Source organism: Arachis hypogaea, chromosome 15 (genome assembly GCF_003086295.3).
Source record: "Arachis hypogaea cultivar Tifrunner chromosome 15, arahy.Tifrunner.gnm2.J5K5, whole genome shotgun sequence".
In the NCBI taxonomy this organism is placed as follows: domain Eukaryota; kingdom Viridiplantae; phylum Streptophyta; class Magnoliopsida; order Fabales; family Fabaceae; genus Arachis; species Arachis hypogaea.
Window position 1 is genome coordinate 4,507,831 of NC_092050.1, and position 54,874 is coordinate 4,562,704.

The 54,874-nt window shown below is 34.0% G+C and overlaps 3 protein-coding genes, 2 long non-coding RNA genes and 1 pseudogene across 11 annotated transcripts; 3 read left to right on the forward strand and 3 right to left on the reverse strand.

Moving 5' to 3' along the window:
- Nucleotides 1-290: 290 nt before the first annotated feature.
- LOC112747714 (F-box/kelch-repeat protein At3g23880-like) lies at nt 291-2,166 on the reverse strand. Its single transcript, XM_025795892.3, has 2 exons — nt 2,063-2,166; nt 291-1,910 (listed from the first exon to the last, which is right to left on the reverse strand). The coding sequence occupies exon 2, from the start codon at nt 1,895-1,897 to the stop codon at nt 569-571; it is 1,329 nt and encodes a 442-aa protein (XP_025651677.1). The 5' UTR covers nt 1,898-1,910; nt 2,063-2,166; the 3' UTR covers nt 291-568.
- A 10,307-nt stretch (nt 2,167-12,473) lies between these two features.
- LOC112746850 (heavy metal-associated isoprenylated plant protein 27-like) lies at nt 12,474-12,946 on the reverse strand (annotated as a pseudogene).
- Nucleotides 12,947-21,619: 8,673 nt separating this feature from the next.
- Nucleotides 21,620-25,957, forward strand: LOC112747715 (F-box protein SKIP31-like). Of its 4 annotated transcripts, none has more exons than XR_011872721.1 (9): nt 21,620-21,762; nt 21,897-21,970; nt 22,329-22,404; nt 22,582-22,692; nt 23,053-23,227; nt 23,340-23,462; nt 23,586-23,646; nt 25,226-25,355; nt 25,444-25,957. XR_011872721.1 is itself a non-coding variant. In XM_072217552.1 (8 exons), the coding sequence occupies exons 1-7, from the start codon at nt 21,664-21,666 to the stop codon at nt 23,609-23,611; spliced, it is 684 nt and encodes a 227-aa protein (XP_072073653.1). In that variant the 5' UTR covers nt 21,620-21,663; the 3' UTR covers nt 23,612-23,646; nt 25,226-25,745. The 4 variants fall into 4 exon arrangements, 2 of the variants coding, with proteins under 2 accessions (XP_072073653.1, XP_025651678.1); XR_003814148.2 differs by having other exon boundaries at nt 23,340-23,458; XM_072217552.1 differs by having other exon boundaries at nt 25,226-25,745.
- Nucleotides 25,357-27,843, reverse strand: LOC112747716 (uncharacterized). Of its 2 annotated transcripts, none has more exons than XR_011872723.1 (3): nt 26,978-27,843; nt 26,751-26,854; nt 25,357-25,554 (listed from the first exon to the last, which is right to left on the reverse strand). It is a non-coding gene; the product is annotated as an uncharacterized lncRNA (long non-coding RNA). The 2 variants fall into 2 exon arrangements; XR_011872722.1 differs by lacking the exon at nt 25,357-25,554 and adding an exon at nt 26,447-26,684 and having other exon boundaries at nt 26,978-27,807.
- A 199-nt stretch (nt 27,844-28,042) lies between these two features.
- Nucleotides 28,043-30,284, forward strand: LOC112747717 (uncharacterized). 3 transcript variants are annotated; one of them, XR_003174957.3, is made up of 5 exons: nt 28,053-28,452; nt 28,573-28,598; nt 29,405-29,666; nt 29,745-29,947; nt 30,074-30,284. It is a non-coding gene; the product is annotated as an uncharacterized lncRNA (long non-coding RNA). The 3 variants fall into 3 exon arrangements; XR_003174959.3 differs by having other exon boundaries at nt 28,331-28,452; nt 28,579-28,598; XR_003174958.3 differs by lacking the exon at nt 28,573-28,598 and having other exon boundaries at nt 28,043-28,452.
- Nucleotides 30,285-34,805: 4,521 nt separating this feature from the next.
- On the forward strand, nt 34,806-36,116 carry LOC112747757 (uncharacterized). Its single transcript, XM_025795946.1, has 2 exons — nt 34,806-35,772; nt 35,890-36,116. Exons 1-2 carry the CDS (start codon nt 34,806-34,808, stop codon nt 36,114-36,116), a joined length of 1,194 nt encoding a protein of 397 aa, XP_025651731.1.
- The last annotated feature ends 18,758 nt before the right edge of the window (nt 36,117-54,874 follow it).

The following is a 54,874-nucleotide window of genomic DNA, read 5'->3' on the forward strand; positions in this document are numbered from 1 at the left end:
TTTCAGCATTTTTACCTGATGAGCCACATTATCCAGAAACCTTGCATATGATATAACTGCCAAAACCAACATCTTTGTATAGCAGCAATTCCACAATTGTTTGGCCTCTTGAATTGTTTATCTTTCTAATAATAGTAACAATAACAAATTCTTATGATCCTCTAGCTCATTTGTTCTCCAATTAAATCCAAACCTACAAGGAGAAATGACACTCCTTGGAACAATAAGTAGTAGAAGTGCATCCCTTGTGCTTATAACAAGCTCCTAAATGCAGCAGTGAGCAATAAGAATGCAAGTGCAAGCTCTTTCTTGTATATCTTATTCATTTTCTTTACAGGTTTTATAGCAACACTTTCTTGGCATTTCTGTATTTTGTTAAGATCAGAAAGTCCACTATCAGAAGCTCCTCTGTGCAGTATAAATTATATAGCATTTTATGATGAATACATATTCTAACTAAAACAAAAGAAAATCGGTATTCATAAGGAACCTAATTAAAAAACATTAAACATGAAGCCAGAGTCTATAAAATACAAAAAAAACAAGGCACTACATTAATCATAAGAGATTATAGGCTTGGCTTAATTAACCGCATCTCAGATGAGCAACTTGGAAGACCAAAGTGCGAGGGCGAAACTAAGCTTTCATGATAGAGTTGAAAGACCCTTGGAGATGCGTGCTGAGTTAAAGGAAGAAGTCTGGGCATGCCATCACTGGAGCTGTTAATATTAGGAAGATCTATGCTGCCATCTTTTAAGTTACATAAAACAAACTTGCCACTCGGAGCAATTGCAAGGAGAACATCTTTCAACATGTATATAGGCTGTAATGCAACGCATGAGGGACTATGAACGAGTAGCGGGTGGTGGGGGATTGTGGTCAATTTAGTCCAAGACTGAGGAACTCCATAGTCCTTCATGAACCAGACAGTCCAATGAGTTTTCTTAGTCTCATAACAAACAGCAAGACAATCCCTCAAGATACCCAATTTGGGTTCCATCCAGAGATTATCATGTGAATCCCTGCTGGGAAGGGAAAACTGACTATAAGTCTCTTTGACCAAGTCAAGGGAAATAACCTTCACAAAACTACTATAGCTGTAAAGAAGCCAATTAAGAGTGCCAGTGCCACTTAAATAAAGCCCTGCAAGACGCTCCAGATATTTCCCGGAATGAAAGTCAAAATAATTATGGGGGAAATCCTGGATTGTTCTCCAGGTAGAATTTGGGCCGAATGTAAACATTCTGGTGGTGACGGGTTCGCCTGATTTCTTTCTCACAACAGCCAAGAGCTTATACTTGTCATTGACATGATCATAACCGAATCCGCAAATGGAGAGGACACCTGCAATTTCAAGCGGCTGAGAAGTGAATCCGGTGCAGGGGTTCCACAGCATGGCACGATGGCTTATTATGAATCCATCCTCGCCGCGCTCTTCATCGTGCAAGCACAGCAATCCATTGCAAGAGCCAATGATGATGCGGTAGCGTCGTCCCTCATAGGAAACTACTTTAGTGGGTTCCTGGGGAGGGTTCTCCATCACAGATCGTACGGAGAACACTCCGATTTTGGGGTATTCGCAGGCTCGGGCAAAATAGGCAATAAGTGGGTGGGTCAAGGCTGGATCCACCGCCATTGAACGTCGAAGGTGGTCCTTGGCAAATTGGGAACTGGAAATTAGGGTTCTCCATGAACTGCAGACGCTGTTCCTTAATCGAAGGAGAGACCTCGCCGGTATCCTCAGCAGGATTTCCGCTATGAGCTCGTCCAGAAGGATAGGTGGTGGTTTTGTCGTGACACAGCGGAGCAGTTCCGGCCACCCCCCGGTGGTTGTGACAACCTTCCCCTTCCTCGGAACAGCATCATCATCATCATCAGGAATCGGACCCCTCCTCATACGTACGAGGAAACTCCACAATACAGCAGGAATAAGAAATCAAAAACAATATAATTACTAAAATTCAAATCTCAGCGGTATTGCCATTTAATTTACAAAATAAAACATACATGGAGATTCTATAAAAGAAGAAAAACAGAGGCCAAGAGTAAAACAGAGGTTTACCTAAAGGAAGATGGTGCCGGCGATGGTGAGAGAAAGCGGATGATCTGCGCTTGTGTTAGCAGCTAAAAAAAATATTTTATTCTATGCAAAATAATTTAAAAAATAGCTTAAAAATATTAGAAGTACTATAAAAATTTGTAATGTCCTTAGATATTAAAGAAATACTTTACATAATTACTGAGAATTTAGAAATTAAAGAAAAAATATTTTGATCATGTATTTACCTAAATCATTAGAATATTACAAACTTTTATAGTACTCATAATATATTTTAAGCCATTTTTTAAAATTATTTTGTATAAAATAAAATATATTTTTTAATTATTTTATGTGGAATAAAATATTTGCTTTCATTTCTAAATTATTATTGACTATGTAGAATATTTTATTTAAATTTTGAATACACGTATGTATTTACCTAAGTTATTATAACATTACAAATTTTTATAGTACTCATAACATTTTTTAAGCCATTTTTTTAAAATTGTTTTGCATAGGATAAAATATTTTTTGTAGTATAATTTAAAAAAATTATTAAAAAAATTTATTAAAAAATGTTCATAAGCTATTAAAAATGGACAGAAAAGTATTGTATGGAATTCGAATTGATAGCTCATTAATATTTTAAAGAAGTATCGTAATTAAATATTTGTTAGCTTTTTTTTTAACGTATGAAATACAAAATATATTTTTTAATTTTTAAATTATTAATTTTTTAATAAAATTTTAATAAAATTTTTTTAATAAATTATTAATTTTTAACAGCATAATTCGAATTATACCATGAATTACTGTGTGTAATTCGAACCAAGCTGGTTCGAATTAGTGTGTGTTTGTGTATAATTCGAACCAAGCTGGTTCGAATTATGTAGAACGTGCATGCGTGGATTCATGAAGCAGTTTTTGTTTTGGCTGATTCACGTAAATTATTTTTTCCCTTGGCTTATCTCTGTTTTTTGCCCATACTTTTTCTTATTTATTAGTACTAAACTACAATATGTAAATCACTTATTCATATAATCCGCATGCTTTACATTTTCCTTCCTAATTTTGTGCTATGATTGAAAACATGCTTCTTTGCCCTTAAATTTGCTATGTTTAATCCTCTCTCATTACCATTCGATGCCTTGATATGTGTGTTAAGTGATTTCAGAGATTAATAGGGTAAAGTTGAATTTCGTGGATATTGTTCTGCAGAAGTGGAGAGAGTGGGTTATGGAGTGTGTTAGCACAACTTCTATGTCGGTGTTGATAAATGGGTCGCCAATAAAGCCGTTCAAGATGGAAAGAGATTTGCGACAAGGTGATCCTCTATCTCCATTCTTGTTTGTTCTTGTTGTGGATGTCCTACATAGAATGATTGGAGTGGCAGTCAGGAACGGTCGGATAGCTCCATTACTTGTTGGGAGAGACAATATAGAACTGTCACATCTCCAGTTTGATGATGATACTGTGTTATTCTGTCCACTAGAGGAGGAGACTATTAAAAATTACAAGAGGCTGCTTCGTAGTTTTGAGGTGATGTTGGGGCTAAGTATCAACTTTGACAAATCCAACTTGATCACAGTCAACTGTGAACAACAGTGGGTTCAAAGTATGTGCAGCTTGTTGGGGTGCAAAGAGGCTACTCTTCTGATCAGGTACCTTGGAATCCCCTTAGGAGCTAACCCAAGGTTAGTCAAGACTTGGAAGTCAATTATAGACAAAGTGAAAGAGAAGCTCAGCTTATGGAAATCAAAGACACTCAACAAAGTGGGGAAGCTTGTGCTCATCAAAGCAGTTCTGAATAGCCTCCCGGTATATTATTTAAGTTTATATAAGATGCCGAAGGGTGTTCAGGAGAAACTTATTTCATTACAGCGAAGGTTCTTGTGGAGTAAGGAGGATGGCAAGAAGGGGATGACTTTGGTTAACTGGGAATTGGTCCAAGCTCCAAAAAAGTTAAGTGGGCTAGGAGTTGGTAATGCGATGCTTCGTAATACAGCTCTCCTGTTTAAGTGGTGGTGGTGGTTCTCAAAAGAGGAGGGTCCGTTGTGGAAGAAGGTGGTTTGCTCATGTAATAGTCTCTCTCCTACTAAATTATTATCTTCCCAGACTTTACCTACTAGAGGGGGCCCGTGGAAGGATATCTGTCAGCTACAGATCAGGGAGCAACATATAAGAGACAAGATGATAAATGGCTTGTCTATGGAGATTGGCAATGGTAGGAAACTCTTTTTTGGGAAGATGTGTGGCTAAGTGGTGGTCCTCTAAAGGAAAGGTTTCCAAGGCTTTTCTCAGTTTCAGATCAAAAAGAATCTGTCATAGGGAACTATGGTTTCTGGGATGGGTTAGAGTAGATTTGGAACTTCCAGTGGAGGCGTGAGCTTTTCCAATGGGAGTTGGAATTGGTGAATCAACTACATGATGCTTTGAGACCGATTAAACTAGCTTTTGATAGAAAGGATAGAGTTGTCTGGAAGTTTGACAAACAAGGCATTTTTTCTACTAACTCATTTGTGCAGGTCTTGCAGGTGGAAACACTACCGGAAGAGATAACAAGCTATAGCTTCACGAAGACTATTTGAAAAGGCTTAGTCCCCCAAGAGTGGAGTTGCTTGCCTGGTTCGCTTAAATAGGCAGGGTGAACACAAAGGAAAGGTTGTGTCGCCTCGAAATCGTTAATCAGGATGAGAATGTGTGCGTATTATGTAATCATGATGTGGAATATATTCACCACTTGTTTCTTGGCTGTAAATTTACCTGACAGGTGTGGTGCACTTGGTTATCTGATTTTGGCAGAAAATGGTCTGTTCCGAGTACCCTCAAAGAACACTTTGAAAGCTGGACATGTGCTATAGGTAGAAAGGAGGAACATAAGGTGTGGTTTATAAGTTTCTTTGTCATTGTATGGAACGTCTGGCTGGAAAGGAACAGGAGGTTGTTTCAGAATAAAAGTAAAAGTGTCGAAGACATCATCAACATGATGCGATTTAACTACAAGAAGTGGAGGTGTGAAAATCCTTTTTGTTATTGATGGCAATACTGGAGATGACATTGGGATGCATATATATTCGCTCTGACAAGTTACTAGGTGGATATAACAGACGTTGTTTTATTTTATTTTTATTTTGTTATTGTCACTACTTTGTGCTCCATGTTTGTGTTGAACTTCTTTGTTTCAAAAAAAAAAAACAAAAAGTACCAAACCAGTGATAATATAATAACACTAGTAAAACCACATATCTAATTCATTACTTAATAAATAAGTCAAAAAAATAAAAAATTTTCATCATCTCTATACTTTAACATGTGGTGATTTCAATGAGTCAATTACAGCAGCGTCAAATAATTCTTGTGGTAGCTTTGGTTGATTGATTATGGCAAAACAGAGGAATTTACAATTTTCTATGTTAAAAGATGATGAATCATTATTTTACATTTGAAAAAACCAAAATAATAATGCGTAGAGTTTGGGCTTTTTATATAAATAAACATTGGAAAAACATTAATTCTCGGAATACGCCTGGCTTAAATTAATGACTGAAATACGCATGGCCAATTCAACCTTGCCGGCCACGAAATGGAATTCCACACCAAATCGCAAGTGGCGCCCACGAAATGCAGGGAAGAGCAGCAGGCTTTTTCATTTTGTGGCTAGCAGAAAGGAGATGGGGCTTCTTCAAATCTTGCAACGATGTTTGTGGTGGAATCATTATCCACAATAGATCATCGCAAACGAATGTAATACCTTCTGCTGTATGAGAAATTTCTCCATTAGGATATATAATCATGTAAACATTCTCCGCAGCCATACAAATAGCAAACTAATATTACTACCTGGAAATTTTAAAGAAAGAATGAGGGTGCAGAGGTTGAGGGCTAGTTTGGAGTGTGAAAAGAGAGTGATAATGGTTCCTTTCGCCGTTGATCCACGAGCGTTTATATAGGAAAATTACGGTATCAATTCGTGGCCGGTACACTTGAGGTGCACCAATTCGTGCCCGCCCTCCTTGGAATACCCATTTCGTGGGTGCCAGCCACAAAATGGCTGCTCCCCCATTTCGTGCCCGACACAGCTGGTATGGCCCCTACTTCACTCTCTTCCATTTCGTGGGCGCCACTTGCGATTTGGTATGGAACTCCATTTCGTGGCCGACGAGGTTGAGTTGGCAATGCGTATTTCAGTCATTAATTTAATCCATGCGTATTCCTGGAATTAATGTTTTTTTCATGTTTATTTATATAAAAAATCCCGTAGAGTTTTAAGAAAAAGGAAGGGGTATGAAAACAAAAAGAAAAAAAAAATTGATAATACTAAATAATGTGAACACAATGGACATATCGGATATTTAATTCAATAGGTATATGCAGATAATTATGTTCATTATTTTTACTGGGATGCTTTTTTTTTATTCGATTTACTTATATACAATTAATAATAGCTGGATGTTCAATTCACTAAATGTATAAATAGTTATTCTCATGTTAAAGTTTAAGAAATAATTTAAAGAGTAGAGTATTTTTTTATTTTGTTAGATCAACTCTAAAATTTATTATTTAAATTATTTATAAAAATTATTGTTTACCTAAAAAAAATGATCAGAGCAACAAACGCTATAAAAAAATTTAACAAGTGTATGTCAATTTTATCGAATTACCAGGATAATTAGAGTTCTATTCATTTCTCATTAGGAACTATTCAACTATATATATTTTTTTTTACTACAAGAATTTCAGTTATATTATTAAAATAATTCGATTAAATGTATGATCCAATTTGACTATAATTCTGTGAGGAAAAAAAAAATCCATGTTTCTATTGTGGGAATTGCAATGGTAAAACCTGGAACCAAAGATACTTAGACATATAACAATTTACCAACAATTTATTGTGGCCTTACTAATTTGAGAGATGTCAGCATCAATTTCATTGAGAACTAATGAAGTTGCACGGGGTATGATAAGTATAATGAAAAAAAAATATTAAAATATTGTTAGATTACGTGCTTAATATGGATCTTTATATTAAATTGAATCATAAAAATAAGAATATATAATTTTACTTTTTAAAAAAATGCAAAATTTTATTAAAAAATTAAAAATACCGTTTAATTATAATAAATACATTATAATATAATTGTATAATAAAATTGTGAACAAAACAATTTAATATTAAAGTCTGGTAAAAAAATTAACTATAAAATTAAAATTTTAATGAACAAATTATTACCTTAATATAACAAAAAATATTTGTTATGCCATTTACTACAAATTACAAAAAATGATGAAATTCTATTAATAAAAAATTATAATACAATGCAGTATAATTATCACCATATTTAGATAATGAACTTTTAAAAGTTTATATTTGAAGATAAATGATATTATTAATGAAACTAAAATTCATACGACTGGCAAGATTCTCTGCCAAACTAAAATCAATCCCACACTAAGCTGTCAATTAATGAGACACTATGTAATAAGCCAAAAAAAAATATGACCCGTAAATCAAAATCAATTGCAATAGAAACTTAAAACTAAGATTTCAAACTCAAATTAATAAAAAATCAACCAAGAGGATGAGGGTTCCATTAACTGGACCATTCTTTATTAATGACATGTATTTAATCTTTAGTCAAGGTTTAAGTCTATAAAATAATCCTGCCAATATTGTTGATTCTCAATTAATTATGCAGTTGGAATATCTCATAATATAACGAGAGACTAAAAAATAAAATAGTATAACCATTTGAAACACAATGGCTCTATTTTTTTAGAAATAATTTATTAAATATTTAAAACATCTTATAATACTAAAAGTCTTTAGTATAGTTGCAACATATGAATGAAGAATGGTGAATACAGTGAATGGCCTGGGAACAGTACTGGTTCCCATCCTTCCTGTCATACTCATAGAAAGGTTTGCACATATGAAAGGCATACAAACTGCATACAGTGAATGGTTTGCCGTGCATAATCTTTCCAACATTATCACCACAGATTAACACACTTGTTCACCCAAAGCCGTCATTGGCTTTTCCTGAGTAATACCAAAAAACAAAGACGTAATTAATGTTATTTAATCTATCATTTAATCACTAAGATATTTGAATTCATAATACCATAAAATGAAGAAACCTCTCCGTGCAACAATATATGTTGATTATTTGAATTAATCATTATATGTTACATAAGTTCAATCACAAATGAAAAAAATAATTTGAAAAGAAAACAAACATATATATACTCTAATGCATACTCTCACAGATCAAAACATGAGCAAAAGTAATTCCAAATCTTATTCACTATGTCTAACCAAAGCTTTGAAATGGAGAGTAACGGTTGATTATCAATATTTGTTATTTTTCATACTTTTTTTTTTATCATAAAAACTTTAACCTAATACCCTCTTCTGCTGGAATGTCTTTCAAACATAGCATAATACACAAAGCAAACCATATAATTTCAAAAAGGATAAAAATAAAATACAAATCCTTATAACATATAGCTCGTATGAGCCTTAACCATTCAATGAAAAAATAACCTAAAGAACAATAGTCAATCAATCAATGATGAAGATGACAAATAGACCCTTTTTAGTGAAAATGCATAACATAAAAATATTTATCAATAGGTGCTAGGGCGATACAATGCTTTGATATGGAATTTTCAATAACTTGATTTTTTTATAGACAAATAATAATAAAAGAAAACTACAAACTTCAAGCTTCAGCTAGATGAGAAAAATTTTATGTATCTTCATGACAGGCTTTAGCAAATGGCGAAAAACTTGAAGATAGCATTCATCCCCCATGAGTTCATAAAATAATCTGATAATTAATAACAGAGGATAACACATAATAGACATAAGTGTTTTTTTTTTTTTTTATCTCACATCAAGCTTGAAAATCATGTCTATATAAGTCATATAGTACTTACCTGACAATTGTGCAAGGGTTGAAAGCATGCTATTACTCTAACAACAATTGTTGATCTGCCTTCAATTTCATTCGCATGTTTTAATGCACCCCAAAAGATATGCCACAATAGAGTATGGCAATGAAGGCACTAAACTAATAACTACAAAATAAAAAATAAACTAATGTGAGAATGGGTATGGCAGTGTTAATGGAACCTATCCTACCTGCGAAAACAAAGAATAATATGAGTTAGTTACTTTGTTATTTATGAAATGAAATTGTCTCAATTTGAGGATTCATTCATATCCATCATATATACCTTATTTGAGGCACAACTGAACCAAGCACCATCAGCAGAACCACCATGCCAGAGAAGGCTTTGCAAGGAAGAATGTGAACCTGAACCACCACTTTCTTTCTCCAATTCCTCCCTTCTCTTTCAATTATTACATTCAGGACTGCCATCATGGTTTCTTCACCTCCTTGCTTCTGTGGTGATATTATTTTCTTTTTTCTGAGGTTATGATAATGATAAAGATATGAAAAGATCACATAAACAGTTAAAATCAAAATATTTACCAAATTTCATTATCAAAACTCAAAAAGGAGATACCGAACCGTGTATCATAAACAGTAGAAGTTACCAAATCTTAGTCAATAATGTATTGGAAAAATAAGATTATAGAGAGGTGATATGAAATGAAAATCAAGATTTTAAAATATGGTTAAAAAACATATTAAAAAATATAATAGTAATGTCACTCTTAAATTAAAAGAATATAAAACCACTATTAGAAAAAATTAAAATAAAAAATAAACGCAATAACAAATCAATCAAATGCTGACTTCAAAAAGAAAGGAAGAAGACCGAAACAAAAGGGATTGCAAGAAAGAAAGCAGTAGAGTAAGGGGTGCACAAAAGTGTGCATATTCACTTGTTATGAAGAAAGAAAGCCATAGTGTCAGGGATTGCAAGAAGTTAGAGTACCACAAATCTAAATGAAAGATTGGAGATCCCATAAATCTGGCTGTTGCAAGAAAATGTCTCTGGAAATTAAGCAGAGCTGCTGGATCTTGGACTCCGAAAGCTAAACCTTCTTGTCGGGGTTGCCCACGAATTTCCAGTAGCCAATTTGATTTTGCCTTCACGTACTCTGCTCCATTAATGGAGTGATGAAAAGAAAAAAAATTAAAAAATATGATCTATGAGGATGATGAAAATGAATATATACTCTGAAAATACAAAGCCAGGACATCAAAAACTAAAGGAAAAATGATTAGTTCATGCTGCATTACTTAACAATCTCATTTGGTTTGTACATTGGATGCAAATTAAAGATAAGAGGGAAAGAGATTAAGACCTTTTGGCGAATTGCAAATAGAATCCCGGCAACAACAATGAAGTTATGGATTTACTGCATCAAAAGCTCCACACCAGGCAAAGACGCCTCTGCACAACAACAACATCATCATTTCAATTCTTACCAAAATTAGAACATATACATCAGATCAAATAATAAGGAACACACATAGCTCATCATCGCAAACCATTATGAATCTGTGACTGAACAAAGAGGAGTATGAGTAGGCATATCAAAATTAAAAATCGTATACGTTCATTTGAAGAAGACGACTACTTACATAAGCAGAGAATACAGCATTATCACACCAAGACCGTTGATGGCCGCTTTTGGTGCTGCAACTATGACTTCTCTTCCGTTCTGTCTATTGCCATCCGAATCATCTCAGCCTCACCAAACTGCATGCCCATTGTTGTCGATGCCAGTATGCATCTCTCGCTCCTCCCTGTCGTGTCTCTACTTCTTCCCTCTGCTTCCCCGCAACAAACACAATACCATAATGCATGTCACCATCAAGAAATCTCCGTTTGACAAAGAGAACACAGAGATAACAAAAATAAAAGAAAAGAAATGATGCAGAGAGATATATAGATCTAGGAGAAGAAAGACATGAGAGAAGATAGAGAAAGAAAGAGAGTTATGGTAAGAAGAAAATTGAAATTTGATTATTTGAGAGATAGTTTGAATGCTTGATAAGGTTGTGCATATTTAAAAGAGAAAGTATGAGGAGCCAATGGAATATTTATACAATGTGTACAATGGAGGTTTAGGGAGTATTAGAGATATAATCATTAGTGTTATCTTTATCCATTAGTTGAAGCTTTTGGGATGAATGGTATCATGCATGGTATTAGAGCGCTAGATCCGAAAGGTCAAGAGTTTGATCCTTGGTGAACCCAAAATCAGTTTATGCTTTTGGAAAGATGTTTATTATTGCTAGTACTCGGATGGTTATTCTAAATAGTAAAGAGGATGTTCATTTTCTAACTCAATAACTCATTGTACACATTGTATAAATAGTCCATTGTCTCCCTAGCGGGATCCTATTTAAAATTCAAATTTCATATCAAATTACATATAGATATAGTCAAAATTAAAAGGACGAACATTAGGAACATCTTGAAAATGAAGATGAATCCTTGTCTGGTTGCAAATCTAGTCTTTACGGACAGAAAGATAAAGACAAATATAAAAGTATTATATCGTTGTTGTGCTCTTTGCTTTCATAGTCTCATTGCATGTGCTCTTTGTGGCAGTGACTCAGTACCTTCCAGCGATCTGCTCTCTTTCGCTGATTCCTCCTCTGTATCCATCCCTACAGTATTGAAGATCACCACAAACTCCACCGCACCCACTGCGACCACCACCGACATAGCATGGTCCACCACCGTAGCAGTCGCCATTTCATCCATTGCCGCAACCCTACCACCAGCGATAGCGTTGCCTCCACCGCGATGATTCCTCGAAAGGTTGGATCCATCAAGTACAGTGACATTCTCTGTCTTAGTGCGTACACTAACTCTATAATCTCCACTTCTGACTTAAATTAGGAACAGTAAGAATTAGAAGAAGAAGATGATGAATAAAAACTACTGAAGAAGAAGAAGAAGATTATACAAAAATAGAATCATTAAAAGGAGGAGAAAAAAAAGAGAAACTGATAATGAAGAAGTAGAAGAACCAAAAAAGAGGAGAAAGAGATAAAATTGGAAACAAAGAAGAGAGAGAAATCCTCTTTTAGTTTTAATTTTGTATTCAAAATTTAAAATTTAAAATTTTAGGAATGTGTGTACATGTAAATTGTAAAGCAAACTGAGAAAGGGAGATTAAAAAATTGGATACGGTCATGAAAAGTGTGGTGTAACGAAATTAGTTTGATGTAGGGATGTAATATAAGAATCATGATGATTGAAGACCTTTAAATTTTGATGGATGAATACATATAATAGAAATTGAGAATAAATCTGGTAAAAGACAAATAGGAATTCCACTATGAGAATAACCTTCTTTTATAGGATTAATTGGACTTTGTTATTGTGTTTAGGCTTGTTACTTTTTTTAGTTGTTACGTACTTATGCCACTTTGTACAATGACACTGTACATGAAGCTCCACATATGACATAACAGCATTGAATAACCAAGATACATCACATAACAGTGCAAGCATTGGGGTTCTCATCGCTGAAGGCGGTGGTGTACTTGACCTCGAAGGAGCTAGCACGTGCCAGTTGAGAAGCTTCTGGATCCAAGAGCACGTTCCTGACGTACCCAGGCGGAGCCTTCTTGTCATAAGCCTCTGGCGCATACGGGTGCGGAACGACGTCGTATGGTACATATGGCCAGAACTCTGCTTTCTTCCCAGTGCGCTGCCTCACGCGCTCTAACACTTTCTTTGGATCAACGTAACCCTTTACAGTTAACTTGCTCTGCTTGGGTTCAACTTCCACTTCTGTCACGCCTTTCATCCCCTTTCCACTGATTTCTTCACCCTTCTCTGGCACCCTTCGCAATCCATCTTCACCTTTATTTCCACTCCCTGTATTTGCTTCAGCTTTCTACTTTTGTGCTGTATTCCACACCATTCCTCACACACCTCTCCAATACTATCAAAAACACCCATTATACGTGCCTAATTAATCTAAGCTAGCTAGTTTGCTTAGTTTATGAAATTTTTTATATAATCCCAAATGAGCAATCATAAGATCAAATGCGGCCCTGCTTTTGGCAGAAGATTCTAGTGAAAAAAAAGTGAACCAGATTATTCTAGTGAAAATATTCTTTTTAAATTTTTTATTTTCTTTTATTTGCCGTGGTGAAAAGTGAAGATGATAAACCTACCCACCTATCGTCCATATAATCATCATCATCCAAGGTGAAAAGAAAAGAACAAGTTTGTAATTGACCTCAAACAATAATTGATGTCTAGTTTTAGTCTTCTAGTTATAACAATTTAATACGATTACCAACATTGATAAGGAGCTCAAGCACATGCATAAAAATAAATAAATAAATAAATAGTTAATAGTTAAATTAGTTTCTTAAAGACATATTTAATATTGACAACCCTTGGACAGGCCACAATGTTGTTGGCTTGGCTAGAATTACCGCCAAGGACTTACAGATTTACAAGAATCGAAACAATGCCTTTCAGTCTCTCCGAAATTGCCTGTGTTGGAAACTACCGGTAGGCAACAGTTTTAAAGTTAATTGTAATGTAAGCTTGTATCAGGATTCAAATTTAGCGGGATTTGGATGTATTATTAGAGATTTTAAGAAAGATTGGGTCTCGGGCTGCTCTGGAAGCATTCCCTCTAGCAGTGACGGATCCAGAAAGTTTTGACAGTGGGGGCAAAATATATGTATAACATAATAATAATAATTTAAGTTTAGCTAATATGTGTTTTAAAGAGATATGACAAACTTACTATTAGTAGAATATTTTAAATTTTTTCATTTGACAATTGTAAAATAAATACATTAAAAATTTAAATTTTTTGTATTTCTAACAAAAATATTTTCAATTTGTAATCTTGTAATATGTTCCTTTAGGACACAAGATAAATAAACTCTAATAATTTTTATAATAAAAATATTATATTGCATAAAAATCAGCTATAAAATTATTCATTAATCATTATGTATTTGTGTATAAATATATTTATTGTTTAATTCATTTTCAATATATATTTTTTATTTCAATATGTATTTTATACAAATAGTTACTTTTTATATACATATAACATAATTATTGTTATAATTATATTTTATTATTATAAAATATTATTACTCTTCAAAATATATAATTTACAAATTAAAATATTAAAATAATAATTTAAATAATAATATATAATTTATAATTCTATTTTTTAGGTTTTATATTTTTAAAAACACTGAATAATTTTTTTTAACAACACAATCGAAATGCCTCTTTTATATATATATATATATATATATCATCAAACAGTTATTAGAAATTCACTTCTCATACAATCAAAAGTCAACTCTCACCGATATCTATAGTTAAAATTTTTTCAATTAATGTAGTTGCTACTGAAAAAAATTAAAATTAATTTTAAAAAAAGGATAAATAATATCGTTTGAGTTCATTTCTAAGAAAGAACACCAATCTTATATAAATTGAGAATTGATCATTCTAATAAACATCTAATATAAAATTCTTAAACTGATTATTAAGTACCAAAAGTTAAGTAAAAAATTATTATGGGGTCAAATTCAATAATTTAATAGGGGCAAATAAATATTATTATCATATACTACTCAAAAAATTTTCAAATTGTAGTGGGGGCGCTTGCCCCCACTACCTAATATATAGATCCGTCCCTGCCCTCTAGTCTATCATCAGATGTGAATTATTTGATGCTTGAAGGGGGCTGGTTTTAGTTTAGGATTGCAGTTTGAGGGATATTCCTTGACATTCTGCCTATCATGCATGAGCTTACAAGTGGGTATTCATCTGAAGTAACAGATTTGGTTCACAAGATTCAGGAGCTTTTATCTCATTCTTGGCTTGTTCACGTTGAGTGGGTGTCCCGAGAAGCAAATAGAGCTGCGGATTGGATGGCTAGATATGGTGTCAAGAGTAACTCTAATCATGTTATTTGGTCTGAGCCTTGTGCTGATCTCCAGCAAATTATTCGCTCGGATATAGGATAGTGTTTGCTTTGTTTCTTTCCATGTTTAGACACAAAAAAAATAGTTTCTTAAAGATAAGACATTTTTTTAATTCGTTCCTAAAAGATTTTTCAATCAAATTAGTCTTTCAAAGATTACGAATTAATTTTATCTGTCCTTTGATTACTTTACTCACAATTTTCGTCAATAATTGATGATGTAAAATATTAACTGATAGCATACATGACCATAACATGTTCAATTAGACGTTAACTAAATATATTTACGAAAATCTATAAATTTAGTCACTATGTTATATTAGGAATAAGATTTTTGTAATTGAAGAAAATGACTAAATTAATAAATTTTCATAAACATATCTGATCAATATCCAATTAGACATATTAGGTGTTATATATGTTATCAATTAACATTTTATAACATTAATCTTTGAAGAAAATTGTTAATGGAGAGACAGGAGGACAAATATGATTAATTCACAATCTTTTAATGATCAATTTGATTGAAAAAATATTTGAAAAACGAATTTAAAATTTTCAGAGACTAATTTGACTATTAATCCAAAAAATAAATGAAGAAGTTACGAGTTTTTGGATGAGAATTATAGAAACCCCCAATTATGGGAATGATAAAACCGAGTATAAAAAGTTAGAATTCTATATTCAAATCAAATTCATAATATTATTTCTATTGTCATAAGAACTCGCTAATGTTAACCCAAAATAAAGTAAGAATAATGCATATGAGATGTGAATTGAAAAGAATGTATGAATGTGTGAAAAAGTGAATAATGAGTAGCTAGTTTTGTATTAAAATTGTATACGTTGTTATGTGTGTTAGATAAAAGTTTAAGTTAATCAAAAATTCAAATTTCAATCTCATTTGATCACATACATCTTTATCTTTACTCTAATCCCATTACAACCTTTAGATAAGTCCTCATGATATTTGTATGCATGTATTGAATAATTGTTGATTGTTAGATGAAGAACAAATCTTAAAAAACTTGATTAGAGGAGAATTGAGTGAATCAACCCTAAACACTTGAACGACTAAAGCGTATACACATTTGATGAAGGGTTCGATAAGTCAAATTTATATTTTCTCCTGTAATTATTTCTTGTAAATTTGTACATTTTTTTTAATTTAATTCAATTGTAGATTTAACTTGACTGTGGTGGCTTGAATTAAGCTTTTAGTTTGAAACATAACCCGACGTAAAACATTAGCTAGATGAATTCATTGTTATCCATTTTATTTGTTGTGTTACACAAACATTTTCTTATGCGATAAAATACATACTTTGAATGCTTATTCTATTTCATATATTTAGTTGACAAGTCATAAGAAATTATATGCCCGCATAATACAAAATAGAAATATAAACAAATAAATAGGACTCATCTCGTGTTGTTCAGAGAAATATAGTTTGCTTCGTTGGATCAAGCTAGTGACCACAACTATGGTGCTCTTCTAGCTGACATTTGGGCTTTGAGGCATCGAGCATGGACTGTGTCTAACATTCTAACTGCCTATTGTGAACTGTCATGGACTCATGGGTGAGACTAGGGTAGTGTTACCGACCCAAAAGAATCACAAGACTAAAGAAAAACAATTATTTATATTCATAAATTTTGTAACAATTTTGCTATGTTATCAACAATATTTTTGTTAACATCTGCCAACTATTATTTATAAGTGTGTTTAATAGAAGTGTCTTTATGGATGTGTCTAATAAAAATATCTTTTTTATAGCTGTGTTTAATAGAAGTGTCTTTATAGATATATTTTTTGGATGTGTCTCTTTATATATGTGTTTAAAATATAATAATTAATCATTGTTGGCAATAAGTTGACAGATAATATGTTGATATCCTATACTTTTTTATTTTGTAAATATTAACAAAAATATTTATTAAACAAAAACATTAATATTATATTTATAAAAAATGAGTTTTGTGTAACACAAATACTTAAATTTTAATTTTTTAATAAAATTTTTAAATAATTCTTACATTTTATCTTCAATCTCAATTCTATTATTTTTTATTATGACTTGTGTCCGTGCATCATCTCTTTCTATTATGTGGAATGGGAATAGATTGGATAGTTTTGCTCCTAGAAGGGGGCTTAGACAGGGCGATCCAATGTCTCCTTACTTATTTGTGCTTTGTATGGAAATACTTGCTTGCTATATATCTCATAAGGTGGTCGAGGGTGTGTGGAAACCAGTTTCTGTCACTAGGGGTGGCCCAAAATTTTCTCATTTGATGTTTGCAGATGATCTCTTACTCTTCTGTCAGGCTACAAAGAGTCAGGTCCAAATGGTCATGCATTCTTTTAACATTTTTTGCAAGGCATCTGGCATGAAAGTGAATCTTAAAAAGTCTAAAGCTTTTTGTTCTAAAAATGTGACTGCTCGTAGAAGAGATATTTTTACTAGTGTTTCTTCAATACGTTTTACTTTGGACTTAGGAAGATATCTTGGAGTTAACCTTAATCATTCCCGTACCAGTAGGGCTTCTTTTCATTCGGTGATTGAAAATGTGAGGGGAAGATTAGCTAATTGGAAAGGAAGGCTTCTAAATAAAGCAGGGAGACTTTGCCTGATCAATTCTGTTGCAGCATCCATTCCTGTCTATCATATGCAGGTATCTTTTTTTCCAAATTGGGTTTGCGATAAATTATCTTCTATGATGAGACAGTTCCTTTGGAAGGGTCAAGTTGATGGTAAAGGTCTTTCTCTTGTTAATTGGAGGACCGTGATCACTCCAAAAAAATTTGGTGGCCTGGGTGTTAGAGATCCTGCGTGTGTTAATATATCTTTACTTGATAAATTGGTGTGGCAACTTTTTCATTGTCAGAACAAGCCTTGGGTTGCTCTATTGAGGGCGAAGTATCTGAGGAATGAGGGAGTTTTAGATGGCCGTGTCCCTTGCAATGCTTCTCATGTTTGGAAGAGTATCTCAAAGGCTTTTGGTGCTCTTAAGGATGCCTTCTCTTGGTGCGTTGGGTCACTTGATCAATCTTTTTGGTTTGACAATTGGAGTATTGAGGGCCCAATTGCTCAAGATGTCCATTTTGTACATATATCTGACTCTGATTTAACTATTAGAGACGTTTGGAAAGATGGTCAATGGAATCTCCATGATATTTTCTCTATCATTCCAGAAGATGTCAAACAGCGTTTGAATGCTTATAATCCGGATTTGAATGCTGGAGAGAGTTCGGGTTGGTCATGGGGTGTGGCATCTTCTAGACTTTACTCAGCTAGGAGTGGGTACAGTTGGCTAGCCAAAAGAAAGTTTGACTGGAATGAGCATGATAATTGGTTGTGGGTATGGCAACTGCATATTCCTGAGAAGTACAAGTTCTTGATTTGGCTCAGTTTTCATAATGCTATTCCTACGGCAGAGTTTCGTTTGGGTCGTGGTTTAGCTTTATCTAGCACCTGTCATCGGTGTCAGAATCGTTCTGAATCAATTCTTCATTGTCTTCGGGAGTGCCCTAGTGCCAAGGAGGTCTGGAACCTTTTAGGCCTGTATTCAGATAACTCGAATATACATTATTGGCTCTACAAAGGTGCAAGGAGTGAAAATATTTTTCTTTTCTTTTCGACCATCTGGTGGATTTGGAGAAGCAGGAATCATGACTTATTTAATATAGATGATTCATGGAGTGCTAGTAAAGTGGTGAGTTTGATTCGTAGTTCAGTAAGGGAGTTTCACACTATTTTTGCTATGCATCAATCTCTGTCTCCTCCTTCAGTTTGTTTGCATTGGGTTCCACCTCCAGTTTATTCTGTTAAATTGAATTGTGATGCTAGTTGGTTTGCTCCTTCTGGCTATGCTGGTTTTGGTTGTATCATTCATAATCCTGATGGATGTTGGTTGAAAGGTTGCACTGGGAAAGTCAAAGTGTGCAGTGTTCTTTTTGCTGAATTGTATGCAATTTGGAGAGGTTTACTTCTTGCTTGGGAGAGTGAATTTCGTGAGATTATTTATAAAACAGACTGTTTAGAAGCTCTTTTCTTGGTAAACCAAAGAATGCTTGGTAAGGATATTCCGGAATGGGATTTGGCAAAGCATATACAGGAGGTTATGAATTGGAATTGGAGAGTCTCTATTCTTTTAATTCAGAGGACTGCAAATAGTGTTGCAGATTGTATGGCTAAAGCAGCTGCTTCTGTCGCGGACATTTACTCGAATTGGAGCCAACCATGGAGTGAGCTTCCACATCTAATAGATTTAGATATGACCCTAGCCAATTAATTTGGTTTTGTCTCTTTTTTTTTCTTTCTTTTCGATTTAGTCACCAAAAAAAAATTCTATTTTTTTTCTTTCCAACTTTTTCATTTTTCAACAAAGATGCTTCTTTTTCTTCATGCACAACTGCATTGTATTTTTTCTTCTCGTTGTCATTTTCAATCGCCAACACTAAGTTCAATTGATTTGTGGTACTTCCTTTTTTCTTCTCCAAAGCTTCAATTACAGAGTCGGTGGAGGGATTCTTTTTTAAAACTTTCTTTTTTCTTTTATCCTTTTCGGTATTATGGGGTGCGAATCTGATATTGTTAGGGATTTGAATTTGTTCATTTGATTCCTAAGAAGGTTGAGTGGGATTTCTCCAAAAAGAATTGTTGTCGGAAAATAAAAAAGCAAGGGCAATGCCTGCTTCCAGCAAAGCGGCGATGAAGAACGAGGAGAAAATGCTAACGGTGGGGGGTGGGGGGAGGAAGGAGCTAAGTTGATTTGGGAAAAATCCTTTAGTTTTTTTGTCCATTGTTTGAATTTGAGAATATACTGAGTCAGAAATTCGGGTTTAGGTGGTAAAAAAAAATAATCCTAAAATTGACACGACGAGACAGAACAAAGGAGCACAATATCAACCTCAAATATGGTAAGAGTGGGAATCGATCCCAGGTGTGGCTTAATATGAGGCAAATTGATTTGTCACTCACACTTTGTCTCAACTACGTCTGTAGTGGGTTAATTAAGGGAGTTTGATTTTTTTTTGTGTATTAAAGGAGTTTGATTTTAGTTTAATGAAAATGTGTTAGTTGTTGGATATTTTTGACATATTGGATAAAATTTTTGTTAAGATTGGACTTTTTGTTGGATTATTGAGTGTGGAAGGATCATTGTAGTTTTATTTTTATTTGTAGGATATATCAAAACTAAATTTTTGTAACATTATAAAGGATTGTTTTAGAATTTGTTTGGGTGTTGTTTTTGCGCGGTAAGTTTTGGGAGAGGTACAGCTTGTTCGGACTAAGGTTGAGCTCGTTTCAATTTGGGTTGGATGAAGCATATGTGATATGTCGATTTTCAAAGAACGAAGGCGGTGAAAACCTGTAAAGACACTCCAATATTCAAGTCAAAAAGAATGTGAAATAAATATAATGCAATTCAGAATGAATAGTGTTGAGTTTAGAAAATTTATATCTAATTTAAATGATGATCAAACATTATTAAAACATTTATTAGAAAAATGTTAATTTGATATTTGCTTCAAATTGTTTGTATGATGGGTGTGTTAGTGTGTAGAAAATTAAAATGAGTTTCCTATTAGGTCAAAAGGCAATATGAGCCCAACTTGTTATTAATCAAACCTTGTGCAAAATTAATATAAGTGGCTGTGCATTGAAATGAAATAAAGAGGATCCAAAGAGGTCCATGTCACAAGCGCACTAACCAATATTGAATGATCAAAAGAAGGAACCCAAAGGTTTTCAAAGCAAGCCACGGTTACCTGCTACATTGTGGAATGGAATTCAAAATTTAAATTGATTAATTGCATGCATAGGTAATCGAAATTCAAAATTAAATTGGGTTTAATATTGTATTGAAAGCTTTGTATCTTCTCTCTCCTCTCTCTTTGCATTCGGTCATATCATTAGTCAGAAAAGAAGATGGAATAAAGAAGAAGTTATCAGAAGAAAAAGTAAAGTAACAGAAAAGCCTATGGAAGAAAGGTTACGAAGAAGGAAGACGTGAAAAAAGGCATGGCAAGATTTTTGTCATTGAAGGCAAGATTTGAAGAAGGGCTATCCGCCTCTGTCAGAGAGAAAGATCTTAGTTGCAAAAGTTCACTTCCATTTTTTGTTCATCAAAAAAAGAAGGTAGCCGCAGAGCTACACGTAGGAAGAAGCAAAAAATGGAAAGCAAGGAGCTGTCCTGGGACAGAGGTTCATCAAGGGTTCGAATTCATTTTTGGGGCCAAAGTCAAGATGAAAGGTTCAGATTGAAGAATTTTGGTGAAAAGGGTTGAAAGAGGTACATGTACGTTGGTTTTGTTTCGGTTTTCTCTCTCTCTTCTCTCTGTCCGAACCGCTGTTACTCTGGGTTGGAGAAGAATTTGCTTGGTTGGACTGGTTTCAACCTTGGAAGCTTTCCCTTCTATATTAAGGGTGAACGGCCAAGGGTTGAGATCAAGGAGAGAAAGTGAAAAACACAGAGTTCTCATAGCTACTTAAGCTTCCTGAGTTCTTCTCCTTTAAAGATGTTCATTTTGTTTTCTTTTTCTTAGTATTATTTGTCTGGGTCTCATGGTAAAAGGCAAACATGTGAGGTTTGTAAAAAAAAAAGCTAGTGAAAAAAAAATGTAGTAATCAATATTAGAAAAAAAAAGTCATAGATATCTCAGAGTTTCTTTCATAGATTTTTGGAGCCGAAGAATTACAATATGAATAATGTAGTGGTGCCGAAGAGGATTGAGACCGGTTCTTTCAGCAAAGTCCCACCTGAGCTCTTTCACCATATCCTTAAATTCCTGTCCTCAGAGGTTGCCTCTTTATATATTTTTGTGAAAAAAATAATAATAAGATGAAGGAGAGAAAACCCTTGAATTTTAGGGTCTACGTATATAGATTGTTTAGGGTTTATTGGCTAACTACTGTTGTTTTTTGATGGGTGCAGGACCTTATTTCTTGTTCCTTGGTCTGTAGGTTTCTAAATTATGCAGCATCCGATGAAGCATTGTGGCGTCGATTGTAAGTAAATGACATCATGTCAAAGTTTGCAGCCTTGCGATTGTTGTTGATAGTTGTTAAATATTTAGCATCTGACGACATGAGCTGACTAATTTGGATTACATGCTCTTAATCCATGATATCTCCTCATTTTGCATCGTCCTTGTAGTTGATGCTGAAGTGATATGAGACCATGAACTGCCATTTGAAGTGGTGGCTCTCACCTCCTATCTCAACTCCTATCAGATTGGGTTTTAGGAGTGGGTTCTCCTTTACTTCAATAGTTCATGTTGATTATGATTCCTTGTTTCATATGATTTGTGATATTAGGTTTTCATGAATCATGTTTATATCCATTGTCATGATAAAAATTATTCAGGTACTGTATGCGATGGGGTCTTCTTCCCCCTACAAGAAAGTTAAGGGAATGTCCATGGAAAAAGTTATATATTCAGGTAATTACTTATTTTGCCCATTTTGTTTGATATCTATTCTTTCAACATTTGTTTTTTATGTATTTATAATAATCATATTTCATCATTTCTCTCATAGAAGCTTGAGTTGAGTTATTCATACATTTTGTTTGTGCATGCATGTTTGTGGATCTTTTCATTTGTCTTATCATTGTGCAGCGTGATGAAGAGGATATGGTTGAACTTGTCAGAAACTGCCAAAATGAGTTTAAGGAGTATTACATTCAAATGCAAGCAGCTAAGCGGAGTCAAGCCCCTCATCCTTCGCAGGTAATGGGAGCCTCCATTAATGTGGAAATATCTACTGATATATTGAGAATGATCTTAGGGAGATAAATAGTTATGGTCCTTGTACCGTTGTTCGTGCTCCCCTGCTGTCCAAGCTATTTGATGAAGGGGAAAGCTGAACTTTATATTGTAATGCCCGTTTGATTTTGCTCTGTGTGTGTATAAAACTTAACAGGGATTTGGGATTTCATAACATTATGCAAATGCTAGGCTGCAAAGTGATTTTGTTGTTAATACTTAATACTATAATGTGTTTTGATGTGAATGCTTCTTGCCTCCATAAAAGATGTGCCTCTTAACTGTTTGTGACCTCCCCTAATTGTATTCGTTTAACATGTGAAGGTGAAGGACGACAGAATAATCCTTGACAAAACATTAGCTGATCAAGTGTCATCATGGAAAAGCAGCAAGGGACTCAGCGATGCAGTGGTAACTGATCATGCTTGTTCTGGGGAAACATGCTCTTACTATGAAATCGGAGATGTATTTATTTGTGAGAAGACCGGGCAAGTTCATGGTATGAAACCTGTTTTATGGACAATGCTACAGTGTATTTTTACATTGCATAAGTTTAAATCCTTTAGTTTAGACTAAATCTAACAATGCAATGTTTCTTTTTCTTTTTCTAGTTTGTGATGAGACTTGTAGAGAAGTAATCATGGATCCCACCAATGAGCTTTTGGTCTGTACAATATCAGGGCACTGTTTCGATAGATTTCTGTCACCATCCGAGATGGAGCCGGATACTGTAGGTCAAAGTCTACTTAATATAGCATAAAATTAATTATCAATAGCATCTATTATAATACTGATACATAACCGTGTACACAGTATAGCTTGTCCTCGTAACGCTTTCTGTTCTTTCGAAACTTCAGGAACAGCAGCAAGGTGGTGCAACTGATGAGGCAGAACCATTTATGGGGTCGGGCCGTTTTGGTAAACTCATCTCTCCCTGTCTCTGGCTTCTGTTCTTTGTTCATTTTTCGGATCAAATCAAATCTTGCACATCCATCTCATTATGTTGCTTCTCATTATATTCATTTTTTCTTGATTGGTGTTCTAAAACTTTTTTTTGTTAAAAAGAATGTAAAAGAAAAAACGTAATATCGAACAATGCTCACAACGGAGAGTTTATTATTGTTAATGATAGATGGTTAGTAGTTATGTAAAACATAATAATGTCACTTTTTCACCGATATTGGTCCATTTTTTCAATGGGATTGAAACCAGTTGAGGATTGCCATTAGCATACCGGTATAACTCCGTTTTATGTTCTGGACAGTTATATTCGTTAATAAAAAAATATATCGAACTAATTTTTAGTTAGTTAATATTAACTAATATCTTTTTAATGTCTTTTTGAAAAAGAAATTTCTTTGATGTCTATAGAATTTTTGTCTAATTTACCTAAAAGTAGTGCGATAATAAAGTGAGACATTTGTTTTAGTTTTTGAATCCGATAAGTAAAATTTAAGCATCATGATACAAAATTATGTCTTATTTAACAGATAATAGACATGTCACCGTATTTATATCTTGATTTTTGATGGATATGAACAGAACAGAGCAAGGAACACATCTTAGGATCTTACTATTACATCGTGTCTGTCAAGTTGCCAATACTTGCCATACTTATTCTCGTAATAATATTCCAGCTTAGAATCAGATTCACCACAACACAAGTTCGGGAGCAAAGAAAAATTGCTCCAGATTCTTTGATCGCAATCATTGCATTAGCTTTGAAAGAAGTTCCTTGTTTAGATGCAATTCCAATTAACTAAGAATTCCTCTTAGAATAATTCAATGAAATCTAATCTCCCCATCCACATAAAATAAATAAATCTGAACACGTTTTAGTTTTTAGTTTGTTTAAGAAATATTACTCCACCATAAACTAAATTAAACTAGTTTAAATTATATAATTCTTATTTTTTTTGGTTACTAAAAGAAGAATTTAATTCTCATATACGATATAAATAAATTTTATATACATCCAATTACATATATCACATTAAAAAAACTTCTTTTCAATTATTGCAGTAATAGTCATTAAAAAAATATTTTATATCCTTGATACATCAAAATTACACTCTTAGGAAAACAAAGTTATGTAATTTTTCATTTGACATGTCTCCTTCTAAAAAAATGTTAGAGTGAAAAAGATAAATAAATCATTGATCTCTTAACTCAAAAATAAATAAAATGTTAATTAATTAAAATATTCCATATAATAATTTATTTTACATCCAAAGGGATTATAATTGGAGATATCATTGTTTCTATTACAGAAGTTATAGAAAATGACCTATTTTAGAATGTGACTTGAAGATTGATTTACGTAATCGGAAGTAACTGAAAAGATTTACAGTGAAACCTACAAATCGATCACTGATTCAATCCGAGTAACTGCAGAGGATATACGTCAACAGAAAACTAAGAGTAATGATACAAACTTAAGTCAAGTTAGTCCTATGTATGAATTGATATTATTTTTTCTCTTTGTTTTGTTTTTCAGTACTATGAAGAGATTGGAAAACCAATACCAAAGGTTGAAGTGATGAAATATCTAAAGAGTAAGCAGTACACGGATGCTAAGGACTATTCACGGGAATGTGAATCTTTTGTGATGATTGCCACAGGACAAAGTAAAACAAGAATACCTTAAGCTTTTAATTATGTGACATACATTTCATCAATTTTGAAAACTCTTTAATCCTCAAAATTATAATGCAGGTGTGCAAGGGACATGTAAGTATGGAACAAGGGTAGATTACATATTATCATCATCAGATTCAACATATAAGTTCGTAGCAGGGTCCTATCTTGTGCTTTCTTCCAAAGGGACTTCAGATCATCACATAGTCAAAGTTGATGTGGTTAAAGAAAATAATAGCATTCTAAATAGTAGTCCTCGTGAAGAAGAAAATAATAATGTAACAAAGATGCAGCAGAGAATGAAAACACAGCCAAGTCCATCAAGTTGTATATGGAACAAAAACACATATGGGAGAGATATAGATTGAGTTTCTTATTTTTCTTTTTCTTCTCTTTAATTTGCTTACATTAATCATTGCTGAATTTAACTATAGTTTCGAAGATGGGGCAGTTCAGTTAGTTTTAATTTGTTAATGCTTCCTAATCCTCTAGTCATATGTGTTCTGTATAAATCTGTGTTTCCTAAAAGACAAAAGATTTACAAGATTATTGAGAGGCAAAATGTTATGTCTTACACATTTTTCTTTTGTTATTTCTTTTTGGAGTTGTATAGCTTTTGGTTTTTGATTTATGAACTCAAACAACCATTATTTATTTATTTCTTTCTTTTGTTAATAAGAGTCCCATTGCTTTCATAACATAATACAAATGGGGAATAGTAGAAGGCTAATATTTTTAGTGTAAAAAGAAAACAAGAAAGTTGATTAGTGTTAATTCAAATATAAGGTAAAAACAAATAAATATTGATTAGTAGAATAAAAATATCTAAAGAATCTTTTGATAGACTATAGGTTATAGTCAAAGAAGTCACAAAACTTGGTACTTGCATTACCATGGGACATGGGTTGCTGCTGTTTTAGTTTTACTCAAAGAAGTCAACGCCTTAGTAATTGGTGCTATTGATTTAGAGAAACTTGACATTAACTCCAACATTAATGAGTCAAAGTCGAAGACTATGGACCATGATCAAGGTACATATAAAGATATACATAGAACAGAGAGAACAATGACTCAAACAAGATGGCAGAAGAGGAATCCATCATAGAAGAGGTGGAAGAGTACACCAAGAACGCGGGGTTTCACCAGTTTCAGTTCCGTTTATGAAAAAGCAGAACCATGAATACCCCTTATTCAAGCCAAATAAAAAACAACGCATATCACAAAACATTAAATTCATTGTACTCCTATGGTTCACAACACTTGCAAAGACTAACCACATTCACCAAATATTACAAACACGTCAAAATTTAATGTTAAACCTGCCAATAACAACTATGTCACATTCAGAGATTAAAGCATACTTTCAAACACTAATAGGAACGTACCTGCTCATCTAAACCTACACCGCTGCGTTGAACCCAATCATCCCTGCTCCTCACATTCCACTGGCACGTTCCCTCTACAACACGGCTGCAGGACCCCATCCTCTCTGAATAAATTGAAATCATAACAACAATTAGCACAATTGGGTATACTTAATGTGTCGTTCACTTTTTCGCTTATTTCACCAGGCTAACAACATCTACTTTACAGATTTTAAAGTGAAACTCACCTATTGCTGTAAATACAACGCACTTTGTCGTACTGAGTATTTATCCCACCAACTTCGTCTGCCCAGCACTGTACCCACCACGCCAGGAACCGTTCAATACCTGACTACATCCACTCGATGAACACATTCAAATGACACAAACACAGAAATGGAAGACCCCAAAAACCACCACGTCGGTAAACCACCTCCCTCCTCTTTGTAAGCTCCCTACTATTGCTCCAACAATCATATTCTTTGGAAAACACAGTTTTCTTTTTATTAAGGCATTCGGCAGGGTGGCCTAAGATTGAGCCGACCCGGAATCACACCCAAAAGACAAATACGATGTAAAACAAAAACATAACAACAACTACACTCCCTCTTAGTGGAACTTACCTCCCCAATCCCGATGCACATAAGCCTACCGCACTCCTTGAATGAATCCAAGGCCCTACCAGATAAGAACCTTGCTGCTTCAATAGCGGAGGGAGACGGCGACGCAAGGAGTGAGCCACTGGAGAGAAGGTCGCCGGGGAGAGGAATCAGCTGCTGGAATATCTTAAAATCGGCTCTTCTCCTTGGGAAGATGACAGAACTCAGCATAGCATTATGCATCTCAACATTGCGTTCCTTTAACAAACATCCCGGCAGCATCAAAATTATACCTTCTTCTTCCTCACACTTTCCTAACCTTCCAATCCTCCATAACGGTGGAAAATATCATCTATCCAATACAGTACAAATTTGATTACTTTTTTAATTAATTACAAATCTTCTTCTTTTTTTTTTTTGGGTATGAGAAACTGAGAGAGATTAGAGTTCTTGGAGAGCATCAACGAGATTGAAGCAATCTCCTGCGGATCGAAAAACCTAACTCTATTAATTACAAATCTGATTAGTTATAACTTTTTTATTTCACATATTTTTTCTTTTTCTTTTTCAAACTCATCATACAGTTTGGGCTAAAAATTATCAACCATTAATTAAAAGAAATAAGTTAGTCCAAAAAAAAAAAACGGATATACGATCAAAGCCCATTAGCCAAGAGCCACCACCAGCTTATTCCAATTCAGCTATCTCATAATAAGCTTTCTTTGAGGATTATCTTTAGCCGTTTCATTGAGTGTCCTTCCATAGTCTTTTTGGTCTTTACACAATATTATACACAACAACTTTTTAATTGGCTACCTGATAGTACTTGTCATACCAATGTATCAGTAAAGTGATTGTAACACCTGAAAATTTTCCTATAAGTTAGTAGTTAGTGAGGAAGCCAATAAGATCCTGTGCCTAAAATCGAGGAGGGGCAACAATTTCGGAATATCCACGTGTCAACGTGTGAGAGCAGCATGCAATGCTTTGACGGTTATATAACAACAAACGCGTACGGCGTGCATATCTTATTTCGCGCTCAAATTCATTCAATAAATACTTCTTCCTCTATTTCTAAAGATCCTCCAATTTCTTCACCCACTTCTTTCAAAATCCCTGATTCGGTAAGCTCCTTTAATCCCCTTTTTATTTCATTTTGTAAAATTTTCATCCTTGTTTTGGAACTTCTTGTTAACAAAAATTTGATATTGCTATTGGCTTTTGCATGCAACACTAACATTAAGATCCAGATCGAAAAGATTCAAAAACGGTAATTATTTTTTCACTACTTAGTTTCTTCTTGCAGTCACATCGTTTCCATATTCGTTTTTAGTGCTCTGGATTTGGATTTTCTTCGCGATTTACGTTCTCCTTCTAATTCGTTTTTTTCTATTGTGTAGTTTTAGTTTGGAAAATTCGGTTTCACGATCTATGCTAGGGTTTCACTCAGTATCTTGTTTTTAGTGGATTTAGGTCTCCGCTCTTGCTAATGCTCAACTGTTTGATGATGATGTTGATGTGTTGCGCTTTTACATGCTGCTGTGTTGTTAATTTTGAAGTTTCTCACTGTTTAGTGCTGATTTGAGTTGTCTTATTTTGCTCAATGTTGCCTGAACCATATTGATTGGCTGCTTGTTTTACCTGTTTGATGTAATTTGGATTCATATGAGTTATTTTACTGCTGATTGCAACAGCTCAATCCTGAATTCTAATTCGTTTTTTTCTATTGTGTAGTTCTAGTTTGGAAAATTCGGTTTCACGATCTATGCTAGGGTTTCACTCAGTATCTTGTTTTTAGTGGATTTAGGTCTCCGCTCTTGCTAATGCTCAACTGTTTGATGATGATGTTGATGTGTTGCGCTTTTACATTCTGCTGTGTTGTTAATTTTGAAGTTTCTCACTGTTTGGTGCTGATTTGAGTTGTCTTATTTTGCTCAATGTTGCCTGAACCATATGAATTGGCTGCTTGTTTTACCTGTTTGATGTAATTTGGATTCATATGAGTTATTTTGCTGCTGATTGTTTATCCGGGAACGTCCAATTTACTGCCGGAATGCTTTTCTCATTTTGTTCCAGGCATGACGCACAGCAGCGATGACGACGTTCTGGGGCTTGGAAATAAAGCCTCTGGCAGCAAGAAGAGGTCGCCGCCAAGTGACTCCGAAGACGACAACGAAAGGGAAGACAGGGGATTCCAATTGGAATCCCCAGAAAATAAGAGACCGAGAACTGCAGATGAAGATGAGGATGATCCTAATCCGGAGGTTTTTCCAGACTGTGATGCTCAAGTCTTACATCTGATGAGTACGGGAGTACTTTTTGTTCTGCTAGTGACGAGGTAATAAATTAATTTTGTTTTTCTTTATCTAGTGCAGAAGTAGCAGACTGTTAACAAATTCATTTTATTTATGTTAAGTGGTCCACCTACTCCTAGGCAAACCACGCAATTGAACGAGATAAGGGCACACCGTATCCTAACTTTCATACTGAAATCGGGGTCCATCGGGACCCTCCTACATTGTCCTCCTACGCGAGAGGACGCCCTTCATACTTTTCCCCCTCATGTCCTTCCACAGGAAATTGCTGACACAGTAGCTAAATACGCGGATTGAGGATATGGTAATTGTTTTACTCTTTTTGTTTCTTCACAATTATATTGTCTGTTTATATTATTAAGCTGATTTTGTTTTGTTTGGGCTGTATTTTGATCAAAGTGTTATGTTGTTGTTTCTTTCTTTTTCTTAGATTTTCAGATTCCACAGAGCATTCATCCATAGCTGTTGGAAAGCTTTGGGAAATGTTTTAGGTCATGATATGAGAATGCTCATTGTTTGTTTGATTTTGGGAAATGTACTATGTACTACTGAGATGCTGCTGAATTTTAGAGAAGTTTTGTTTTCAAAACTCAATCTTCACTTTGATTAATTGACATGGTATGCACGCTTTTCGCTTTGAATGTTGCCTAGGCCAATTAATCACTACCTTGGCTTGTCATTTCTCTGTTTAGTTGAGATTTCCCATTCTTATATTTTACTAAGCTGCTTCATATTCTTTATTTCCACTCATCTTTGAAGAGTGTTTGTCTGGACCCAATTGCATTAAATCAAAATAAAAAATCTGAATTTTCTCTTCGAAAATAGTAATGGTGAAAAGAACAAGCATTCTACTCTTGAAATAAGATTGGTCTCTTTTCTTAACATCTATGGGAAATACAATTATACAATGCCTTCTTTTCTCAATTATAATGAATTTAAAGTGCATCAAAGGTAGAAGTATGGTTGAAGATGCACATTACAACGTTAAAGCAAAGGATTGAGAAATTACAATGAAAAAGTATATCAAAGTATGATTGTTTTGTTGACAATGAACTCGAGACGTTAACTTGGGTTTAATGGAATGTACAAAAATGAAAAATTTCAAACAAATTGATTGTAGTAGCTGTTACCGAAAGTCCAAAAGGTTTCACTTTACCAACTACTTTCGATGATTCTCATTGAAACCTAGGTTCTTTAACACACATATAGCAATATGGTCCACCCAAATTGAAGACTAAAGACACTTGCCTCCTCAACTTTCTCATACACTCTCTTAGTGTGTGTTTGATTTCAGTTTACAAACGGGAGTTTGCATAGAAGTGATTTTACAAAATTAATTTTGATGAAAAGTAAGTTTGGGTTAACGTAATTTTTGTTTGGCAATTTTTATATCAAAATTGATTGTAGTAAAATAAATGTTGTTTGGATTATACTACTTAAAATCATTTTTAGATGAAAAATTACTAAAAGAGACATCAATTTAAATAATTTTTTACATATGCAAAATCAAAATACTAACAAAAATAATATAAAAATATTTATCATATAAATAAAATAAATATAATAAAAAAATAAAAATATAAAAGAGAGTACTATAATATAAAAGAGAGTACTATAAATTTTATAATGTCAAAAAAAATATTCTATAATTTTTTTAGTACGGTTAGTACTCTTTAATTTAGTATTATTTTTTACTATAAATTTTTATTATTTATGATTTTGTTGTTACATATAATTAATTTCTTATTTATTTTGTCCTTTTTTATAGGATCATAATTTATATTATACAAAATTTTGATAATAAACGTAGTATATAATAATTACAATTATAAATTTTACAAAGTCAGAATAAAAAATTTAAAAAATTAATACAAAATAAAAATAGAGTACTTTAAAGAATAGAAAAAAATCATACACATAAGAAATAATAAAAATTCCATAAAATCAACAACATATATCATATGAACAAAAAATATAATAAAAAGTAAATAAAATTCGTATGAATAAAATTAAAAAAAAAATAAAAAATTTCATACGCAAGATACTGCATAGAAAAAAAAGAATTCATATAAAAAAAATAAAAATATCCTAAAAAAAGTCAACAACATTTGTCATATGAATAAAAGAAATACAATAAAATAAATAAATAATCCAAACAAAAATAAAAAAAAATTCATAAAAAAATATACATATAAAAAATAGTATAATAAATGATTAAAAAAACTCATAAAAACATAACATGAGAAATCAGAACACTACACAAATAATATAAAAATATTTATCATATAAATAAAAAATATAATAAAAAATATAAATAAAAGATACAATAAAAAATATAAAAATTAAAATATAAAAATAAGTATTAAAAATAATAAAAAATTAAAATATTTAATTTGCTAGTGATTAAAACAAATTTGAACTATTTTAATGAAAAAAAATTTGGAACGAATAACTATGAAGAAGTAAGAAGAACTGTAAAAAATTATTATGAAAGTAATAGTTATTAGTATCTTTTTATAGAAGAAAATGAAGGATAGGATTAGTAAAAAAGAAATAAAATTTCACTTAATTTTTCAAAGACAACAAGCAACCATGAAAGTGAAACGCAGAAGCTACAAATTTTAGCTTCTCCTAAACGTGCGTTTAGAAGCAGAATCACTTCTGCGTTCAGGAAGATAAAAATAGCCAAACAACAAAGTAAAACTTTCAAGAAGCTCAAACGTGCTTCTCTTCTCTCCAACGTGTTTGCCAAACACACCCTTAATCTTCTTACAAGCTTGCACATGCAGCATAATAAATGTTGTGTTTGTTTACGGGAACATGATATTAAGATAGAGACATTGAGATATAAAATTATATTTAATAAATGAGATATTAATAGAAATATTGTATTTAAAGATACTAAATTAATATATGTTGTATCTATTTTAATAAGAACATAGAAACACTTATTTTTTATTTTTTTATTATTCTTGTTAATTTTTTATAATTATATTTTTATTATTATATTTTTCTTCTCAATTTTTTTTAATAAAAAATAGAATGAATTAGATTTTTATAATTTATTTTATTTTATTACCAAACAGAATACAAAAATACTAAATTTAATATCTTTATCTTTTATATCTTATTTTCAATGTCTTGTCTTATTTTCGTAAACAAACATAGCCAAATGATTGTTGGGCGACCTTGGACAACCCTAGTTAAAATTCTATATGTCAAGAAATTAAAACAAGCGGTTTAGTTTTATTGTTTATACAATTATTTAATCATATTGGTGTTTTTTTTTATGACAATTCACGCAGATGGTTATTTTTGTGGACATAACATTACATAATTAAAAACACATATTTAAATTTATTTTATGCTAATAATGTATTAAAATAAAATTATTAAATATTTGTTTGGTTTGTGTTCATTTGTTTTTTTTTTGGAATTACAAAAAGACAAAGAATTAAAATTTAATTTTTCCTAATTTTCTATAAAAGAATCTAAGCACAAAAAATATTAAAAATAAAAACAAAAAAAATCGAGTAAAGTATATTTTTGTTTTTGAAATTTATTAAAAATATCCGTAAGTTTGATTTTATTTTAATTTTGTTACAAAATTTTCGATTTGTATCAAATATACACTTAACAGTTAAATTTTTAAAAATTTTAGAACCAATTCAATAATAATACATGACAATTATGTCTGATTTACTTATGTTAAAAATTAATTTTATAAAATTATTATTGAATTGGTTCTAAATTTTTTGAAAAATAACTACTAACAATATATTTAATACAAATAAATTTTTTTGAATAAAATTAAAATAAAATAAAATTTAAAAAAAATGTAATAAAATTTAAAAATAAAAAATATATTTTGCCCTATCTTCTTTAACCAGACGTTCCATGATTGTTTGAAGTGCACAATGCTATAATGTATATCCCAAAATGTAGCCCTCCATTCTCGTGAATCATATTACTACTACACATTAATTGAACCTTCCAATCTTTTGTTTGTTTACCTTCTCTTTGCATATTCTCTTGAAACTATCGTTTCTACGTAGGCCCTTGCCGGCGAAACCTTCGGCAATTTTTATACTTATTTATTTGCATATACCTTTCAACCTTTCACACTCAAATTTTCTAAATTCCTCACCCACTTTAATTTAAGTAATATGAATGTCTATACGAGTTATATTAGAGAGTCAATAACTTAAGTTACTCCATTTAATTTAATATTTATAATTTTACAATTATATATTTATTATATTTAATATTAATTAATTATTCTAACAATAATTAATGAATATAAAATAAAATTAAAAATAGTTAAAATACAACATAAAATAATTTCAAACTTCTTTACACTGATTTTTTATTAGCTTTTAAATATATTTTGTCAATATATTACAAGTTTTATTATTCTAAGAAAAACAATCAGTACTTAAAATTCTACTTTTAATATACTAGAAGTGTGAATGTTGATTAAAATTTTAAATCAACTTGCATAGATTAAAATTTTCATGAAGCATGGTTAAAGAATTGAAGAAGCAAAGTTTGAATTGAAAACAATAAACATTAATTTACTAGAAGATGTTGGAAATTTGGAGAATAACCAAGAATATTCAAGAGAGTAGTATAACTACAACATTCTACAACAATGAAGAAGTTCAAAATCAAATTGAATTGGAATTGAAAGGAAGTTGCACTCATCACCTCCATACTAGAAGAATCATGAAGTGCATTGAAAGGTTCAAGATTGATGACTAAGCTTAATGAAGAATTTTCAAGATGTGCTAGAAATTACTTATTTGAATAGTCAAAGGAAGAAGCAAAGTTGGATAAGTATGTGTATTAAGAAGTTAGTAGAATCATGAACTTTTAGTATGAAACTTTGCCTATATAAAGGCATATATGCCTTATGTATTTTGTGTGTTCATAATGAAATGGGTATGTTTGGTAAATTCTCTCCCTTGTTTTATGAGTGTTAGTGAGTTTAAGAGATGAAAAATATGATAGCGTCGTTTATATGAGTGAGTGATCCTAGGGCCAATATAGTGTGGGTATTATACTTACATTTGGTATCAGAGCTGGTTAATCCAGCGCCTGGTGTTTGAGAGTTTGTGAGGTGTGAGAGAGTTCTCACATAGTTGTTTATTCATAGAGTCAGTATGGCAAACACTTTTAATATTGTGTGGTCCGGTCCCAAGTTAGATGGGAAACTTGATTATAGTTATTGGGAGACTTTGATGTCCACCCATTTGAAGGTCCAGAACCTGTGGAATTTCATTGAACCAGGTTTGCAAGAAGGAGCAGATGCTGCCCAACAAAGGAGAGATCAATTGGCGCTATCTCAAATTCATCAAGGAGTAGATTATACGGTGTTTGGCAAAATAGCAAATGCCAAAAATGCAAAGGAAGCATGGAACACGTTGAAGCTGTCATACAAAGGTGTAGATAAAGCTCAGAAAGCAAAGCTACAGTCTTTAAGAAGAGAATATGAAAGGTACGAGATGTCTAGCTCAGAAACCGTTGAGCAATATTTTACTCGTGTTACAGATCTTGTCAATAAGATGAGAGTCTATGGAGAAGATATGCCCGATAGCAAAGTGGTGGAGAAAATTCTTCGCACCATGCCGATGAAGTATGACCATGTGGTGACTACGATACTAGAGTCCCACGATATGGATACCATGACGATTGCAGAGTTGCAAGGAACCATGGAAAGCCACATCAGTAGAATACTAGAGAAGTCTGAAAAATCAACCGAGGAAGCCCTGAAAAGCCGAGTGAATTTCAACAACGTTGCAGAATCAAACCGTACACAAGAAGGACGAGGTCGTGGTTTTAATTTTCAAAGTAGAGGTAGAGAAAGTTTCAGAGGTAGAGGTCGTGCCAATTACAACCAAGGAAGTTACAATAATTTTACACCACCTAATCAAGGAAGAGGTGGAACGAATTTTAGGCCTGTCAACCGAGGAAGAGGTCGAGGCAATTTTTATCAAGAAAGAACCAATTTCAACTATTTTCATTGTGGAAAGTATGGACACAAAGTAGCAGATTGCAGATTCAAAATGGTGAATAACAATCAAGCACACGTTGCAGAAAATCAGCATCAAAATACTGATGATAATTCGGGTACTCAGACTTTATTTTTTACAAGTAATTCATGTGCTGAAGATGAAAATATATGGTACTTGGATAATGCTTGCAGTAATCATATGTCTGGTAGAAAGGAGTTATTTTCTTCATTAGATGATTCAGTTAAACTATTATTGAAGTTTGGTAATAGTACAAAGATCCCTATTGAAGGAAAAGGGCACATACCAATCAGATTGAAAGATGGTTCTCTGAATTATATTTCTGATGTTTTCTATGCTCCTGAACTTGATTACAATTTACTGAGTATGGGGCAATTATCTGAGAAAGGATATAAGATGATAACTTATCGTGGATATTGCACTGTATTTGACAACAATTGAAGGTTCATTGATAAAGCAAAGATGACTTCAAACAGAATGTTTCCGTTAAAAATTCAACATGTTAATCCCTCTTGCATGAGTTCTGTGATACTTGATGATAACTGGTTGTGGCATATGCGGTTTGGCCACTTTCATTTTTCTGGCCTAAACTACCTGTCAAGAAAAGGACTTGTTTCTGGTCTACCACGGATTCATATTCCCAATTGTATTTGTGAGATTTGTCAACTGGGAAAGAAGCACAGAGATCCATTCCCTACAGGAAAGTCTTGGAGAGCTAGAAGATTACTTGAAATTGTGCATTCAGATCTCTGTTCTATAGAAGTTCCAAGTAATGGTGGTAGCAGGTACTTTATCACTTTTATTGATGATTTTAGTAGATATACATGGGTATACTTTCTGAAGCAGAAATCAGAAGCATGTGATGTCTTTAAGACATTCAAGGCGTTTGTCGAAAAACAAAGTGGCTGTAAAATCAAAATTCTCAGAACAGACAGAGGAACAGAATATCTTGCGTGTTCAGAATACTTTAAGCAACACGGAATTCAACACCAACTAACAACTAGATACACTCCTCAACAAAATGGAGTTGCTGAAAGAAAGAACAGAACCATCATGGAGATGGTCAGATGCATGCTCAAGTCAAAACAAATGCCTAAAGAGTTTTGGGCAGAAGCAGTCGCAACAGCAGTTTATATTTTAAACAGGTGTCCAACAAAAAGTGTTCGTGATAAAACTCCAGAGGAAGCTTGGAGTGGAAAGCGGCCTTCCATTCATCATTTCAGAGTCTTTGGGTGTATTGCTTATGCCCACGTACCAGATCAATTAAGGAAGAAGTTAGATGACAAAGGCGAGAAGTGTATCTTTATTGGTTATAGCATAGACTCAAAAGCATACAAGTTGTACAATCCAGTATCAAAGAAAGTAATCATCAGCAGAGACGTGACGTTCGACGAGAAAAACATGTGGAACTGGGACACAAAGACAGAAAAACATCCGATTGTAATTTCAAATACATGTGATGATGAAGAAGAAAGACAACCAGATGCAACCGAACAACCTGAATCATCTAGAAGACCTCAAAGAGAGAGGAGACTACCTGCTAGATTAGCAGATTATGAAGTTGGCAATGACAACGATCCGTCCGATGAAGAAATCATAAACTTTGCTCTATTTTCAGATTGTGAGCTGTTGAACTTTGAAGAAACATTTTTAGACAACAATTGGAAGAAAGCAATGGATGAGGAGATTCATGCCATTGAGAAAAATGACACATGGGAGCTGACAGATTTACCAGCAAATAAGAAGCCGATTGGAGTAAAGTGGATTTACAAGACTAAGTACAAACCCAGTGGTGAAGTTGATTGTTTCAAAGCAATATTAGTTGCAAAAGGATACAAACAAAAATCAGTGATCGAGTATTGTCCAACTGAAGAACAAGTTGCTGATATATTTACAAAGCCATTAAAGATCGAGTTATTTTACAAATTGAAGAAGATGCTTAATTCTGCAAGTTTGATTTAAGGGAGGCAATGTTGATTAAAATTTTAAATCAACTTGCATAGATTAAAATTTTCATGAAGCATGGTTAAAGAATTGAAGAAGCAAAGTTTGAATTGAAAACAATAAACATTAATTTACTAGAAGATGTTGGAAATTTGGAAAATAACCAAGAACATTCAAGAGAGTAGTATAACTACAACATTCTACAACAATGAAGAAGTTCAAAATCAAATTGAATTGGAATTGAAAGGAAGTTGCACTCATCACCTCCATACTAGAAGAATCATGAAGTGCATTGAAAGGTTCAAGATTGATGACTAAGCTTAATGAAGAATTTTCAAGATGTGCTAGAAATTACTTATTTGAATAGTCAAAGGAAGAAGCAAAGTTGGATAAGTATGTGTATTAAGAAGTTAGTAGAATCATGAACTTTTAATATGAAACTTTGCCTATATAAAGGCATATATGCCTTATGTATTTTGTGTGTTCATAATGAAATGGGTATGTTTGGTAAATTCTCTCCCTTGTTTTATGAGTGTTAGTGAGTTTAAGAGATGAAAAATATGATAGCGTCGTTTATATGAGTGAGTGATCCTAGGGCCAATATAGTGTGGGTATTATACTTACAGTGAATAAATTTTATACATATTTTAGTTACGTCAATAATTTTTTTTATTACAATTATTAGATATTATTTAAAAAATAAATATAATTAAATTATTGTATTTATTTTTTTAGTGCATCATAGTTAAACTCATAACTAAATGCTTATGGAGACTCAAATCCATAACATTCAACAAACTCAGCTCTACTTCACATTATGTGTCTAACACTGAGGATGTCATCATATTATTCAAGTTCTAAGTAGCACAAATTGATACGAATTACTAATTTGCCAAGAGAAAAAAAAATGTGGAGAGAGTGAGGGACTATATTATTCTTACAATTTAAAAATTTGTATATGCGTTTTTAGTTTCGAAAAACCAAGTTATTTACTATTGTTCTAATAATTTGTTAGTATATGTGATAAACATAATTATCCATTTTTATTTTGGGGAATTCTCCCACTTATAAGCAACCGATCGATGCAATTTGGTAAAATTTGTTGAATATGAAGCAAATGTGTTAATGGCAATCACGTACACAGTCTAACTGCCCCCATATAAGTTTCATTTTATGGAGCAAGCTTTATAAAATAAAAGACAAGAGCAGGCAGCAGCAATATCTGCTTCATATATTAACTTTTTCACAACAGTCCATATGAATTTAATAATGGCCATAGGTATAGCGATAGAGGCTAAAATTATTTTATACCTCCCTTCAATAAGTCTAACTAATAATAAATAATTGTTCCAAAGAAAGTGCAAACACCACCCCTTTACCGTTCATCTTATTAACTAGTTAAAAAAAATGATAAGGCTTTTTAATGGGTATGTCCGATAGATTCTGTTTGGTATGAAATACTTATATTAAAACGAAGATGTTGTAAAATAAATAAATAAAAAATATAAAATAGAAAAATATAAATATACTCTTATCTTACTATAATATAAGTAATTTATTTATTTACTAATATTATAAATATTATAGCTTAAAACTACAGAGAGATAAGAGAAAGAGTTTATTAACAGAGAAGAATATTATAATTTATAAGAGAGAAAGTGAAATATTTTATTGCTGTGTGTAATCTTTTTTGTATTAGGTCATGCTTATTTATAGGCGTGCAAAAACATTGCTATTTGGTTTCATTAATTTCATTTTGTTTTGAGAAACTAAATCCTCGTCCTAAAAAAGAGTGAACCGCCCATTAAATGGGCATCCACATCACCAGACTTATCTTAACAGAAGAGATTGTGTTTGGTATGAAATACTTATATTAAAACAAAGAGATGGAAAAAAAATTGAAATTTAGTATTGTGTTTAATGATTATAGATTAAAATTAAAATTTTAGTTTTGAAATACAAAATTTCAGTTATTTCAATATTTCTAAAAAGTGAGAATATATAGAGCTGAAATCTTTGGAGACGAAAACTAAAATTTTACTAATATTTCTTTCTTAAATTACCCTCTATCAAAATTTAAAAATTCAACTCTACCCTTTGATGAAAATTACTTAGGACATTCTCCTACATTCTTTCTCTGTACAGTCACTCTCCTCAAAGCATGACATCATCGTCGCCACCAGGACCAACTCGTCATCGTCATCGGAATCACTGTGACTTCCTTCTTTCTCTCTTCTCCTTCTTCTCTTCCTCATCCTTGCACCGCTAGTGTTTACTCGCTTCTCAAATCCTTCTTTGTCCTCTTCTTTCCGTATCTTGTCTTAGCTGCCTTGGCTTTATCGTACCTCGTCTGTCTCTGTCTTGTGCTCGTCTGCCTACTTCTTTCATTTTGTCATTGGGTCGAGTCCTCTACAAGCTCTGCTCTGCTCTCTATTGTCGATGGCTTGCTCTTTAATGGCGCAACCCGACCCTTACTCGTCATTATGCCGTCGCCGTCGCTCGTCCCTATGCCATTTTTCATCTTTTTCTATGAGTCACTAATTCCTTTGTTAAGGGGATTAGGAGTTTTGTTTTTATTTTCATGGATTATTAATCTAAGTTTTATTTTATTTTGAGGTTATGCATTGATCTATTTTTAAGGTTGAGTTTTCATTCTTCATTCTTTAAAGGATTAGTAATATTGGTAAATATGCTAATTCTGTTTTAAATTTTGTTTATTATTTTAAAAAATTTAATATCGGAATTACAGTTTGAATATTTTTTCTCATTACTTTTTGATTTGACTAGGAATAATATTTTAAAAAGTGTGCGACGTTATTTTTCTTTTAACTCTCAATTGTTTATGACTAGTTTAAATATGTGACACATACAATACTTTTTTATAAAACACCATCTTTTATATATATATATATATATATATATATATATATATATATATATATATATATATATATATAAAGGCTGTAAAATTAAAATTAAAGTAAAAAACGACAACATTTAACCCTAAAATTTTCATTTTTTACAAACACAATTACAAAACCTCATTGAAGATATTGCAAGAAGAGAAGATTTTTTTTCAAGCTAGCGTTGGTTCAAATAAAATTATCATACTACAAGATTATAAGAAAAATAATAAGTGACCTACTAAACTTTACAAGAATAATGCTTCTTATTCTTTTATGTATAATACTTTTTCTTATTTATTAGTACTAAACTACAATATGTAAATCACTTATTCATATAATTCGCATGCTTTACATTTTTCTTCCTAATTTTGTGTTATGATTGAAAACATGCTTCTTTGCCCTTAAATTTGCTATGTTTAATCCTCTCTCATTACCATTCGATGCCTTGATATGTGTGTTAAGTGATTTCAGAGATTAATAGGGTAAAGTTGAATTTCGTGGATATTGTTCTGCAGAAGTGGAGAGAGTGGGTTATGGAGTGTGTTAGCACAACTTCTATGTCGGTGTTGATAAATGGGTCGCCAATAAAGCCGTTCAAGATGGAAAGAGATTTGCGACAAGGTGATCCTCTATCTCTATTCTTGTTTGTTCTTGTTGTGGATGTCCTACATAGAATGATTGGAGTGACAGTCAGGAACGGTTGGATAGCTCCATTACTTGTTGGGAGAGACAATATAGAACTGTCACATCTCCAGTTTGCTGATGATACTGTGTTATTCTGTCCACCAGAGGAGTATTAAAAATTACAAGAGGCTGCTTCGTAGTTTTGAGGTGATGTTGGGGCTAAGTATCAACTTTGACAAATCCAACTTGATCCCAGTCAACTGTGAACAACAGTGGGTTCAAAGTATGTGCAGCTTGTTGGGGTGCAAAGAGGCTACTCTCCCGATCAGGTACCTTGGAATCTCCTTAGGAGCTAACCCAAGGTTAGTCAAGACTTGGAAGTCAATTATAGACAAAGTGAAAGAGAAGCTCAGCTTATGAAAATCAAAGACACTCAACAAAGCGGGGAAGCTTGTGCTCATCAAAGCAGTTCTGAATAGCCTCCCGGTATATTATTTAAGTTTATATAAGATGCCGAAGGGTGTTCAGGAGAAACTTATTTCATTATAGCCAAGGTTCTTGTGGAGTAAGGAGGATGGCAAGAAGGGGATGACTTTGGTTAACTGGGAATTGGTCCAAGCTCCAAAAAAGCTAGGTGGGCTAGGAGTTGGTAATGCGATGCTTCGTAACACAGCTCTCCTGTTTAAGTGGTGGTGGTGGTTCTCAAAAGAGGAGGGTCCGTTGTGGAAGAAGGTGGTTTGCTCATGTAATAGTCTCTCTCCTACTAAATTATTATCTTCCCAGACTTTACCTACTAGAGGGGGCCCGTGGAAGGATATCTGTCAGCTACAGATCAGGGAGCAACATATAAGAGACAAGATGATAAATGGCTTGTCTATGGAGATTGGCAATGGCAGAAAACTCTTTTTTGGGAAGATGTGTGGCTAAGTGGTGGTCCTCTAAAGGAAAGGTTTCCAAGGCTTTTCTCAGTTTCAGATCAAAATGAATCTGTCATAGGGAACTATGGTTTCTGGGATGGGTTAGAGTGGATTTGGAACTTCCAGTGGAGGCGTGAGCTTTTCCAATGGGAGTTGGAATTGGTGAATCAACTACATGATGCTTTGAGACCGATTAAACTAGCTTTTGATAGAGAGGATAGAGTTGTCTGGAAGTTTGACAAGCAAGGCATTTTTTCTACTAACTCATTTGTGCAGGTCTTGCAGGTGGAAACACTACCGGAAGAGATAACAAGCTATAGCTTCACGAAGACTATTTGAAAAGGCTTAGTCCCCTAAGAGTGGAGTTACTTGCCTGGTTCGCTTTAATAGGCAAGGTGAACACAAAGGAAAGGTTGTGTCGTCTCGAAATCGTTAATCAGGATGAGAATGTGTGCGTATTATGTAATCATGATGTGAAATATATTCACCACTTGTTTCTTGGCTGTAAATTTACCTGACAGGTGTGGTGCACTTGGCTATCTGATTTTGGCAGAAAATGGTCTGTTCCGAGTACCCTCAAGGAACACTTTGAAAGCTGGACAGGTGCTACAGGTAGAAAGGAGGAACATAAGGTGTGGTTTATAAGTTTCTTTGTCATTGTATGGAACGTCTGGCTGGAAAGAAACAGGAGGTTGTTTCAGAATAAAAGTAAAAGTGTCGAAGACATCATCAACATGACGTGATTTAACTACAAGGAGTGGAGGTGTGAAAATCCTTTTTGTTGTTGATGGCAATACTGGAGATGACATTGGGATGCATATATATTCGCTCTGACAAGTTACTAGGTGGATATAACAGACGTTGTTTTATTTTATTTTTATTTTGTTATTGTCACTACTTTGTGCTCCATGTTTGTGTTGAGCTTCTTTGTTTCAAAAAAAAAAAAACAAAAAGTACCAAACCAGTGATAATATAATAACACTAGTAAAACCACATATCTAATTCATTACTTAATAAATAAGTCAAAAAAATAAAAAATTTTCATCATCTCTATACTTTAACATGTGGTGATTTCAATGAGTCAATTATAGCAGCGTCAAATAATTCTTGTGGTAGCTTTGGTGGATTGATTATGGCAAAACAGAGGAATTTACAATTTTCTATGTTAAAAGATGATGAATCATTATTTTGCATTTGAAAAAACCAAAATAATGCGTAGAGTTTGGGCTTTTTATATAAATAAACATTGGAAAAACATTAATTCTCGAAATACGCATGGCTTAAATTAATGACTGAAATACGCATGGCCAATTCAATCTCGCCAGCCACGAAATGGAGTTCCACACCAAATCGCAAGTGGCGCCCACGAAATGCAGGGAAGAGCAGCATGCTTTTTCATTTTGTGGCTGGCAGAAAGGAGATGGGGCTTCTTCAAATCTTGCAACGATGTTTGTGGTGGAATCATTATCCACAATGGATCGTCGCAAACGAATGTAATACCTTCTGCTGTATGAGAAATTTCTCCATTAGGATATATAATCATGTAAACATTCTCCGCAGCCATACAAATAGCAGACCAATATTACTACCTGGAAATTTTAAAGAAAGAATGAGGGTGCAGAGGTTGAGGGCTAGTTTGGAGTGTGAGAAGAGAGTGATAATGGTTCCTTTCGCCGTTGATCCACGAGCGTTTATATAGGAAAATTACGGTACCAATTCGTGGCCGGTACACCTGAGGTGCACCAATTCGTGCCCGCCCCCCTTGGAATACCCATTTCGTGGGTGCTAGCCACAAAATGGCTGCTCCCCCATTTCGTGCCCGACACAGCTGATATGGCCCCTACTTCACTCTCTTCCATTTCGTGGGCGCCACTTGCGATTTGGTATGGAACTCCATTTCGTGGCCGGCGAGGTTGAGTTGGCCATGCGTATTTCAGTCATTAATTTAAGCCATGCGTATTCCTGGAATTAATGTTTTTTCCATGTTTATTTATATAAAAAAGCCCGTAGAATTTTAAGAAAAAGGAAGGGGTATGAAAACAAAAAAAAAAGAAAAAAAGAAAATTGATAATACTAAATAATGTGAACAATGGACATATCGGATATTTAATTCAATAGGTATATAGATAATTATGTTCATTATTTTTACTGGGATGCTTTTTTTTTATTCGATTTACTTATATACAATTAATAATAGCTTGATGTTCAATTCACTAAGTGTATAAATAGTTATTCTCATTGTTAAAGTTTAAGAAATAATTTAAAAGGTAGAGTATTTTTTTATTTTGTTAGGTCAACTCTAAAATTTATTATTTAAATTATTTATAAAAATTATTGTTTACCTAAAAAAATGATCAGAGCAACAAACGCTATAAAAAAATTTAACAAGTGTATGTCAATTTTATCGAATTACCAGGATAATTAGACTTCTATTCATTTCTCATTAGGAACTATATTTTTTTTTTTACTACAAGAATTTGAGTTATATTATTAAAATAATTCGATTAAATGTATGATCCAATTTGACTATAATTCTGTGAGGAAAAAAAAAATCCATGTTTCTATTGTGGGAATTGCAATGGTAAAACCTGGAAGCAAAGATACTTAGACATATAACAATTTACCAACAATTTATTGTGGCCTTACTAATTTGAGAGATGTCAGCATCAATTTCATTGAGAACTAGTGAAGTTGCACGGGGTATGATAAGTATAATGAAAAAAAAAAATAAAAATATTGTTAGATTAGGTGCTTAATATGGATCTTTTATATTAAATTGAATCATAAAAATAAGAATATATAATTTTACTTTTTAAAAAAATGCAAAATTTTATTAAAAAATTAAAAATACCGTTTAATTATAATAAACACATTATAATATAATTGTATAATAAAATTGTGAACAAAACAATTTAATATTAAGGGGTAAGTACGATTTTGGTCCCTTAAGTTTAGTGTCAGAATCGAATTCATCACTCTTGTTATTTTGCCATTAAAGTCGTCCTTAATATTGCATTTGTATTTAACTTCGTCCTTTGTAATTAAAATTTTTTTTAATGACAATTCTACCCTTTTTTATTTCGCGGGAAATGCTTGATTTCTTTCCTTGGACGAGAAACCCTTAACGTTTCTTATTCATAACACTTGGTTTCTTATTCACAAGGCTTGGTAAAGGAAATCCAATACGTTGTGCCCTAAGCCATGATCGGAGAGGACCGGAGATGTTGATGGACTGAAACCGAAGAGTGGAGGCGAGGACGAGGAAGTGGAAGAAAGGGATGTGAGGATTCGCTGGAGCATTACCGATAGGGTTTGAGTAGGTATGTTTTTGTTCCTTCTTTTCAGTTTGGTAGCTGTCGCTGCAGTAGGTATTCTCGGGTTAGATTACTTAAGGTTTGGGGGTGTGTTTATCGTTGGAATGAGGCCATGTGTGTGGAGAGTAGGGAGTAGGTAGTTCCGTCTGTTTCATGTTCTATGTTAATGTGTATGTGTTGTTGTACTCTATTTCAGGGTGTGGTAGAAGATGATGGGTAATTTTAAAGTGAAGGTTTACCATGGAGGATGGTTTACGTATAAGAATGGTCCATTAGAGTATGCGGGAGGAGAAACAACGGTGATAGAAGATATTGATGGTGATCGTTGGTCTGTTTTTGAAGCGTATGCTAAGCTAAAGCAACTTGGTTACGTCAAGGAGAATATCCCATCATTATGGTTCAAGGATCCAGTTGCTGAAGATATGGAAAAAAATCTGAAATTGTTTAAAACTGATGCGGATTCCATTGAGATGTGTCGAATAGCAAAGTTGAGAGACCATGTAGAGTTATATCTTGTCCATAAGGTTCAGGAGGAAGAGATGTTTCCTGATGTTGGCTACATTGATATTGGGGATAAAGAAGGGATGGGTGACATTAGTGAGGGGCTGGAGCTGGTTCCGTATGGTGGAGTAGATGAGGGGGGAAAGCAATCTGAACCATTTGCTGTTGAGTCTGGGGCAGAGGTCGACAATGAAGTTGGGTATGATAAATCTAGTAACAGTGACAGTCTCGATCGGAGTACAATCCATCTGGGGAAGAGGATGATAGTGAAGATGATGTGCACTTTACTGATAGTGATGATGATGTTGATCCTGAGGTTAGTGGGTTTCAAGATGTGAATGTGATGAGTAAAAAACCTAGGGCTATGAATAAGAATGCTTGTGTAAATGAGCAGTTTGAGAATGTTGAGGGAGGAGACAGTGATGAGGGAGATTTCGATCACCAGGTTGGGTCTGATTCAGAGCATGAGGGCTTCACATTTCCAGTTCACAAGCTGCAGAAAGATATGAGTCAATACAAATGGGAAGTTGGCACATTGTATGCATCTCGGGAGGAGTTCAAGGACACTATAACTGCTTATGCTGTGCATACGGCAAGGTCAATCAGGTTTAGGAAGTGTGACTTGTAGAGGGTTAGGGCTGTTTGTTCGGGTGATTGTCCTTTCTGGGTGTATGCTACGAAGGTCAGGGGTGAGGAAACTTGGCAGCTACGCAGCATGAACTTGACACACACATGCACACAAGCACACAGGGTGGGGATCTTACATTTGAAATGGCTGGGCAAGGCGTTTAAGAAGAAGGTTGAGTCGAATCCGAAAGTGAAAATAAAGGAGTTGGTTTCCAAGGCACAGAAGAAATGGAACTTGACTGTGACTAAGTCACTGGCCACTAAGACCAAGCAGATTGCACTTGATCAAATTCAGGGAACCTTCCGAGAGCAGTATAAAAGAATTTACGATTACGGACAGGAGCTTATGAAGGCAAATCCAGGATCCTCCGTTCGCATACAAGTGCAGAGGTCCCCAGATCTTGACAGTGAAGCACCAGCATCATCAAGGACCAATTACTGCATCTTTCAGAGGATCTATGTGTGCTTGGAAGCATGCAAGCAGAGCTTCCAGCATTGCAGGGATTTTATTGGCCTAGATGGATGCTTCTTGAAGACACCCCAGGGAGGACAGCTGCTAACTGCAATTGGGTGGGATCCCAATGACCAAATGCTGCCAATTGCGTATGCGGTTGTGGAAGCCGAGACGAAGGACTCATGGAGCTGGTTTCTAAGTCATCTTGCATCTGATGTTGGGCTGGATAAGATGGGAAGATCTACCTTCATGTCTGACCAACAAAAAGTAAGCAATTAACACTAAATTTATAGAGTGAAATGCATCCATTCAATTCTCCCTAATTACAATTTTCCTGATTCTATGCGTGCAGGGTCTGTTGCCAGCATATGATGAGGTTATACCTGGCGTGGATAATCGGTTCTGTGTGAGACACTTGTACAGCAACTTCAGAAAGAGGTTTCCAGGATTGCAATTGAAGAAACTGATGTGGAAGTGCGCTAAGGCAACTCACTGGAGGGATTGGGATAGGCACATGGCCGAGATGAAAGTTGTGAATCAGGAGGCCTATAGGTACCTAATTGCTATCCCTCCTAGGTATTGGTCTAGATCTAGGTTCACCTATAACTCTAAGGTAGATACATTGCTTGAAAAGTGCAGTGTGACTTGTAATCTACTTCTTGCTATGTTATGTTTCTGTCAACTTTGCCTATGAGCAACTATGACTTGTACTTGGTTGCTGGATTGGACCAGCCATCCCTTTTGGGATTACATATGTGCCTGAAACACTTTTTATTATCTAATGTTATTATGACATTTTACCATATTAATAGAGGTTATCTTTGATTCAAGTTTGTTATATTGTTAGGAAATTAATCAGTTATGGATAACAGTTATTTAACAAGCAGAAATCAAATTCACATAATTGTCATTTATACATGATGAGAACCAATTCAACATAACACATTCATACCAGGTACATAATTGTCACCTAATAACTTACCACCAAAACACTTCTCACCAACACACAGTCAACAAAACCAACCCTAAAAGAATCTACCAACAACAACAACAGCATCATAGCCATACACCCTTTTCATACCATGTTCAACGGAATTACACACTTAGGCCTAGACATAGAAAAATTATGCAGCAACAGAAACAGGAACCCAGCCCACCCAACAAACCCTAACAGAGCAACAACCATTAACTTCCACTCTGCCGCTTTCGTCCTTGATTTCAGGGAGGCAAGCTTCTTCTTCTTCCTTGCAATTTTTGGGTTTCCCAACTCTGTCTCCGACTCTGCCCAACGAAAGAAGTTGCAGCCTTCATGAACCTACACAAAATCACCCTCTTCAATCTCCACTCCTCAACCCAGATAACTCAACTGAGAAGAAAAGAAAGAAAAACAAACCCCATAATAAACACAGCCCCAAAATCTGTGCCTGTAGTTCTCCTTCGTCCCCGAGGTACGCAGCACCAGCCTCTCACCATGGGAACAGAGCAGCAACACACCATGCGAGGAAGATTTGCTCCGAGACGACATCGAGCTTTCGGCAGCCATGGCATTCTCCCTCCTCGCCGTGGACGACGGTGGTGTCGGCAGCAGATCCAGATGCAACCAACTTGCCCTTCTTTTTTGGGGTTAACATATACCTATACCATTTAATTTTATATAACCATTCTTCTAACTACCCCAACGAGTCAAAGGGCATTTATGTCCAAAAGAAAATTTAAGGGCGAAGTTAAATACAAATGTAACATTAAGGACAACTTTAATGGCAAAATAACAAGAGGGACGAATTTGATTCTGGTACTAAACTTAAGGGACCAAAATCGTACTTACCCCTAATATTAAAGTCTGGTAAAAAAATTAACTATAAAATTAAAATTTTAATGAACAAATTATTACCTTAATATAACAAAAAATATTTGTTATGCCATTTACTACAAATTACAAAAAATGATGAAATTCTATTAATAAAAAATTATAATACAATGCAGTATAGTTATCACCATATTTAGATAATGAACTTTTAAAAGTTTATATTTGAAGATAAATGATATTATTAATGAAACTAAAATCCATACGACTGGCAAGATTCTCTGCCAAACTAAAATCAATCCCACACTAAGCTGTCAATTAATGAGACACTATGTAATAAGCCAAAAAAAAAATATGACCCGTAAATCAAAACGGACCTGCTACACATACAAGCTTACAAGCTTACAAGTTAGCCCAGCCCAAATAGAACTCACGCGCATGAAGAGAGATTACATGGAGCGTCACATTCACGCGCTCAACACTCAAACGGTTACGTATGGCAGACTCTTCCACTTCTTCCACTTCTTCCACTTCTCAAAGCGCTTCGAAAACAAGGAAACCCTTCCATTTTCGAGCGAAAATCAAAGTTCAAAATATACAAGTCATTGTTCGAAACCTCCATCAAAACACCATCAAACTCTCCATCAAGAATCTGAAGAGAAAACAAAGCAACAATACTCAACGTAAGTTCATTAAGATTCCTGTATATTTTCCATATTACAAACTACGTTTTACTTTCTTTCTACGTCGTTGTTATAGGGTTTACTGTTATTCTTGTTTCTTTGTTACACTGTTCTTCTACGTTGTTGTTCTAAGTTATCCTGTTATTCTTGTTGTTCTAGATCTTCTGGTAACTGATTTTTGGGGGTTTATTCCATAGATTGGGGGGTGTATACTGCTTGACCTTGTAATGTGGCTTGATATTGAAGCATGTTTGAGTGATATCTGACTGATATATATGGATACTATATCTGAATCATATCTATGGGAGTATCTCACTGTTATCAATGGGTGTATCTGACTCATATATGCGTGTATCTAACTGTTATTAATGGGTGTATCTGACTCATATATATGGGTGTATCTTACTGATAACTTTGGGTGTATTTTTCGTTTCAGAGAAAATGGCAGCAAGAAACCAAACAAAAGATCTTAAGTGTGCCACACATCTCCTAAGTGATAAGTTCAGAAACATGACCGAGGAGAAGAAGGCGATTGTGAGGGATTTAGGATTCGGTGGGTTGATGCACATCCCACCACTGAGGGTGGATCACCAACTGTTAAGGAAGCTGGCAAACAACTTCAAACTTGGGGAGAACAGACTGAAAACAGGATATGGTTCTTTCCAAATAACACCAAAAATAATAGGTCATGTGCTTGGCATCAATGCAACAGGTAACTAGCTTAAAATTATAGGTGTATATTAAATTGATGCTTGGGGGTATATTAAGTTGATGCTTGGGTGTATTTGAACCGACTTGGATACTTTGTTGTTTTCCTTTTTGTAGGAGATCTATTTCCTGAGAAAGTTGAGTATAAGAAACTTTCTGATGATGACAAAATAATTTTTAGAAGATTCCATGGTAAGACCCTCAAAAGGCTTACCGATGAAATGATGGAAATCGGCGTTGGCAACGAAGAGGAACGCCTGATGTTCAAGAGGATATTCATCCTCTATATACAGATGGCGTTCCTTTTGCCAACGACGATAAACAAAATATCGCCTGTGCACCTGGCCCCAATTTTTAAGATGGACAGCATATCGGAGAGAAACTGGGGGGGCATGTTTTGAACTTCATGGTCAAGGGCATCACAGACTACCAGGAGAAAAAGAAGAAGGCAATTGATGGCTGCCTCTTCGCCCTGATGATAATTTACTTTCATCTTTCAAAAAACAAAGGCAAGAAGAGGGCTGAAAGACCACCAAAGCCCTGGATTGCCAACTAGAGTAAGGAGCAGTTGGTGGAAAGAATGACTGCAGAAAGAGAGGAAATTTTCGTAAGTAAACATAATATGTTGGATGTATTTTATTTACCTGAATACTGCTAACTAAAATATCTCATGTTTCAGGGAATTGTGAAGATGGCGGAGACAAGAGAAAAAAATGAAAAAAAAGAAAAAAAAGAAAAAAAACAAGAAATCAAAAAAACAAAAAAAGGAAGGCGAGTCCAACATCGTCTTCGGAGACAGAAACAACTACCAACAGTGACACTTCTACCTCTGAGTCTGAGACTCAAGAAGACTCAGAGGATTCAGGAAGAAAACGCCCTAGCAAAAAGGGGAAAAAGTAAGTACCATACTTGGGTGTAATTTCTTTTTCTAGTTGGGTGTATCTTGTGTTTCATTTGGGTGTATTTTTAGTATGTTCTAAATAATGATTGTTTGCCTTCCAGAATGGACTCCAGAAAAAGAAAGAAGAGGCAAGAGGAGTCAGATTCTGATTCAGAATTTGAATCTGAACCAAGTGATGAGTAATATTCTGAAATTATTACTCCTTTCTTTTGGCTTCATTATAAAGATTTCATGTATTAACTGAAGTGTCTCTTATTAACTTATAGAAGCAAAGAATCATCACCGGCGGAGAAGAAAAAGAAAAAGAAAAAGACAAAAACAACACCAAAAAAGTAAGCGCTTCTTTGGATAAAAATTCTGTGATAAAATTAGTTATTTATTTCTGATTCTTACTTTTTTTTTCAACCCAGAACACAACCAAAAAAGAAAAAAGTTGTTGTAGAGGATTCACCTCTTGAAAAAGATCAATACTTTGATGGGTACAGTACCTCGTAAGCTATATTACCGTCTATCGTTGTAATTATTTTTGTTAACATCTTCTTTTATGAATGTAGTGAGACATATGAAATATCAAGTGACGAACTAGATGAATGGCTAAGGGAAAACGTTGATAAATCTGCTGCAGAGGGGTATGTCTTGCTGGGGTGTCTATTTCAGATTTTGGTGTGTTTTGTTTGCTAATAATTGTTTCTTGTTTCGCAGGGAGAACCAAGCTGACCTCCGATCGACAGAAGGTCGCTATGTGTCCTTTGAAACGTAAGAAGCTTTATTTAATAAAATCTTATTATCATGATTTGGGTGTATATTGTACATTCTGTTGGTTGTATCTTGTGCATTCATTTGGGTGTATTTTATACCTGTATCCTATTTTGTCTGAATAACATGAAATCTATTTTAGAATACCGGCTGTGAACTTGGGAAGTGATGATCCTTCCTCTCAAGGACACACTGAACAGAGTAGTGTAAATCAGGCGTCACAGAGCATGTAATTTCTCTTTCAAATAACCGTTACTTTTGTTCTTCTATTACCTTCTACTTCTAATTCTGTATATATTTTTTTTAGAAAAAAAAGACCTTTATTATTTTATTCAAGAAAAAAAAGGCACGAAAAAAAAGCAGAAACTGCGAGTATGTAAGTTTTCAAAAAACAAAGCCTGTCTTCTTTTTGAATTGTTCGGGTGTTATTTTTTGACTTTCTTTGGGTGTATTTTAGGTTGAGTCCGGCTGATTCGGATATGATGGTTGTGAGAGAATAGACACCGTCGGAAGCGCTTGCAATGTGAGTTTTCCAATAATATTTCAACCTTATAACCTTATTATTTTCAAAGGCGTTGTTAACCTTTTATTTTTCTTCTTGTTTAGAGTTCCGATTCAGGTTTTTGTGTCGGCGTCCCAAACAACCACTGAGACAGATTTTGAACCAACCCCTATGCTACAGATTGAAGGGACTACAGAAACGTAAGAAATAGTATTGGGTGTATATTTGTTTAGAGTTTGGGTGTATATTTGCTAACAGTTTGGGTGTATATTGTTCCTGATTAATTTTTTTTGACGCCATGATTAATTTTGTGTAACTGTGCAGCACTCCTGAACCCCCCAAACAACTTCAAGAAACCACACCCACGCTTCCCCCAGCTCCAACTAAAATGTAAGTTCATCAGACTAAAATCAATCTTTCCTTATCATCCGTATATTCTTATTTTTACTCTTATTCTTATACATGATGATGCAGTCATCCAGCCGCAGAAGACGCTGCTGCCATGTTGATGATGGCACGGACAGCAACCTATGTTCCTAAAATAGATCCAGGGGTGCCATCATTCAGCCTTGGATTGACTGATTCAAGCCAGGAGGGGGCGTCAACGCAGGAGACAGAAAGGGCAAAATCTCCAGAAGATGCAAATTTGATAGAACAATTGGACGATTTGGTCCAAAAAATAGCAAGCAGTGCGGCGAAGGGAAAAAATAAAAGTCCACAAATTCAGAGGGAGACTGGGGTAGAAATTTCTGCGAAGTTTGAAACTCCTGGGGGATTAAATTAGATTACGGATGATATGAAACAAAAGTGCTACATCTGGGGGACGAGACTGAAGAAAGACGCAGATGGCAATACTAACGAGTATGAGGAGATGTGCACTATAATTGCCCAAGATGAATACATTTTGATGAGAATGCACCTTGCATCCCTCCAGGCAAAAAGTGATATAGAATCTCAGGTAATATTAGAATAACATTAATGTTTTTACACGAAAGTCAACTGCAATGTGTATTAATGTAAAATTGATTTCGGCATATATTTCTAGATTGTATCTGCCATCTGCCTCATCCTCAACCAGAAAAATGAAAAGAGGTTTCAAGAACAAATATACTGTCTCCCCCCGATATTGTGGTAAGTGTTACTTCTACGAACTTTGGGTGTATTTTCTATATTGATTTGGGTGTATTTTTTACGTTCAATTGGGTGTAAGTTGTGAATTTTCAATATTTCATTTCTTGTTTTGCAATTCTTGCAGAGCATGGCACTTTCGGATCACCCAAAGGGGGAATTCGTATCACTGAAAACGAATAAGGAATTCAGAGTGGAAGACTACCCGAGTTTTATTCCCTTCATAGATAAAAAAAATTAACTTCGCATCCATATGTAAGTTTTCGTTTGCTAAATTTGTTAGTACGCTTATTTACTTATATGCCAAATAAAATAACACACTGTTGAAATGTGGCAATCCTTCAGATTTTTGCACCTGTTTGCCACACGGGGCATTGGTGGTTATGGCTGATAAATACAAGGAAGCGGAAATGTCATATACTTGACCCGCTACATAAAAAAGCTCCAAGCGAAGAGAGAAAGAAGCTTAATAAATTCACTGTAAGTTGCCTCTGTCTTCTTTACTTTAATAGATAGGTCTATTTCGTTAGTTGTGTTGGGTGTATATTGTCCATTCAATTGGGTGTATCTGGTGCATTCATTCGGGTGTATTAATGATTTGTTTTGGTATTTAAGGGATATGTATTTTCAAGATTGATAGCATATGCCGGCGGGGAACCTCTGCAGAAAGGCGAGAAGGAGAAGGAAATTAAATCATCATATGTTAAAATATCAGGCCAAAAATCAAGGTATAAATTTGTGACTCTGAACATTAAACTTTCCTAAATGAGATTTGTAATTTATTTTCTTCGTTTTCAGCTATGACTGCGCTATCTACATTATGAAATGGCTCGAGTTAATTGAGCCAAAAAACATTAAAAAGGGGAAGTATGAATGGGATAATTGGCCACAGGTAACTGTCTTTAGAACTATATAACTATGTATTACTTTACTGAATTAATATTGCTGTTTAAACAGAATGTACTTTTTAATTGTAGGAGGAGGTGGACCACTATAGAGTGGAGTATGCTTCCCGGATACTATTCAGTGAGATGAATAAACAGAGAGATCGGGCAATTAGAGAGAGTAGTGCTATAAGGCTATCGAAGCCATCCTCTGTATTATTGAGTCCATTTTGTCAGATAAATTCTGCTAATATAGAAACTGCGTAATCCAACTGCTGGGTAGTTTGTAAATTGAATAAATGATGTAAATATTTGCCATTTATCAACAACTTCTATTCCATGTATATTTTTTTCCATAGTTAAACTATCTGTGCTGTTGAACTGCCTGTGCTGTATTCAAAAGCTGTATTACAGGTGGTAAAATATGAAGGAAAAAATCAAGGCATATATAAACGCAAATTATAAACTGTTACACCCAACGCAAGTGTAATAATACACCCAAGATTGCATAAAATATACACCCAAACTGTATGTGCTGTATTCAAA

Coding starts and splice junctions, on each gene's coding strand:
- LOC112747714 (XM_025795892.3), bottom strand. CDS start 1,897: ATGAGGAGGGGTCCGATTCCTGATGATGATGATGATGCTGTTCCGAGG.
- LOC112747757 (XM_025795946.1), top strand. CDS start 34,806: ATGGCAAACACTTTTAATATTGTGTGGTCCGGTCCCAAGTTAGATGGG. Junction 35,773..35,889: donor AAATACTGATGATAATTCGG/GTACTCAGACTT, acceptor TTTCTTCATTAG/ATGATTCAGTTAAACTATTA.
- LOC112747715 (XM_025795893.3), top strand. CDS start 21,664: ATGAATAATGTAGTGGTGCCGAAGAGGATTGAGACCGGTTCTTTCAGC. Junction 21,763..21,896: donor TTAAATTCCTGTCCTCAGAG/GTTGCCTCTTTA, acceptor TGATGGGTGCAG/GACCTTATTTCTTGTTCCTT. Junction 21,971..22,328: donor GAAGCATTGTGGCGTCGATT/GTAAGTAAATGA, acceptor AAAATTATTCAG/GTACTGTATGCGATGGGGTC.